This window comes from Cryptotermes secundus, unplaced genomic scaffold (assembly GCF_002891405.2).
Source record: "Cryptotermes secundus unplaced genomic scaffold, Csec_1.0 scaffold1427, whole genome shotgun sequence".
Classification (NCBI taxonomy): domain Eukaryota; kingdom Metazoa; phylum Arthropoda; class Insecta; order Blattodea; family Kalotermitidae; genus Cryptotermes; species Cryptotermes secundus.
This window is the reverse complement of record NW_019727797.1, coordinates 1-72,089: the sequence shown is the minus strand read 5'-3', so window position 1 is coordinate 72,089 and position 72,089 is coordinate 1. Positions and strand designations below refer to the sequence as shown.

Genomic DNA, 72,089 nt, shown 5'->3' with positions numbered 1-72,089 from the left:
ATGATGGTGTTCCACTGCATCTCATATGAGTCAGGTTTCTTGATGATCACGTACGTTCTGTTGAAAACAAAAGTGAAAACACAATGTGAAGATTACAAAGAACTGAGTAGTTAAATTCGGCCGTGTCGTAATTCGAAAGGTCAGCCATCAGCCTCATCCCGGAAGCCCAAGGCCAAAATCAGAGTAGTCTATATGGAGCTTGCGGTGGATAAAGTGGTCCTAGGGCAGGCAATCCTCTAAGTATGGAGGCTAGGCTATGGATTGCATGACGTACGAATTAGGTTTGACGTAGAGCAACAGCGTGAAGACTGGCTCTGAGGCCCGCCCGATTTTGCTGTCTAGTTCGAACCAGGTTCTGTTTCTCGGGGGTTAAGAAAGGCTGAGGTGTTAAGCTGATCATTCTCCTCCAGGTTATAAATGTTTAAAGTTATGACTCCAATCCCTCAAACGCTTCAACTGCTTGAGGGCCCTGAAGGAGCATTCCCCAGGCACACTGTGAGCCAGTCAACGCTGGTGACTCCACCCGATGTGGAACAACCACTGCCCCGAAACTGCAGCGGCCAGGCCAGACCTGAGTGACGCTGAATCCGGAAAGCTAGAGGAGGTCCTCACCGAATCCTGAGACATCCTTGCTACGGACGGGCCGACAGAGTGTGCCACCGTATAGATAAGCGAGAGACCCGACCGATCCTCCAACCCCAGAGGAGGCTCCCCCTAGCAAAATAGACGGACGTGGGTGGGATCCTGAAAGGCACGTAATGATCTGGGATTAACGAAGAGTCAGACAGCCCCTGGTCATCCTCCCTCGTTCTCGTCTGGAAGAAGGGGGCGATTAATTAAACACGGATAATATTACTTCGGGTTTCCTTTGCCAAACATCCTTTAATACAGAATACTCATCCACCATAAGGGGCTGGTGCGATAGGCCCATGTTACTCAGTCTCATCCCCACTCCTAAAACGAGTGAATGGAAAAGAACTGCATGGCCGGGTACAAATCCCGAGAGAGGACAGACGGTTGATTTCCTCCATAGCGTCTCAGCTGAGATCTGAGATTATCCCAGCCTCTTATCCAATGAGAACCTGGAGCCATTTATTTGTCTTCTGAGAATTAAAATGTCGGACCTCACATAAGAAGAATTTAGTTTCACCTTGCGGTGAGGCGGGCGCCTAGTTACTGCGGCCTCAAATTTCCCTACCGTACCAACACCTGATCACTATGCTACAAACAGGAAAGTCGCGGGTTCGAGTTCCTATAAGGTGGAATTTTTCAATTGACCTAATCCTTCCAGCCGCACTATGACTCTGGGNGGGGGTAAAGGGCGGCCGGCGCCATCTGTGAGCCGAATGTCTTGAGAAAATGTGGGAGTCTCGACGTCTTACAACCCTATGGGCCTCCACGACCTGTTACAGGGATAGCTTTATCCTTTACAAATTTCTGATAACTGTCTTAGCTCACTCGAGAGCCGAGCCGTAGCTCAAGCGGTTAGTCGCTGGCTTTCCACCGCGGCGGCCCGGGTTCGGTCCCGGGTGTGGTCAAGTGGGATTTGTGGTGGACAAAGTGGCGCTGGGGCAGGTTTTCTCCGAGTATTTCGGTTTCCCCTGCCAATCTTCATTCCACCAATTGCTCCACAATCACCCTCACCTATCATCTGGGGCTGGTACAATAGGGCAGAAGTGGCCGCAGTACAAGGGACTTAGTCCCACCCCACTAGCAATAAAAAAATATCTCGCTCGAACGCTGGGATCATGGATTCGAATCCCACTCAAGGCATGGAAGTCTACGTATGAGTGTATTTTGTGTTTGTGTTGTCCTGTGTAGGTAGCGGCCTTGCGACGGGCTGATACTCGTCTGAGAAGTCCTGCCGTCTGTGTAAACGAGATTACAAAACTGAAGAAGAGGCCAAGGCCCAGCAAAGGGCTGTAGAGCCGTTGGTGAATGAATGACCAACTTCTGATGACAGAAGAGTATGGAGGATTGGGGGGAATCCCAAGTGCTAAGTGCTAGGACCCAGCGCATCATCCTCAACCACAAATTTCACATGGACTGCACTGGGATTGAACCCGGGCCTGCGTAGTGAGAATCAAGGAACAACAACCTGAACTAAGGCACCGCCGAGTGTCACGTTAGAAAATGCGAGGAGCTGTACCTCCAGTATCTCCATACGTTTTCATGAGGAGCCCCTGAAATAATCACATTTCTGTTATTGTACCTGTTTGCTATCAAATGCAATTAATCCCGTTAAGTGACGCAAATAAAGCAAACGAGAGAAATAATTCAAGTTCTCACGGTGACTAGTGTTAAGACTGTCTTCTGAGAAGAGATGACGTGTGGACCAGCAACTTATATTTTACAGACGTTTCGGAAGATGCTACTGCGTCTATCTTCAGAATGGAAGTGAAAGAATTGGTGAGGACATAGGGGAAGACAGGAGCAAGAGTTGGTCAGATCCTGAGGAAAAACCAGTATGATTAAGGATGACGAGGAAGCAATGGATGAAGCACGTTCCTCTGATACGTCGGTAAATATCTGCCAAACTACACGGCGTCACATCTCATAAGGGCAGAAACCTTAAATTCTACTTCAAAATGGTGATATTGGTGAATCTGATTTAAATTTTTCTCGACTATAAAGAATTAAGGGAGTGGCATTATTGGGAATGACGAGTGTCGTTGTAGGTGATTGCCAATGTTTCGGAGTGATATACTGCCTCCATCTTCATGATGGATGGAGGAACATGCTGCTGTGAATTCCAACACTTTGTCATAATCCAGAACACTGAACTTTGTCCCATTCAGCACTTCTAACATACAACACGAACCCCCAGTACAACAGTCTTACGATCTCAGACGTTGTGACTTCACAGACAAAGTCTACATGAAATACGTACACTCGATTCAAATCATGTTAGCTCCGCAACTTACAAATGTCGAAAATTTCCGCCTTGTGTAAAGAAAACACGCCGTATCTCACAACATGTGACATCCACTGATATTTTTTTCTGAACTGAATAAACAAGAAATATCAACTATAATTTTATCTCCAGATTTTGAGTTCTTAGGGAGCCTCTTTTATGTTTTGCCTGTGAAACGGAAGAATTCTAACACACTAAAATGGGGTTTTGGCACTCCAAAAGCTGAAGCTAACATTTCGAGGGTTAATGTACAAATATTCCTGCACAGGATTCAGAATTCTTAAATATCCTATACTTGTACCTCATTTCTATTAATGGCACACTGAAGTCCATTATATCTAATTTCGATGACGCCATCGTGAGAGGTATATAGGCAGCATCCACTTCACGCCTCTGAAGCAAGCCGTGCACTCCTGTCCACATTCTGTTCCAGCCTAGTCCACCTTCAGTGAAATCACCGTCATCACTGGCGTGCAGTTCAGTTCTGTGACAAGAAAGTGGGGAAGCATTGCTAATAAATATAGGAAAATACATATAAGTTGAAATCAGTGCTAATGAACATAGAAAAGTACCTATGTGGGGTTTGGTCGGAAAACGTCAATGAAAGAGACAAGTTGCAAGACCCAGGTCTAGATGAAAGGAAAAATATTGTAAAACTATGGGCGTATGGAGCAATTACTGTACCATCATCCCTCAGTACTTGTCGTCTTGATGCCAGTTTTAGTCTCTCGTCACTAACTTCCACTAGGCTCGATTGCTCTGAAGTGTACTGAAATTAAAACTAAAAAAAAAAAAATCTTTTACTTTTCCTCACACTCTCCGTGTTTACAGTGCCACCTGTACGGAAGATTACAGAAATTATATGGACGCCATTGGTCCTCCTCGTCAGGCGATCGCTTTCCCGAATAGTCCAGAAGGTCTGAGTGATGCTCGCAGGCGAGGTGACACGGTTCCTTCTGGCTTCTTTCGAGAAGCGAAGTTCTGCATGTTTTGATAGTATAAGAGGCGCGCGCAGGCCACGCGGCTCGTTCCCACCGCTCTGAGTTCCCTCGATAATTCTTTTAACTCCTGGTTTTAGTCCGCAAACGAACTATACCGACCGAGCGACCGCCGCTTGTGGGCGAAGTTAGTGCCAAATTCAGCGGATAGAGGATGTCGCGTGGTCAGCGCAACGCATCCCCAAGGCCTTTCATTTCGGTTTTCTAGACCGGAGCCGCTATTTAATTGAAATATCTCCTCAATTATCCTCACGAGGCTGAGTAGATCCCGTTCCAGACCCACTACTTCTCAGAAAATCTGGTAGCGCCGGGAATCGAACTCGGACCTCTGCCAGAGGATTGTCGTGATCACGGAAACGGACTATCAGAATCCATAAGACACTGAGTACTTCCTGTCTAGCTGAGGAATTGTCACCTTCTGAAGAGTAGTTTTCTCCATGCAGGCAGTTAGCTATGTTTACAGGACACGGACTGACAACGTTTAGAAACACTTACGTGAAGTTCAATGCACTTTCCATCCAGGGCCACACACTCGTGACGAAACCCGGAGGAGTAGAACGCCAGGGATCTCCGAACTTTCTAATCTCAACGAAAAACTGCAAAGAAAGGACAGCAATTTGACAGAAGTCAATTAAGCCTCCGCGGTTCTGTAGTCACGAATTTGCGTGCAGTCCGAATAACAGGATCTGCACCTTCGTTAAACAAACCATGACGAACATCAAGTAAGTGAGTATAACTGAGAGTTGGGACATCGCAACTAATTCTCTGGAAGCCTAAAATACATGCATCTACGTAAAAAGTAACGCTATCCCTGTAATAGGACGTGAAGGCCCATGGGGTTGTGAGACATCGAGGCTCCCACATTTTCTAGACAAATGACTCACAAATTGTGGTGAGGTTGTCAGCCTTAAGCGCCGGCCGCTCTTTACCTCCAGAAATATACCTGGTACACATTTCTGTTAGAGACTGAGACGACCCCAGGGCCATAGTGCGGCTGGAAGGATTAGGTCAATTGAAAACATCGAATGACTACATCGGAAACTGAACCCGCGACCTGCAGGCTTCTAGCATAGTGCCTCAAGCAACTACGCTACCGCGTGCCTCTGTCAGTTGGCTGCTACATGCGGGATGTGCTTAGAAATACCAATACAGTTTGTAGGAAAACTACAGATTTCTTCAACGTTAAACCAGATGAGACAGGCCTGTTGCGTCATTATCGAGTTCTTCAGTCTGTGGTTGGATCTCAACTCGCCATACCTGACATTTCGCAGAGCACGGGACTTTTCCTCCATAAAATTGCATACTGAAGCTGTTACATACCCACAGAAATGTTCTAGATACATATATAATACTAAGGTGCTTTAAAAATTTATAACACGCTGCCGGTAGAGCGAGAAGCCGGGATAGCTCAGTCGGTATAGCGACTGGTTATGGGCTGTACAACGTAGGGTTCGGAGTTCGAGTCCCGGTAGGGTCAATAATTTCCTCCATGTCGACCAGACCGGCTCTGGGGTTCACCCAACCTCCTATCCAATGGGTACCGAGGGTTCTTTCCCCGGGGGTAAAGCGGCTTGGACGTGAACCTGACCATTCACTTCCATCTAGAGCCGATGTCAAGAAAATACGGATCTATACATCCACTCCCCAATACGACTTCATGGAGTAGTGCTTAATTAGTTAAGCATAGGGATGAATTTATCTTTATCTTACCGGTATAGCACCTAATCTGAGGACGATTCCGTGGAGATTGTTCCTCCTCCGGTAGAAGCTCTGTGAGGGCCAAGTGAGGCCGCCACCAGGAGACCAGTTACCGAAGCGGTATGTCTGCAGGGGTTGCGAGGAGCTAACTCGGTACACTTCCGTCAGGGTGATGACGTCGCCATTTTCTGACTGAGCCACCAGGAACTCGCAGTCAAAAGGAATGTTAATGTCTGTGAAGAACTCTTCCAGGGACGCTTTGGTGTCCAGGAACAGCAACCAGAAGAAGCCCGACATATGTAATTCCTTTGAAACCTACAGGACAAAGCGAGTCTTATTATTTTATATAAAGAGAGGAGTGTAGAGAAAGTACCAACAAAACGTTGAAACTTCAGCCAGAAATTGTGATTCAATTTGGAGCACACGATCTCTTAAGAAACAATTCCTCTGCACTTAAAAATATGTGCCTATAAAATGATACTTCGTCAGAAATGGCTAACCTCGGGTTCCGACGAACATTTCTAGTTCTACAGTGAAGCCACAGTCATACTGGGATAGGATAACAGTACGTATAGAGCGACGATACTATCTAGAAGAAATATTTTCGTCTATGTTTTCTACAAATATAAAATTTGCACAAATATCTAATTTCGCCCTTCGTTCAGCTGGCAAGGTAATATTATGATGGCTGTTATCTAGTTCATCATTAAGCAACATAGATCAGAAAAGACTACAGGGAAGATACCTCTTTCAGGGCCATTGAGCCGATGGTAAAATGTCGTTAGAATTCACCTGAGAGAAACAGGATGGGATGGTGTCAATTGGATTCATCTGGCTCAGGGTGTTGTGCAGCTGCTGCTGTTTTGATCATAGAAATGAACCTCTGTGGGTTCCTTAAAGGTGAGTTATGTCGTGAGTAGCTATTGTTGGGTTCTGAATAAGGACCCTGCTTCCTGGAGTCCGCTGTGACCGTACCTGCGACAGGAAAGTCCTGACGTCCTGTACGCCCTGAGGTATAACCAACATGCGGGTATTCACCCCACAGCGGAGTTCTTCGAGAGAACCGGAGATCCTGGAGGTCGGCAGGGTAGCTACGGTCGCGTGATTTCGACTAAATCTTTTCGTAAAATCATTTGAAGCTAAAAGTTGTCGCAGGTCTGGGGAATAAAATGATTTATGTTAATATTTTTCCTTAAAATTACTGGAAATATATAGTAACTGTTACTTCCTCCTATGATCTATGGCCCTCTAAGAACCTTGGTTTCATTTACAACAAATGTGCTTTCTTCTATATTATTTGAACTTCGGCTCACCTATTCACCTTCAGCTCTCGTAAATCATTCCTACATCTTCGAGTCATAACAAGCTGTAATTGTCTGCTTAAATTAAACGCATCATACTGACCAATCAATAAACCAATATTATTGGTCCGTAATTTTCTTCGTCGCAATGACTGAGAATGGGCCCTGCGTGATAGAGTTACAACCGTTTTTCTTTCCCATATTGTACTGAAACTAATGCATGATTTGTCCTAATACTGACGCAAATCGCACCGAAACTGCAGTGGGAAATTACTAGAAAAAAATGTTCTTCAAAAACACCTAACCTCAACATCTTTGAATGTTCTAGAAATACCGATACATTTGTACTAAGAATCTAACTTGATATAATAACAGCTGTATCGTCACCGACATGATTTTCCTCTGTAATTCCGAGTTTCTTCGCGTGAAATTCTGCAGCTCAAAATGAATCCCAATCTTCACAAAATCTACGCCTTGCTTAGAAATGATGAAATTCGAACCCTGCATTATATAATGTGTCCCAGTTGTCTGTTATTTCATATCTCTTCTATCCATAGATTTTCCTTTGTCTTTAGCCCCCAACTATGAAATCTCGGCTAGGACACAAACAACTTGGTTCCTCGTGGTTTTTCTGTGTGTAAATGTCGAATAATACATTAAATCAGTACACGAGAGCTCCTTTCACTATTCTCTCCAAACCCATATTCGCCAATCGCCGCACCAGTCCTCGCAGTACAGTCCGAGTTGCTTTAAATAAAACACAAATAAATAGAACACTAATTAAACACAGAATTCTAGAACCTAGAAGTGCGCGTATTCAGAACAAGATATATTTTTGTTGTTTATTTTACGGCCCTGTCAGCATCACAGATTCTATGGCGTCGAAAACTTGGACGATTGTTAGATTATGAATGAGAATGGATTTGGTAGGGTGCTATCGAAACATTGACATGGAATAATTGAGGAAAATTATGAAAAAGCTCACAAAAGAATAGACGATATACAGGCCGAGATTCGAACTGAACGCCTTTATGTTTAGAGATTCATTGATTCACAAATATGTTCAGGCCAATTAAATCATGATCTCAGAAGTTTTCTCGATGATTGTAGTAAACATGGAATAAACTGAAAGGTTTTTTTGTGGATATCCTACTTTTTCTTTATTGCTAGTGGGGTGGGACTAAGTCCCTTGTACCGCGGCCACTTCTGGCCTTTTGTACCAGCCCCAGATGATAGGTGAGGGCGATTGTGTAGCAACTGGTGGAATGAAGATTGGCAGGGGAAACCGAAGCACTCGGAGAAAACCTGCCCCAGCGCCACTTTGTCCACCACAAATCCCACTTGACCAGATCCTGGGTTGAACCCGGGCCGCCACAGTGGGAAGCCAGCGACTAACCGCTTGAGCTATGGCGCGGCCATATCGTACGTTGAAATGGGAGTATGTAAAAATATTCCGGAGAAATTTCAAAGGGAAAATATTGGTCTTATTGATGACGGATAAAGACGAGAAATTTCCAGACATTCATTTCAAGACTCTTACCTGTTTGTTGGTCATGCAGTGTGTATACACATCCTGAGCGGAAATATTGTTTCATGGCTATGACGGTGCTAACGAATGTGTCTATATTAAACCCAAAGCAAGAAGTTACCACAAAAAATAGGGGAAAAATCTTCATGTTTATGCCTCACACAAGGTCTCAGAGTGTTATGTAAATATATATATTATTTTCTGGGGCGCTCAATAATTTGAAAGGAAAAGAAACAGAACTAAACAACGAATTGTTATCTTCTCTTCAATCTCAAAGCGCGTGGTTAAAATTGCGTTTCCATGGAACATGACATAAAGTCACTGAATTGGTTTGTTTTGGAATTTGGTGTGCCGGGACAGAAGACACAAACATCACAATTAACAATATGATACAACAGCTTAGTTCTGTGTTGTCGCAGTACAAATTTATCACAATAATGGCTTGCTTGCCTCCACTGAGCATAACAAAATGGCTGCAACTCCATAATTGTTGGCAGACACATCTCTTTGACTTGTGTGATACACAGAAAACTAATATGATCACATTAAATATAAGAAGACCTTTTTGGAGGGGGAGTGAGTCTAGCATTATTTGGGAAGCGTGCATATACACGTATATACATATACATATAGGCTGTCCCAGGACGAAATGTCAATATTGTGGGAGGTCATGGGATCGGTCATTCTAAGCAGAAAAGTGTATGTGTACATGTGTTCTATTCCGAACTGTTTCCGTGACAGAGCCGTTTCACTGTACAGACGAACAACACGCCACGTCCTCACACGAGTTGCAAAGTGCATTGATGTTGACGGTGGGATTTTCGAAAATGTATTGTACTGGATAAACTGTACCAACTTTANATATATATATATATATAATGTACACACATTTTCTCCCTCTCTCGCTTTCCCTCTCTCTCTCTCTCTCTCTCTCTGTGTCTCTTTGTGGAATCTATTAATACCATACCAAGAGAAATACAATATCAAACTGGAATTGTTGAAAACAATATTGTGAAAAATGCCTAACCTCCAAAACTTTAACAAGATGCAAGTGTAACGTAATATTTATGGAAAATTCGGATATTTCATCTTGATATTTTGTCCACTTAGTTTTCACTCTCTCCACTTATTATCTGCCTCTTATTCTTGTGAAATGCTATATTACAGTCTCAAAGACGTGTTTGTCTTCTTGCATAGAGTTCGCTGCTCCTGTCCGACTTTCACCGAACCTGAGTTATACCGATACATTTAGTAAAACTTCCAAGTATAAAGCGTAAGAAGATCCAACCAGTCGGAAGTGACGTGTTTCATTTGGACAGACGGACAAACGGATGGATGGGCGGATAAAGAGACACACACGAAGGAGCTAATAGTTTTTTTTGCAATTTTATTGAACAAACCTAAATATTATACTAGATACTAAACGTGATAGTATGACCATATGTACTTTAGGATGCTGTGATTTAGAGGAACTTATTCCGGCAGTGAAGGACAATAGACTGATGATCTAAGTAGCTCTTTCATTCGTTCAATCTTCTGCTCATAATCATAACTCCCTGCTAACATACATAAAGACACAATAACGACAATAAGTAAACCTTATTCTAATTAGGTCTAAGTATGAATTATATGTGTAGGTATGAAAAAGAATAGAGGTCAAATAAGTAAACGTCAGACTGGTTGTGAAATGTCACTGAGTGAAGAAATGAAAAGGAGTTACACAAGAACAATCGGCAATAGATTGAATTGAAATAGGGCGCAGTACTAAACAACAGAACGTCCATTTCTGTATCAGATTTATTTTGGAAATTGTGTACTGTATATTCTATCATTTTTAAGTCGTGGGCCATTTTTCTGGCTTGTTTATCTGTGCACAAATATCTCTCTAAACATCACTGGTCTGAGGGCAGTAATAAACAGTGCTCAAGTAAGAACACTATATATGCACGTCAGTGCCACTATTGACGTACCAGTCAAGGCAGAAAATATGTTGTTTTCAAGGAGGAAATGATTGTCCTTTTTATTATGCAGATTATGGAATGCTGTACTGCACTATCTACATATAAAATTAGTTTCATCAAGGCAATGTTTTTCTCTTTGTCGTTGTGTCGTTTCCGCGGCAACTAGATGTAAAACTAAAGTTAGTTAACTTGGATAGGACCAGAACATGACACCAGTAAACTTCAATGTTACAGTGCCATGCGTGGGGGGGGGGCGGATATTTAACGACAGTCCCACTACTAATGCTACAGGAAACCTCAGAATAGCCGATATGTCGGCCGAGAATCGAATCGAGCACCTCCCGAATGCCAGTCCAAAATGTCACCGCTATGCCACCTGGATAGGTGCTACAGCGTTGAAATTTCCGAAAATTCTATATTTAAGCTATTGGTATTCAACATGTGGCACACGCGCCATGCATAGCGAACCGTGAACATATTGTGGCTTATAGACACGTTGTTAAGCAGTGACTGTAAACTGAGTCCTTTGCCAGGTAACTCCCCCAACACACAGCACACAATAATAGAAGAACGGCGTTTTCTGTGTGGCCCGAGTGGCGACCGTTGTTATGCAACGGCTCAGTAAACACACAACCATAGAGTGGCTGTGTTTTCTGCGTGGTCCGTGCAACATGGCCACTAGACTTCATAAGCCCATCAAAGTCAGAGAATTTAATGAGAATGGATCATCTGCTATACGGAGCCTGGACTGACAGAGGCCTCATATATTTTATATGCATTTAATAACATGTAAAATGTAAACGGTACATACTGACAACAGACCTATTACTGCTGTCACTCTGGCAAATGACAGAGCGCCCCACATCAGCAAACCTACAATAGTCACACAGTAATAAAGATCTGGTCTCAAACCCCAGGTGGGTGATTTATTCCAAGACAGACTGGCCGACTGACCGTCGATGGTAACATAATTTTGACTTTGACTATGACGACCGGGGAAGTTGCAACATGAGAGTTCAGTTCTGTACTGGAGGCTATGAAGAAAATATTTAGTTGCAAGAGTACGGATATGAAGAGAAGATTTTATGTGTGATATCTGCCATGTGTAATTCTGTGATATTTCTATAGTTCTTGTGTTAAAATCCGTTGCCAGGGTGCGGCCAATGGAGACTGTAACAGACTGAGGGAACTAGTCTGTGGGTGTCAGTGATCTGTGAAGTGCAGTCAAGGGTCGCGAGTGTATAAGTGGTCATTAAATCCATTCGCCAATCCAAACCCCGTTTAACGTCACTCATAATCGGGATTTTTGGCATGAAGGAAATTGAACACGGTAAGAATGATGTTGAGCACCATTGAGCTGGGCTACTGTTATTATGCTTACTCTACCCAGTTGTCACTCTAGAAAATTTTAAATTCACAGCGCTACATTCAGCGAACTCGTCATTTTAAACTGTCTATCGACTGCTATAATGCACAAGAGTAGTTCAGGGGGAGCGGTAGCTACAGACTGGATTGTCAAAATTTCCTTCGAATTTTCAACGGGAATTTCACAAGTAGAAATAGTTAGGCTTTCAGTACAAATGGGTCTGTGTTGAAAGCTACATATTTTCTCTTATGTTGGATTGTTTGCATTAAACACCCTGCAGTATTCTTAGGAAACTAATCGGACTCGTTTGACTTGACTGTCACGTATTTATGCGCAATAAATCAAAACAAACGGGTACAGCTATAACATTAATTTCTCACCCTTCAGATGATGTACTGTCTGTCAGTAAATAACACTTCCAGCGAAACAGTAATCATGTTAATATTTATTGACCTTTTGGTCACGACGTTTGGGTGGGACATGTGACTTCCAGGGCAACAATTATGGGACACCAAAACATTAGAAGCATAATTTATCTACTGGAGCATTGTTGAAAAGCGAAACGTAAACCTACCAAAAGAGTAAAATATCTTGCGTCTTCATAAAACAATATAAATTTGCAATGAAATTACGAACTAATACTGTTATGTTTAACAGTTCACCACTGATGGTACTCTTATTGATTCCTTATGCAGTCAACATGGAAGATGTTACAGCCTTCTGTGGAATTTGCGTCTAATTCTATGGCTAAGGTAGACTGCTGCTGGATGGAAAAAGAAAGTAACTTACGAAACTGGGTCGAGTTATCCTGCATTGAGATTTAATTTTTTTTATTGCTAGTGGGGTGGCACTAAGTCCCTTGTACCGCGGCCACTTCTGGCCTATTGTACCAGCCCCAGATGATAGGTGAGGATGATTGTGGAGCAATTGGTGGAATGAAGATTGCCAGGGGAAACCGAAGTACTCGGAGAAAACCTCCCCCAGCGCCACTTTGTCCACCACAAATCCCACTTGAACAGAACCGGGATCGAACCCGGGCCGTCGCGGTGGGAAGCCAGCGACTAACCACTTAGGCTATGGCGCGGCGTTGAGAGTTCTTATTAAAATCCATTCACTGGTGGTTAAGAAAAAGTTCTATCTTCTGGGATATAATGCCATGTAGTCCGTTGAAAGTCAACGACATTTTCGAATCTGCGTCACGCATCTATTTTGTTTAGCCTATTTTCCAAACCTTAAGAAGAACGCGATATGGTCCTCCTAAACATCTGTCGACTTTCAGCGGACTACAGTGCGAGAGAACTGTTCTTAAAGAACTATGTTGAGTGAGTTGTTGTCTGGATTGATCTGGCTTAGGACAGGGACCAGTTGCGGGCTCTTGTGAACACGGTAATCAAACTTCGGGTCTCATAACTGCTGGGAATTTGATTATAGAAAAAAAGTAACAGGCCGTAGAGGCCCATACGGTTGTGAGACGTCGAGGGTCCCACATTTTCTAGACAATCCGCTCACAGATGGCGCCAAGGTTGTCAGCCCTACGCGCCAGCAGCCCTTTACCCCCCAGGAGGATTCCTGGTACTAATTTCTGCTAGAGACTGAGTCGAACCCAGGGCCATATTGCGGCTGGAAGGAATAAGTAAATTGAAAAAAAATCCAATGACCTCATCGGGACTTGAACCCGCGACTTTCCGGCTTGTAGCATAGTGCCTCAACCAACTACGCTACGACGTGCCCCCTTTGATTATAGGAGCAACTATTAATTTATCATATCTATTCGACATTTCATCAGAGCAAGTGCAATATTAAAGCTCCCCCACATACCGTACACAGGCATAAACATGACTCAAATCTACTGTTAGAAAAGCTAATGTAACAGCGAAGCGAGGAGGCGAAATTGCTGTGCTTAACTAAGCGTCATTGAGGAAGAGTGGCAGTGTAGCTCCATATTATTAATCTTGACATTAGATAGGTGAGTGGTCAGCTTCACCCCCCGCCCGCATTGTCCCCGGGGAAGGTGTCCCAGATACTCATTGGATAGGAGGTTGGGTGGGGCCCAGAGCCGGTTTGGTCGCTGTGGAGAAGTGAAACATCTCCTTCCCCTGCTTCAAATTGAAATCCGAATCATCTGTCACCCCGCCCGAAATTCAGTCGCTATACAGATTAGCCTGTTCCACACCAAGCGAAGACAGTTTTCAAGTTGAACTCTCCACACTATGGAAGAAGTAACGTTCAATATCTGTGTCCTGCGCATCCCTTATTATATTAAAGGTACTTGTCTTTAAACCCTTTGAAGCGCAATTGTTACTATGTGTATTATCTTCTTTAACATTACAAGACTCTGTATTTTGCCCCCACAGATTACATTTGTGTTTCGTGTTGTCCTCACAATAACGGCGACTGTTTCTCTAAACTGTATTAAAAATTTGTCGGCGTGGTCAAAGGCCGAGGTATATTTTTGTTTTATTCGGTACCTCCTTGTCAGAGTACGTAATGCTAAATGATTCACTAACAGCAGCATAAGATTTCGATGCCAGTAAAGTTCGAGAATGGACACACGTTCTGCGAATACACTCTTCTCGCACCCGCAGAGCGCCTNGAGGCAGCTTCTCATTTTATGTCTGTGTCGTAGGATTTGTCATTTTAATACAACTTAAATTGAAGTTTAACATACTTTTATGTTTAGAACATTATACTGAAGAAATAACACACACAGACATCATATGTTAGTGTCTCTGACAATTTGATTAAGAAGTTTAGAATGAATATTGTATATGTACATGCCATATAATGTTCAAATTGCTTACCTTGTATGACAGATAAGATTTTCATGGTCGTATATATGAAAATTATCTTTTCTGCGACGTCATAAAGACTTAGTATCGATTAGTAGTCCAGCAATCCAGACTAGATTTTCCAATGGGTCCATTATGTAGAAAAACTTCATCCCATGCACCGAATGTCAGAAAGAGATCAGTTTCAGGAACATAGTTCCAAATATCCCAAGATGATGTAAAATGTCAAAATTTAAAGTCACATTAACTGTAACAAAACACTACCAGGAACACTTAGATGACCTAAAATCTAGAATTTGTTTGCTTGCTGCAGAGTCGTGAGGTCAAAAACATTTACTCCGTTTCACCGATCCAAAGAAAGCACAATGAGGGGAGAAATTGTACTCCAAAATATTACAACGGTTGTCGATTTATTGGTCATTTTCTGTCTGCTCATAAACATGAAAAGACGAACTGCCCTTGCATCTTGAGAGATATGGTCTTCGTCAACAAGGCAACAGAAACTTTACTTCCAATTAGACTACAAACACCTAGTAAATTAAACACGTGATATCGCAGACGTAAATCAATACAGTGACTTGTATTGGCAACAACACATGGAAAAATTATTAAACGTTGCAAGATGTTTCACACCAACTCTTACTTCATCTGTTCCAACACAACAATGTACGTTATAACAGATGCAATGAATGTAGAAAGTGTTGATAGGCTGAGTGTAAAGAATCCGAAGGCTGTGAACCTGATCATGTTGGCTGTGAGTTGCGCTGAAAATAACTTCAACTGTTCCATTGTTTCCTCTCTGATATTCTGACGTAACAATATAATTTGCACATTGTCTTGTATCTTCCTTGCTTCAGATGTTGCCATGTGGCATGAAAACGTAACGGCCGCCTCTCGAGAAATGAAAACGATAACCCAGCAGGCTCCTAAGAACGTAAAGACATATGAAGGAAGGCCATATATAATCGATTGTTCAGTACGATTTCTAAAAATTGTCGTTATTTGAAATATATTGACAATAACGGCCAAAATATTACGAACAAATTCTAGTAGCATAGGAAGTCCATAAATAGAATTAACATAATCCACAGCTTCATAAATCTGTCCATAAATACGTCTTATTTTCAAAAAACTGCATGCTTCTGTAAAGCTATTTGAAATTATACTTTCTTCAGAAATATCTTCAACATTAGCCAAAATGCACTGTGTTGATATATGTCGAATTACTGGTGTAATGCCTATTGAATTCACCTTCCTGTATCTACTGTTTGGATATTCTTTTGCTGCGATAAAGGATGTTCTTAACTCATTGTCAATATTTACAGTAAGAGCTTTGTTCAGGTCCTTCAGGCTGCGCCGTAAGAGCTGCGTCAGTTTGCAGAACTGAATTACAACGAGCATCTGAACCAGATGCGAGAGCCTGAGGATTGCTTCGCCGAAGAAAGTGATCCTGCCAGCCCACAGCCACGCATCTGCACACATCCATGGCAGTATAATCAACAGGAGAAAAGCCATTTCGACTTTAAACCATATGTTTTTTCTTGGACCGCCATATTGCAGAAGAGCTATGTCAATGTCGTTTAATTTCTTCCAAAGATCAGAAAATTTTTGCCGATTTAGAGTTAAATTCATAAGTATTGCCAACTTTGACATCAGTAATGTCAATGGAAAGGAAACCATGAAGGCTGTTATGTAAAAGGCTGTAATATTTGTTGAAGATATCATGGCAAAACAATAGTGTATGGTTCCTCCGACTAACACGAAAAATACCAGTAGGCTCCAGGCAACACTGAAGATATTCGAGTATATATTCGTGTTAATAATCTCAGTGCCGGTTTCTAAATCTACACTGAATGAAAACGGAACAAGTCCTGCAATTTTACACAAAAAATATAGAGGTTTTACACTGGATATGATACCAACATAATTTGCTTGAATTCTCGACATGGTCTTAACCGTATGATTGTCGAATATTGGTTCAAAATTTTTTGTTCACTTTCTTCCTCTTTCTTCTTTATATCGTGGTATAGGAACCTAAGCCTGTTCCGACCTCATTCATTCGGAACTATCCAAGGAGTTCCTAGATCTGTACGTACTTCCGGTTTACACTGTAGAATATATTTCGCTGCTATTTCATCGTAACTTTATCAAGATGGTTTATCCAGTTTTGTTTGTATTCGTCTAATTTTCCCTAAACTTTTTTACTTTAAGTCCTTTCCTAATATACCTGTTCGTAATATGGTCTAGACTAGTGCGGCCTTTAACTGTTCTCAAGCCTCCATCTCAACTGCTTCTATTCTCTTCGTCTCTTGTCTAAATTGTGCAACACTCACTTCAATATTAATTTGCTTAATGCTGAAATAAATGTTTGCTACCCATAAACTGTTTACTGATAACTGCGTCACTAATTTCAGTTCTGCTGTGTCGAACCTGTTCCTATCCTGTTACTGAACAAGTGGCTGCATTCGTCTATTATATTTACTAACTGTAACTCTCCTTTATGAGGAATGCATATTACTCTGTAATTCTTAAATTATATTGAAACACTTTGAGGTTAATAAAAATTTCTCCGTGTACTAAACTCAATCATACTGATTGACTCCACTGTAGAATTCCTCTTCAAACTAATATAGTTCTGTAAATATATTTTTATTTAATTAAATATCGTAAGGCCACGAGGCAGAATATTTCTTATAATTGCGAAATGCACTGAAACTATTAACATTATTAATTTCACCAAAAACACTTACTTTCTGGCGTCGTGTAGCTGTACCTGAGACCTACATAGTGGGCTGCCGAGTAAAGAGAACACTGAGGCCAAAACGAAAGTTCTTTATTTTCTCCTGTACACGCTATACGTTGGAATATACAGAAATGACTGTACGGCGGCACTGTCGAAATTAGTGAAATTTATGAAGAGTCTGTAGGCATTTATTTTGGTATCTGATGTCCATATTATTTAAACATAGACCGATATATCTGGTCAAATGATGGGCGAAAGGAATTGAAGGAAAAGGATAAGTTAAATAACATTCGCAAAATTTGTTTCTTAAAAGCCGCATTTGTTGAGAATATTTCCTCCAGATAGCAGCACCGCTTACTGCATATTGTTACTCTATCGTGTTTAGTATCTTGACACATGTGTAACTGTCTTACCTGACCTTGCCAATATTCGAAGTTAAGTAGTTACGATACTTATAAGATCAGTCCTATCTTATGCCTCTGAGACCTGGCCGCTGTCAAGATCGGATGAAAGACTAAGGTCATTTAACAAAGACATTAGAATAGCCAGAATACCGGCCGAGGTCTACCAAACTGCATGGCGTCACATCCTAGAAGATAGCGCTCTTCATAGTCACCGCATCCAGCACAGAGACCAGTGAGAGGCTTTTGTGAACACGGTGACGAAACTTTCGGATCAATAAATGGAGAGGAATTAGTTGAGTGGCTAGGCGACCACTGGATTATCAAAAAGTACCGTGTGCTGCTTGGATTTAGCTAGCTAATTACATTGTTAACAGGCAACGGAGTTTACAAGGTCAGTTTAGTCAGTTCTGTATGGGATTCCGTGAAAAGAGGGCTCGAAACGGAGGCAAAGGAATTGCCATTGTTGGAGCCGTTACCAGGAAATTTCTAGTAACAGACTAAGAGTACTAGACTGAGTGTTCTAGTGAACTGTAGCGAGCGGAAATAGTGATAGTGTTACAGTGTGATGCAGTCACTCGCTGTATCGAGGAGTTGAATACATCTGATCATCAATCCAAACCCCGTCTATAGTCACGCTCCATACACGTGACAATACTTTCCTATATGCACTACGTGTATGATGACTTAAAGAGACTGCAAGAAACATGTAGAAGAATAAAGAGAAAATACAGAGAAAAAGGAAATTCGTTGAAAAGCAGGAAAATAGAGAAACCGGGGAATGTAGGAAAATTAGGGAAACAGGGAAAATAGTAAAGGACAGAAAGCAGGATAATACTGAGAAGTAGGAAAATCAGGAAAACACGAAAAGAAGGGAGTAAGAAAATGCAGTAAAGAAGGAAACGAAGAAGAGGCAGGAAAACAGGGATGAAATTGAGAAAGATGGATAAATAGGAAAGACAAAAACAAAGAGAATTAATGAGTAATCAGATTAAATGATAAATTGCTTAATTACTTGTAACTGCAGGACGGTGCGTGTATCGAGAAAGTGACTAGATGAGTGATCGAGGCTCGAGCAGTGACCCCGATTACTCAGTCTGGGGGCCACACCCCCCGGTTCAGGGCTGCGCTCACAGGACCCATGCAATTAGCAAGCCAGCATCGCCTGCTCAGTTCAAACAGAAACACTTGAGGCCGCACAGCTCCAGTGCGAGGTAAGGACTCACATGGAACGGATACTTTGACTGTTGCTCAGCTGCTCAAGAATTCCCCGCCTTTTTATGAACCCTAAATTTCAATACATACTGAACGGACTACACGCTTGTACGTGCCATGAGATGCCTGCAGAATTGAAACGCTATACTTCTAAATTCTTTGTTCATCTATGGCTCTATAGTCCTTTTGTTGGACCCTGGCCGTTTTTCAGTTTCTTAATCAATACACAGTCGGTAGGACTCCTTGGACGGGGGATCGGTCCTACAGCCTACCTACAGCCAGAACAATATAAACACAGAAGAAACGCGCATAGAGACATCCATGCCTTGAGTGGGATTCGAACCTACGATCCCAGTCGAGCGAGCGAAGACAGTTCATGCCTTAGACCGCACGATTGACTCCAAATTCTTGATGAACACACAAATCTACCAGTGGGTCACAACATTTTTTAAAATACCGATGAAAGACATTTCAATTTCTTGAAGATCTTTCGTCTTGAATGCTGAAGTACATCAAACTAACAGGTTCAACAAGTCTCTGAATAGACTACACGGCGTCACATCGCAGACGTTTTCCATGCATCCCGAAAGCGTTTAACGGACGTTTTGAAATTAGGTATGGGACATATTAATTAATTCTCATTTTATTGTCCCTAATTTAAGTATGTTTAAGGCCGCGCCATAGCTCGGGCGGTTAGTCGCTGGTTTCCCATCGCAGCGACGCGGGTTCGAGCCAGGTCAGGTCATGTGGGATTTGTGGTGGACAAAGAGCCGCTGGGACAGGTTTTCTCCGAGTACTTTGGTTTCCCTGCAGTTCTCATTCCAACGACTGCTCCACACTCATCATCTATCATCCGGGGCTGCTACAATTGGCCAATTAGTGGCCGAAGTACCAAGTGCACTCAGTCTAACCCCACCCGAAGAAATTAAAAAAAAACTAAACTAAGTATGTTTAACAAACATCAAATAACGCCACTGGTAATTCTGTATAGTACATTTCGGATTAAGCTTTGTCCAGTCTCTTTGCACAAGAACGTATATTTCCAGAGGGAAGAAACAAAATGGTTGTTATTATTTTAGCAACAAATGAACTCATTGGCCGCGTCGCGGCTTCTCGTGTACTGCATAACGATCGGCGGTTAACAGGCGCAAGTGTTTGCTGTAGGCACGCCACACGACAGCTGTGTGATCACCTGAAGCACCCAAACAGCACTCATTAAACAGTTTAACATGCCATTTATGTTGGATCTGAGATCCTCACACCATTGGCTATGAAGATGACTATGTTTTGCTATGTAACGCTGTGTAATCTGGTGGAAGTTCACTGGCGTTTCCAAGAAGAGCACTGCCTCCGTCTTCAGGGTCGAAAAATAAGACTGCTTCTTGATCTTTTGATACTTAGCTTACACTTCGACAATGAAGACAGAGGTGATATGTTCTTCCGAAACGTCGGTGTCCTTTTGTCAGGCTATACGGCGTCACATCCCAGGAAATGGTACTTCTCATGCTATGTTATATTTGAGGTACTCGGAGATATACATGGATCATGAACATTTGTACCCCGGTAAGTATATACCCACACCTCGGAGGTGTATGCGCCATCTGAAGAGGGATGTACCAAACTACACGGCGTCACATACCAACAGACTGCACCCTTAACAGATGTTGTGCTTGAATTGTCAGCAGTATAACTTCGCACTCAGGAAATCCGGGGATCAGAGTTTGGCCCCAAACTCTATCGCTCGGAGTTTGATTTTTCGTGGTTTTCCTCAGTCCCCAGAGACAAATGTCGCGACAGCACCTCAAATTAGGCCAAGGACATTTCGTTCCATATCATTTACATTTCACTGTGCGTTATCAATCACTCGACACTGAAAAACGAGAATTAGTGAAATATATTGAAAATAAGGTAGAGATATGGTTGGTATTGCGAGATCAATCGGGGGTGCCAACTGCTGCGCTGCAAAATCCACTAGCCACACGAAGACTGTCGTTCTATACAATTGTTTGTATTCTCGAATCTATAATTTCGTTAAAGACGCGTCAATTAGACGCCCTGTGGCAGGTGTTGAAAACAGGAGTAGCTGTGTAAATATCTTGTTAGCAGCAGAGAAGTAGCATACTGACAAGAATGGCCTATTGGAAAGTACAGCAGGCACAGAACTTGTTCCGTACTAATGACTGGTTTGTAAATAAATGAAACTATACATGTCCTAGGCGCGTGTTTCAATAACAGCGCCGCGAACGGATGTTAGCTTCGGCTCATTATGACAAGCAGCGAATGAAGCACAAGACTCTAATGATGGGTCACGTGTACAGTCAGCTGGTTACTAAGCAACGAAAAGAATTTATAATAATTTCTTAAGATTGCTTCTTAACGTCGCACTATAAGACCCTTCCGATGTTCAGAAGTGAAAAAAAATCCATCTAGTTTTAGGTCTTCTCACGTCTCTCTCTTTTTAACATTATATAAGTATGATAATTTTAAGAGTGTATAACTTCTTCCGGATTCAGTTTGATATTATAAAGCTGTATGTGTGGAAAAATAAATTTATAGATCAACCATATACAATATCGCAGTTGATCTACGGAAAATACAAAGTTTAATTCTATCTTTGAGCTTCAGTGTTTCAGAGGCTAACTGATATAAGGAGCAGTTCAATTAGCGATCTGCGGTTTCTTCTCTTTGACAAATTTACTAACAATATATAGTCAAACTATTACGTATCTATTTTTCATTGCTAGTGGGGTGGGACTAAGTCCCTTGTACTGCGGCCACTTCTGGCCTATTGTACCAGCCCAAGATGATAGATGAGGGTGATTCTGGAGCAATTGGTGGAATGAAGATTGGCAGGGAAAACCGAAGTACTCGGAGAAAACCTGCCCCAGCGCCAGTTTGTCCACCACAAATCCCACTTGACCAGACCCGGGATCGAACCCGGGCCGTCGCGGTGGGAAGCCAGTGATTAACCGCTTGAGCTATGGCGCGGCCATGTTGCATATCTAAGTAAATGCTGTGAACCTTAGTTCCTGCAAGAGCGGTGCGTAGAGTATTGAGTATTTTAATGCAGAAGACGTTAAATTCTGGTCACCCGAAGCACCCAGACCAGTAGGAACACATGAATTAAATTTTGATACCTTTAATACACGTAAACGGCTAACGCTTGCCACTCTATTCTCGTGAATGTTACATATACAGTAGTTGGCTGTACTTACGAATAGGGCACAGATGGCAGCAGTGTAAGACAGTTTTTGAGCCTATACTCAGTGTCAGTCTTTGCCAAAGTAAGTATATTTAGAGGGAAATAACTTGTATTAAATTTTATTTTTCTCTCAAATAAATTATCTTCGTATATGTAGCTGTCTTTCCATGCAGATACTGAGATTGTATTTTTCATGTGTTCTTTAAGGGAGAAAAATACGTAGTGTAATGAAATTGTACAGAGAATACTCTCCAAATAAGATGTGCAATCTACAATTTCTGATTGAAATTTCAACTGGTTTTACCCTAATAATAAACAGACGATTTAACTGATACTGGAGCTGTGTTATTCGCACAGCCCTTCTTGAGAAGCCGCCAATTCTGCAGCTACTCAAGAGCATCTCAGCATTTTCTGGAACCCGGAGGTTTATTACCATGTTCACAAGAGCCCTCCACTGGGCCATATCTTGAGCCAGATAAATCCAATCCATCCAATCCCATCCTATCTCTCTAAGATCCATTTTAATATTGTCCACCCACCTACGCCTTGGTTTTCCCACCAATATCCTATATGCATTCCTCTTCTCAACCATTCGTGCTACATGCCCTGCCCATCTCATCCTCCTTGGCTTGATCATTCTAATTATACTTGGAGAAGAGTACAAATTATGAAGCTCCTCATTACGAAACTTTCTCCAACCTCCTGTCACTTCATCTCTCTTCGGTCCAAATATTCTCCTCAGCACCCTGTTCTCAAAGACATTCAGTCTATATTCCTCCTTTAATGTCAGAGACCAAGTTTCACACCCATACAGAACCACAGGCAAAATTATAATTTTGTATACTCTAATGTTTATGTGTTTAGACAGCATTGGAGAAGACGTCTCTATCTACACACAAGACAACAAAAACACAAAAGAAAAGCAAGCAGACAGACATGTCTCGAGTGGGAATCGAACCCACGACCCAAGCGCTCGAGCGGGCGAAGACGGTCCGTGCCTAAGACAACGCGGCCACTGCGATCGGTCTAATTAGAGTTCATTCATTCATCAAAGACTGGACAGTCCTTTGTTCAACCCTGGCAGCTTTTTCAGTCTCGTAATCCTACACACAGTTGGTAGGCCTACTTGGATGATGATCAGCCCGTCGCAAGGCCAGGCAGGGCAACAAAAGCACAAAAGGAATACAAACATCATTGTCTCAAGTTGGATTGGAACCCACGACCCCAGCGTTCAGGGAGGCGAAGACAGTTCGTGCCTTTGAACGCGAGGCGACTGTGAAGGCCTGATTACAGTTACCGATATAAAACATGCTCGTGTATGCTAATTGAACTGGGAGACCGCTGAGAGCCACTGTTCAACGAAAATCGTCTTGTGGTATGTAGAATGTAATGGTTTAAACTTAGCAGCATTTAAACCATTCCGTGCTGGATTTCACTTTAATATTTCCATAGCAACGTATAATTTATATCCCTAAACAGCAACGAAAATTAAAATTTTAAGGGAGAGCAGGAATTAGTTCTTTCGAATGCAAAATAATTTCAATCTATTAGAGCCAATATTTTTAAGCGACATATCTCGTGATGAGAAATGAAGAAGTGTTATTTAGAGTCAGTGAGCAGAGGAATATCCTACACGGAATACGAAAACTGAAGGCTAATTGGTTTGGTCATATAATACGCGGTAACTGCCTTCTAAAAGAAGTTATTGAAGGAAAGATAGAGGGGGGGATAGAAGAGACCAGAAGACGAGGAAGAAGACGTAAGAAGATGCTGGATGACCTTGGGGACGGAAGAGAATATTTTCATTTAAAGGAGGAAGCTCTAGATCGCATCAAGTGGAAGAACTGTTTTGGAAGAGACTGTGGACCTGTCGTCTTGACAGATTACTGACGATGATGATATCTCGTGAGTAACTTTCGAAGTGTTAACAATGACAGAAGTCCCACAAGTTGACACGCGGAACATCAGGAGGCTTTTTTTTTTCACAACGAGACAGACCACTGTGGAAATGCAGCTGTAACCTTCAGAGAAGTGCTTCATTATGCGCAGTAACGATGGTTTACGACGTTTGCTAGAACAAGCACAGTAACACGAATCGATTCCAATACGAGCACGACAGAAGCGAAGGAGAAACAAACACATTAAAAGCGTTATAATAACATAAACTTTGTTTTTCTTTTTTCGAAAATGAATAACTCTCTTTTCACCTTGTGATACCAATCTTTATATTCAACCCACGGCACGAAAACAAGCAAATTATAATTACAGTTCCGTGACACTCCCTGTGTGATACATCAACTATGAAAGAGCGGGAAATGTAAAGACAACAAGTTTAATTGTGCTACACACAATATTGTTTTTTGTGTAGGCATGTATTTCTGTTTCGCCGAAATGTCACAGACTGTGTATGCATAGATACAGAAGTATCTGATATCTACAAGTATTTACTACATCAGGTTATTTCTCTCGCATCTTGCAAAGTGGTTAATTGGAAAATTATTTCATTCTCTATAGGAAGAGGCTTGAGATGGTGATATTTCGTGTGAGATGTCATGAATATAATTTCATATATTATACCCAGTTAAATATAGTAATTAGTTATTTTTTGCTGTAAGGCATTCCTACAGATTGTATATTTTATATACATATATATTTTGAAATTATTTTGAGAAGAGAATTCAGTGTTATTATTTCGACATAATCTTTCCAGTTTCTTAAAAAAATTGCATAATGTTATTGGTGATTTATGTGATTATATAAATATCTGCTTTAATAACGAACAATCGTGTATTCTTCGGTACATTTCAACAAATGTATTTCATCTAAGAGACCAGTTCATCTTCATTATGCCTCATAAATTGCATAATATACTAGACTCCAAAATGTTTAATATATTCGAACTGTCATATTACGTTGGCCTAGCCGTGGTTTCAGGCTTTGTTTTATAATATCATCTACTTTTATATTAATTAGTTTAGTGCGAAAAGTGTTTCCCATATACAGTACGCAGTTAGGATACGGGGAAATGAGTGTGTGGAACTGCTTGTGCTATATTAGCAACAAGAATGGAAAGAAGTTGACCATGTTAAATATGCAACTCACGTGGAAACGTGATATATTGTATCTTTCTATAAATAATGTTGGCTACTGAACGCTAACGTTTGTGAAGACTCGTGTTGTTGACAGAAATGAGAAATTGTGCAATTGTGTTTGTGTTTGTGCTACACTTTTGGTGTTGCTGTTGTATTAATACTTCTCCTAAGGTCGTAGCTGCTCTTCAGAGATATTTTTATACAAAGTGCGTTTTCTTATTGAATGCAGACGATCATGGTAAGTAGTCTTTCCATTAACACTGCATGTGGAGAAAAACGGAACATATTATGTTTAAAGTTATGTTCGCCTGACGCTGTAACTAACTGCATTTCAGTCAAGGATGTTGCAATCTTCTGGGCTGTAAAGCCGTGACGTTCAGGAAAAAGCAAACGTTTCGGAGAACTATATCGCCTCCACCCTCAGGGTCGAAATGTATGCCAAGCAAAAAAACAACAAAAAGTAGGCAGGCTTTCTACTTGCTTCTTGTTTGATTCTTACCTGTTTTATTCACATACCTTGGCGAAGGGGCATAACGTCAATGCTCCTACTATTACAAAATTCTACGTGTATGTACGTTATATAAGGGCTTTTATCAGTTATGAGAGTAAGTAAACAAACAAAACATTGCGTCTCTCACAAGAAGGAAATTTTCTTGATTCCATACAGATAAACCAAAAAGTTTTGCGACGATAATTTCTGGAGAATAAAATTATGTTTACGCAAATAAGAAAAAACGCAGACCAAAACAAAATATGACACTCGAAATTACCCGCTAACATTTACACTTCACTTCACGTGATGCATTGAAATTAAATACCTGCTTCCGAACAGCTGTCAGCGGATCCACGATCCCCGTCTCTAGTGTTAGCTCAGAAACACGCGCTGAAGCTCAAAAGCCAGTTGCCCTTATGTGTCAGTAAATGATATGTTATACGTACAAACTTTTCGGAATACAGATGGAAAATCAATACGGACTACACACCATTGTATCCCGGAAGACAGGATATTTCTTTACGTCACTGTTTGATTATCAAACGGCCTCAGATATGTCTTAGACTGATAATGCTGTTCGACTATTTATAACATATGCATTATAATGTTTCCCAGTGGCGGCTATGAACAGGTGGGCGAATAAAACTTAATCCCTATACCTATTATTAAAGAAAGATGAAAATTTGTGTGTTTATTTAAATGATGGGGGCACACGGTAGCGTAGTTGGTTGAGGTACTATGCTACAAGCNGTATAGGACTGCCGGAGCGTAAGGCTGACAATCTCACTGTCATATGTGAGCCGATTGTCTAGAAAATATGGGAGCCTCAACGTCTCACACCCTATGGGCCTTCAAGACTCGTTACAGGGACAGTTTATTTAAATTTTCTCATTTTAAGAACTTATTTTAAATCGCGTAAGAGCCCCATTTGCAGCAACTATAGTTTTTTTATTAACAAGAATATTTTAGACAAAGGGCTCTCCTCCGCCCACCCGGTGCCCTGGATCTGAATATTTTACACTTCTTTGTAGAAATACGGTGCCCTTGGTGTTCGGGAGGGATTCGAACCCCGCTAGTCACATCTCTGTCTTCTAACACCCTCGAGTCTATCGTACCGACTGAAAGACAGACCGACGCTTTTGTACTAAAAATGCTTCGTCAGGGACTCTCACGAGCATAAAAATATACCGTTTCCTTCAATTACGGGGCCGGGTCGCGTTGGTTACATTTTTGTTTCAGGTTCTTGAACAATCTTGGAACCAGTCGCTTCGAAGTTGTCCTTCATTTCTCTTCGACACTTCTTCACGATTTTTCTCATGTACAGTAACTCTTCAGTACCAGCGCTACAATTATTACTGTAACACGTACAGCCGTTGCTATGCAACAGGCGAATATATGACCGTTTCTGAGCAATGGTTCGGTAAATATGCTCTCGCGGGAAAGATAATTCTTGGGATCGTAGGCGAGGTTCTCCGTGAATTTCTTGCAATATATGAAACCTCTATAATGGTTGAGAAGAAACCTTTCTCTTCCATACTAAATGCAAACAAAGTAGAAAATCGTCAAACCATATTTTATATAGACAGGACACGATCCCTTAGACACTAACGACGGGCAGCCCCTGATGATTTATATAGACAGGACACGGTCCCTTAGACACTAAGGACGGGCAGCCCTTGATGATTCCAAAGTGTTCTTCAGCCTGTTTTTTCTCTTTCTCTCAGATCTGGTGGTGACAAGTTCTCTAGCACAGTGCCAGTTGCGGCTGTCCGACGAGATGTGCCCCACCGCAGTTGTCCACACGCTCAGCAGCCCAAGTGAGGCTGCTTCGATGTGCCAAAGAAGTCGCCCGCTGTTTCTTCTACATTCAAGCGATCTGGTCAAAATGAAGCCACTCCTTTCGGTAAGTTGCTTCGGAGTTAGAGACGGTCACTCTGTCTCAGGTCTATAATTAAATGCGTCTTTTCATACCCAACGTTTCAAAACGTAGCGAAAGAAAATGGCGTTTAAATCAAGCGATATGAAACCGAAGGAATGAAGTACGTACTACACGTGCCTCTTGTCTTAACATTAAAGTAATCTACATTTTACTCATATTTCGTATATTTCATACGAGTCTCACAATACACAACGCATAATGCACAGCGATTTCCCTAAACTACATCAACCGGTCGATCTTACTTACTGAGACCCAATATAAGATCAGAGCTTCTCACAGCCGTGGCTATTGTTACGCCATTTTCTTTACAGAGCAATGGCCCCAGTCCTCCCTCTCTTTATATCCGTAACCCTACCAACTTTCCCATTTTCGGCATACTTCTGTACCCTGAAGCTGGAAAGGTTGCTGATGATCTATCAGACCACACGGCATCACATAACATGAGGAAACTTCACTATGCTGCATTTGTTGAGTAAGGCAAGCGCTTATAATTTAAGCGAACAATGTTTAAAAGCCAAGAGCTTGTAATCTTCTCGAAGTACAATTAGAATGATCAAGTCAAGGAGGATGAGGTGGGAAGGGCATGTAGCACGAATGAGGGAGAAGAGAAATGCATATAGGATATTGGTGGGAAAGCCAGAAGGAAAGAGACCACTGGGGAGACCAAGGCGTAGGTGGGTGGATAATATTAAAATGGATCTTAGAGAAATATGATGGGATATTACAGATTGGATTGGTCTGGCTCGGGATAGGGACCAGTGGATGGCTCTTGTGGACACGGTAATGAACCTTCGGGTTCCATAAAATCCTGGGAAGTTCTTAAGTATCTGCAGATTTGGCTTCTCCTCAAGAAGGGCTCAGCTCCATAAGTAAGTAAGTAAATAAGTCAATATATTTAACTAAGGATATGTTTCTCCAGTTTGTAGAGGACAGGCGCTTCTCTAGTGCCATTTGGTTGCTGTTCCTGGACACAAAAGCGTCCCTGGAGGAGTTCTTCACAGACATTAACATTCCTTTCGACTGCGAGTTCCTGGTGGCTCAGTCACAAAATGGCGACGTCATCGCACTGACGGAAGTGTACCGAGTTAGCCCCACGCTTCCGCTGCAGACATACCGCTTCGGTAACTGGTCTCCTGGTGGCGGCCTCACCTGGCCCTCGCAGGGCTTCTACCAGAGGAGGAGCAAGTTGAAAGGACTTGTACTGAGGACAGCGGTTTTAAATGTATGTTTAGTGTACATCACAATTTTCTCTGCACTTAAATGTATCAACAAGAACCTTCTAGGGTTCTTAACCCAGAATTTTTCTGTTTTGTTTCATATTGTTTTCAGCCTAAGAAAAAAGACATTGCTTCAGAGTGTCTGAGAACAGCGTGTTGGGGAGAATATTTAATCCTAAGAAGAAGAAAATAACGGAAGGAAGGTGAAAACTGCTTAAAAAGAGCTTCATAGTCTGCATTCCTCACCACACAAGACTACGATGATAAAATGAGATGGGCGGAACATGTCGCAGATATGGGAGTGACGAGAGATGCATATAGAATTCTGGCCGAAAAGCTCGAGGGGTGCGCCCACATGGAAGATCTGGCCATAGATAGGAGGATAACGAAATAGTTCTTAAGGATATTGGATTTAAGGATGTGAACTTGATTAAGCTGTCTCAGGCGGATTCCTATGAGCCTTTGGGCTCCATAAAAGGAAGGGGGAGGCCATTTCTTGAAGAGGCGAGACTGCCGAGCAGACTGGGGTGGCCGTAAATATCTGGATTTGCTTTCGGTACGTGCTTTGCTCGAATCTTGACCGTAACACCACCTAAGTGTACTGTGACTTTTCGTGGATTTCTCAGCCACTACAGGCAAATACTGGGACAGTAGGACTACCTCCGTTAGACCACGATCAATTCCTTGAAAATTATTCCGAATTCATCAATAACCCTCTTTGATGATATGCCTATATAATCTAGGTACGGTCAGGCTGACAGGGCAGTAATGAAGATAATGTGGTATGTAGACCTGTTGCTAGGCAGCGACAGTGAAACAAGAAACTATACAGCAGCCATTACTAAGTAATGGCTCCGCAAGAAAGCATGTTTCTACGGCAAAGAGAATACAGCAATAATGGAAGGGACGTTTTCTACGCTGTCCGCGACGAGATGATATTACCAGGATCAGTTAGCAGTTTCAGTTAGTTAGAGGAATGTGACGGTTCAGTTGTTGTGAACTGTTGCTGTGAGGAGCTGGTAGCTGAGGCCGGGACTCGTTTGGGAACCCAGAGGAAGGGGAACGCTCGCTGTTAGAAGCCGCCACCCAGCAGCACAGTGAGGACGTGACTGTGGACACTAGTGTGTGTGTGTGTGTGTGTAATAGTGAACTGTAAATTGTAATAATGGGTTGTACATCAAAGAGTGTAATAAATCCCATTACCAATCCAAACCCCGTCTATAGTCACACTCTTATCATGTGACAATACGAAAGAAATTATTTCCGTCGTCCTCTGTAACAGACCATACTCTAGTAGTATTCGGTGGTGGTGATAATAGTAGTACAGTAAAACCTGCCTTAAACGGACCCTTTATTAAACGGAAATATTTTCAGGTCCCTTGACTTTGGGGCTGAAAAAAACGTTAAATAACCTGGATTAAACGGAAACTGTCTAACGCGGACAACGGAAATCAAAATAAGCCTTTATACGGAAAATTTCCAGTCTTCCGCAATGCATCGTTCAGAATAATTTTAGGCATCCTATACATTTTACTTTCCAACGTGCGACTTGCTTGGTTCCCTCCAAACACCACTAGTGTTTCTCAACCAATGGATCAGGGCATCATTCGGAATGTTAAGGTCCACTATCGTAAATTATTAATGCAATCTTTGCTCGTCAATATAGATTCTATATCATCCGCCTCTGAACTTGCAAGAACTGTCTCGGTTCCAGATGCGGTTATTTGGATAAGTCAAGCAGTAAAGAAGTTGTTACCAGAAACTGTGACAAAGTGTTTCTATGGTAGAAGTTACTCCTAGTGGAGAAAATGAGAATGACCAGAAGGACTTACAACATTGCATGAATGAAGCTGCTTTCAGTAACTGCAATTCTGAGGACTACATCAACATAGACAAAGATGTGCAAACAGAACCAGACACAATGGATATCGATGTATTAGTTGAGAATTTTAGAGAAAATCGAAAATGAAGAGAGGAGGAGGAGGAAGAAGAGGAAAATGACATTGTGATAGAAGAAGAAAAGTGTAGAGTCAAGACTTATCAGGATGCTACCAACAGTTTAAAGGTACTGCAGGAGTTTGCCATGCAACGGAATGATTCAGACATGCTTAAACTAATTTCTCAAGCTAAAGTGTTTGTGGAAAGTCAGGCCGCCAAGAAAGTAAACTGCGTGCAAAAAACTCTGCTGGAGTTCTGGTAAAATTATAAAAAGTGACTACTGCAATTTTTTCCTGTTCAGTGTAATGTTTGCATGTGTTCAATGATTATAATGTGAATAAATTCATGAGCATGTTGTTTTGTTTTGTCTCAAATACGTTTATGTCCTGGTTTAGTTATTATAGAATACCTTGGTTAAAGGGAAACCTGGCTTCAGCGGAAATGTTTTCTGGTCCCTTGAGATACCGTTTAAGACAGGTTTTACTGTAGTAGTAGTAGTAGTAGTAGTAGTAGTAGTAGTAGTAGTTATACTCCCTCTTTCTGTTACTCATATTTTAAAAATTAATTTGATGATAAATTGGGGCACGCGGTAGCGTAGTTGGTCGAAGGGCTATGCCACAAGCCGGAAGGTCGCGGGTTCAAGTCCCGATGAGGTAACTGGAATTCTTTTCAGTTGACATTATCCTTCCAGCTGCACTATGGCCCTGGGTTCGACTCAGCCTCTAAGAGAAATGAGTATCAGGAATTAGTTAAATAATTATCCTGGGGAGTAAAGCGCGGCCGGGGCGTAAGGCTGACAACCGCCATCTTTGAGCCGATTGTCTAGATAATGTGGGAGCCTCACCGTCTCACAAACCTATGCGCCTTCACGGCTTCTTACGGGGATAGCTTTGCTTACTTTTTACTTGCTGATAAATTGCAGGCTTTCTACACACAAATTGTAGAAGAAAGGAGCGGCAAGCCAATTAAAATATCCGGATTCTTCGGGGAAATGTGGAAGTTGCTCGAGGAACGACTAGAATTCAAGTAAGTAAATCATATCTACATCGCTCGCTGTAAGAAGGAAACCGAAAGCACTTTCCTTTATATACGAGTATGTGCGTGTTGTGACGTGACGCGCCTAATTGTAACTCGGAAGAGCGCCACAAGAGTCCCGACCCGGCATAAGTTAACTTTATTGGAATATGACGCCGTGTAGTTTATTAGAAGATTATAAATATTTCGAAAGAACATACTGTCTCCATCATCAGGATATGACTGCTGCCTTGATACTCACTGCAATGAGGATTTCAAATGCTACATTTTGACTGAGGTTTCTCATGACTTTCCTCAGTACCTCCAAGCAAATACCGCGACAGTATCCCATATTAAGCCACTACTCCTTCCACATAACTTGAAATTCTTCATACGTAATTGTGTGGAATTTGAGGTTATCACAGTGGTAACTATGAAGATTACAGTCTCTTGGTATGTGACACCGTACGATCTGGTGGGTATTTTCCAAATTATCGGAGGAAAGTCGTGAACTGAGATTGTACGAGTATATTGAATGAATCTCAGGGCACAACAAGAAACGTCTGTACTGGTGGCGTCTTCATCAGATAGTTAAGATAGTTATATAAACAAATCCCTAAAGTTGCCTACTTGAGACATGAGATGTTTAACTGGAATCTGATTGTAACAGGTCTGATTTCTACAAACCGAGCGATAATTACTTTGGGGCCCCCACTGAGAATGGATCATGGAACGGCATGATCGGCATGCTGCACAGAGGCGAGGCAGACTTCGCAGTTGCCAAATTTGTGATGAGTCCTGCCCGCTTACAAGCAGTGGACTTCATTTCAACTTTAGAAAAAGTGAAGTAAGTTACGAATAATTCTGTCACACATTTGTGAACACTAGCTGAATGGTGCCTGCTCAGGGCCATCGCAACCTCCTAGCTCCGTGATAGGTGAGTATGGAGAAATGGTGGAATCATATTTAGCGAGTGAAATCCGAGTGAACTCGGGGGGAAAATCTACCCCAGTATCACTCTGTTCACCGCGAAATCTCAAATAAAATTGCCTGAGGCTGAAGTCCAGGCTCTGAGATGGGAATCCAGTGTCCAACCTCCTGAGCTATGCACGGTAGAAGCGTCGTTAAATTAACAATACTTTTCTTATTGCTAGTGGCGTGGAACTAAGTCCCTTGTACTGCGGCCACTTCTGGCCTATTGTACCAGCCCCAGATGATAGGTGAGGGTAATTGTGGAGCAATTGGTGGAATGAAGATTGGCAGGGGAAACCGAAGTACTCTGAGAAAACCTGCCCCAGCGCCACTTTGTCCACCACAAATCCCACTTGACCAGACCCGGGATCTAACCCGGGCCGCCGCGGTGGGAAGCCAGCGACTAACCGCTTGAGCTATGGCGCGGCCCTAAATGAACAATAAGTAAATATGGTATATCATATATTCAACAGTCGTGGTAGCTCAGCCGGTATAGAGACGATCTGCGGGCTGAACGACCTAGATTCCATTACCGGCTGAGACAGAGTTCAGACCGGCTCTGGGGCCCACCCAGCCCGGAGGTAAAGGGGCCATGTTATTAAGCTGACCACTCACCTCAATCCAGTGCCGAGTTCAAGAAGAGTGGAGCTATACCTCCACTCCCTCATACATCTTAGGGACTATTACTATCACACATCCTTCCGAGCTGACATATTTGTTTGTCTCTGTTACAGAACAAGACTCTTCATCAAGGAGCAGAGATCACTGCACGTGAAATGGGACGAATTCCTGAGACCCTTCACCAAGAGGCTATGGATACTGCAATCGTTTGCGATGATCCTCATTGGCCTTTGTTTCGGAGTGGCATATCATGTCGGTCAGAAGCTAGGTCTTGAGGCCGGTGTAGCCTCGATACTCCAGAACCTCTACGACGCCTTGTTCTATACTTTCGCCAGTTTTTGTCAGCAAGGTAAAACATCGCACGGAAAACAGTACGGCATTCTGGGTTGTAACGCAGTGTAGTTCGGAGTCCGACGTTTCGGAGGAACATAGTGCCACCATCTTCAGGTTCAAAAAATAACCCAAGTAAGAAACCAGCAGAAACAGGGGGAAAGATCAGCCGACGTTTTGAAGGAACGCGTTACCACCTTCTTCAGAGTAGAACCAAAACGTGGGTAAATATCTACCACACTACACGGTGTCATGACCTAGTATGCATTGTATTTGTCGTGACATTCGAGTTTCTCACGACGGTGACCATAATGATTGTTCTTTTCTTGGCTGTAACGCCGTGTAGTCTGGTAAATGCTTACTGGCTTTTGGAGGTACATCCTGCCTCCGCCTTCAGAGCAGAGGATCCGAGACATAAACCAGACTACACGGTATCATACCCCGAGGAGTATTTCTTGTTTTCGGGTTGACAAGCTTTATTGTTGCAGGGCGCAGTGTAACACCGCGGATGCTGTCCTGTCGCGTGGTGTTCGTGACGTCATACTTCACAGCAGTGGTACTCCTTGCCGGCTACTCTGCCTTCCTCATCTCCGTACTGACCACCAAAGAGACAAAAGAATATCCCTTCACCAGTTTCAAACAGTTCCTTGCGGATGGCAGCTTCCAGCTGGGAATGCTTTCGGACTCAGCCTTCACGTTCTACTTTGAGGTATGCATAATTCCTTGCTCGTTTATTTGATAGCTCAGTCGGTATAGAGACGGACTACTGATAGGACGGGTAAACGAATCTGGGTATGACTCCGGCGGAAACGACAGATTTTTCCTCTTTTCGGCGGCGTCCAGTCCGCCTCTGGGGCTCCACCGATCCTTCTATCGAATGGGTACCAGACGTCTTTTCTAGAAATGAAGCGGCTAGGGCCTGAAACTGACCACTTACCTGCAACTAGTGCCGAGGTTAAGAATGCCTGGAGTTATGTTTACATCACTGCAAACTAATGGCTATAATATGAAAACAAGAGCAGTAGAAATTCGCTTTCATTTATTGAATTGAATTGAATTGAATTTATTTACATTCTATAAATCCTAAGTAGGTTAGTACCTTTGGATACAGAACAAGTCAAAAGGTTACATACATAAGTACAGGCAATTTTAGCTTAAAAATTAATATAACTTAATTTTACATCATTCTCTATTTACATTGAAGTATTCATCTAAAGAGTAGAAGGAATGAGCATGTAGATAATTCTTTAACTCTGATTTAAACTTTTTAGTATCATTGCCGAAGTTTTTAATACTTTGTGGCAGATTGTTGAACACTTTTATGCCAGTAAAGTAGACTCCTTTTTGATATACTGATAAAGTTGATGAGGGTAGGTGGAAGTTATATTTTTGTCTAGTATTCATGTTATAGACATCAGAATTTAATTTGAATTTATCTTTAACGAATTTAACGAACAGTCAGAAAAACATTTTACCCCTTAGCGTCACGCGGCTGGAGCTCCACAAGTGGCTCCACTGTCGGAAGAAGATGTCTTCCATTATGGTCCTGAACACGGGGCAATGACCCATCTTCCCAGCTTCTTCTCAGGGTCACCTAATGCCACTTGATTTTTCACCACCTTTTTTCACTAACAATATAGACGCTTTCTATTGGTTAACATCCCGCGCCTTTGTTCCTCTAATCACTGCCATTAACTATATGGGAGTTCCCTGTTAATTAACAAGGCTTTCAACATACCCTACATGTATGATTATATAACAAAATTCTCCAGTTAGCAAACGGAAGTCATATAAAATCATGAAAATACAAATGTTCGCAATATTGGACAAGGCGAAACCCGACAAGAGGCTTGAACTTGGCTGCAGTCAAAAATAAGACCGTTCAAGTGATTAAGCTGCCGTTGCAGCGGGAATTACGTGCTTAAGATTGGGCATGATTTGCTGTTTCCAGCCTGGACTGACAGAAGCCTTGTATATATATATATTGTGTGCGTGCGTGCGCTTCTGTGTGTGTGTAAGGTATTCTACCATTTACTGTACATATAAAGCTGTAAATATCAAGTATATTGACAACTGGCAGACTATGACTATGACAAAGGACAGACCAGTCTTCTCATCAGAGAGAGCTCCCCATATCGACAAACCCGAAACTGTCCAAAAGTATCTAGTTAAGTGGTCATCAACCGCAAATGGGGCTCAACACCAGGATGGACAGACTAACTGAACGTAGGTCGCAATGTGACTTTAACTAGGTAACACACCCACTGTCTCTTCATCCAATCATGACATATTAACCATATGGGCTCCACAGTTAGAGACCAAGGTCTGGTAATGTGATGCCCATTAGAGAAATGGTGTACCTCTGGAAGTCGTGATAAATGAGTATGGAACAATGGCGGAATAATAATTAGCAGTGTAAAACCAAAGAAACTCAAAGCGAACCCTGCTCCAGTGCTATTTTATCCACCACGAATTTTACACCGACGCCCGGGATTGAAACCAAGGCTCCACGGTGAATACACAGGAAATTACTTGCCTTTCATAAAACTTGAGAGCTCACCAGAGCCCGCTACTAGTTCCTAATCTCGCAGACATAAATTCAACCCCATTTCATACCCTCATTCTGTAAAATCCTTTTGAATATTATTATCCATACCTTGATCTTCCCAGTAGACTCTTCCTTTCATGTTTTCTGATTAAAATGTGTGTATTCTCCATCGCACCCACCCACACTACATCCCCCCACCATTCTCATTCTCTGTGATTGCATGCCCTTAATAATATTCTGACTTTGAGAGTCTCACAGCAGTGACTATGAAGATTGCTGTCTTCTGGGATGACATCGCACAGGCTGGTAGATAACTACTGACGATTCAGACCCTAGCCTTCTGTAACACCAGACTATACGGCATCACACTGCGCCTTGAGCATTATGTCCTAGCGGTAATGCTCTGCACTTGTATTCAGGAGGTTCTAGGTTTGAAACTTGGCTGGGATGCCTGTTATCTTGACTGAGGTTTTTAATAGTTGTCTTCAGTCCTCCAGGCAATTACTGGGTTAGTACCTCGATTAGATCATAATTGCTTCCTTCTAAATCTCATCCAATTATCCTACCATCCAACACTGTACAGTCCATGTACTGAAGGCATAGTAAAACAACACACCATACATGGCATCACATCCCCAAAAGACAGCAATCTTAACAATATTTATTGGAGAGTATAAATTAAGTAGTTCCTCATACATTTTTCCCTAATCACCTTGTACTTCCTCCATTCTAGGTTCAAATATTCTCCTCAGCATCCTGTTCCACTTGTATGAGAGACTCAAAAATTGATACAGCATCGCCAAATGAACTCCTGAACTTACTTTTCCTGTAGAATTCAACAGACCCTGTTATGCAGAAGATATACCAGACAATGATCGCACCAAACCAACAAAATTTCCCATCTTCGGATGATGAAGGGTTCCAGAGGGTGTGTGATGTGCCCAATTATGCCTATATTACATACACAGAGCCAGGGTACCGGGAGACAGGGGCCTTCAACTGTGACCTTACGGAGATTCCGCAGATTTACATCCCAGGATCACTGGCCATAACGACTGTCAAGAACAGCCCTTACAAAGGAATCTTCAATTCAGTGTAAGTGATTCCTAGGCAGTCTTTACATTAAGTAGGATAATAATTATCTCGGAACAAGCAGAGTCTACGCATTCTTTACAAAGTATAGAGAAAGTCTGTGCATCCGTGATGCAGTATTAGCACCTAAACCTCTGTGTAGACTGAATACTTTCACTAAAAGCTGTTTGGAAATTCTAATCCTGAGTTATACTGATCCATTACAAAGTCCACCTTAATTAAGGAAATTAACAAACCTTTTCATGTAGCCCATCAAATGGTTCACAAGTTCTGTTGTAATCCAATACTGTGAACTATGCTGCTGATATACAGAGTGCCCCAGGAGGAGAGGTAAAAATTCTGGGAAGACATAGTATCAGTCATTCTGAGCAAAAAAGTATATATGTACGTGTCCCATGCTGAATGGTTTCCGAGATAGAGCTGTTTCACTGCACAGTAGTTTTGATTTGATTCCCAATATTGTCCTTCACTCCCACATGTGAATCAGTGTGAAGCAACAGTTTGCTGTTGTGACTGTTGATAGTGACATTGTAGTAGTGTTGTGAAAAATTCTGCACATCTTCACAAATGCTGAAGATGCTGTATGCTGTCCACATATGAGTTGCAAAGTGCATTGATGCGACGGCAGAATTTTTAAAAATGTACAAATGTATTATACTAGATAAACTGTACCAACTCTGTCACTTGAACAACAAATGCTGGTATTAGAAACAGTACGAGTATGTAATATGTTCCTTATCAACAATTTTGTAACTGTACAGTGAAATAGCTCTATCTTGGAAACTGCTCAGAATAGGACACATGTGCATCTACACTTTTTTGCTTAGAGCGACCGATACTATGACCTCTCAGAATACTGACCTTTCCTCCTGGGACATTCTGTATATATTCTGGCAATTTTATCTAATGCATTTTGTGTTTTGCTGAAATCCCACTTATAAATTGACAAGTTTCATCAACTGTGAAGAAAAACTTTAGTAATTTCATGCACCACAGTATGGAACACAGGCTTGCCAACTTTGCTCCTACTGCCATTTGTCCAGGCCAGTTCTAGGGCCACCCAGATTCCTATCTGATGAGTACTACTGACATTTTCTTGGGTTAAACTGGCCAGGATATGAAGCTGACCACTATTTCCATCTAGTGCGAAGACCGAGAATGTACGCAATTATATCTCTGCCCCCTCTCCAAATGTCTTCATGGCATGGTGCTTAACTAGGCACATGGGCAAATTCTATCTTTCACATAAATCTGAGGTTGGTGCATCTGGATATGTGGTTCTTCTACAGAAATAATTAAGTTGGAATAAATTTAGTGTTGAGTCTTATAATTAAAATTCTTGGGTATATTTTGGGTCATATCTGCTTTCAACATAACACAAACTGCATTTCATAAAATTTCTCATACACTGGCCAAATGACCAATGACCAATTATCAAAAAATTTATACACAACATAAAATATGTACACACCTTACATATGGTTGCCTTCCGGGATTTAACAACTGACCACAGTGGCTGTGCAATCTAAGGCATGAAATGTCTTTGCCTGCTTAAACACTGGGATCATGAGTTCAAATCGCACTTCAGGCATGTCTGTCTGCATTTATTTTGTTTATGTTCTGTGCAGGTAGCAGCCTTGCAAAAGGCTGATTCCTGTCTAAAGAGTCCTAACGACCACCTAAAAGATTATGAAACTGAAATGAAACAGCATTTCAAGGATGCCCTATGCTCCAGAAGGAGCAAAAGGAATTAACCAACCAACTAACTAAAGATTTAACAACATGTAGTCTGGCAGACAGATTACATTTTGAATACGGAAAGAGCAGCAGGTTCCTCTGAAACCGACTAAACATCTACCAGACTACATGGCTTTATAGCCTACAAGACTAAATCTTCATATTTTCTGCCACAAGAAATCTCATGTCCCCTCCCCAAAAGTGATTCAAATAATTTTTTCTGAAACCAACACTGACATTATTTTGACTGTCTTTTGTAACCTAATCACACACTATGATATTAACATGCACATATTAAGGGGCTGGGCAGTCATGGAACCCACAACATTTATTATTAATTTAAAAATAAAGATCTATACAGTGTATGGTTACCCTTCCCTCAGTTAACAATTAAATTAACCCTTTAAAGCACAGTCATTACTATACATACCACCTGTCTTAAAATACCAAAACACTACATTTCTCCCATGAAGTACTTATATGTTTCATATGGTTCTCACAACAAACAATGACTATTTTCCTAAACAGTGTTAACTGGCTGGTCTTCATAATGGACATGTTAATGTCTCCTGTAAGACAGGAGGCAAATTTTTATGTTATCTGTATAAACTTCAGCTTCTAAAGATTTAATTCAAACACAGACACATTAACATATTTCTTGGAGAATATCTAAAAAAAATATTGCACTTCCTGTATCAGTCTGAAAGCCAAAAACAGAACTGCAGTAATCTGGAGGGTTAACATTTACAAGAAAGTATACATATGCAATATTTAAATTATCTTTATTAATGAAATTTGTGTATACACAGTTTTCATCAACACAAAGACATAATAAAGTAAAATAGAGTTGTCCCTGTGCTTAACTAATTAAGCACTATGCCATGTAGTCATATGATGGAGTGGATCTACAGATCCACAATTTCTTGACCTCGGAACTAGCTGGAGATGAGTGGTCAGCTTCACACCCCTGCAGCTTTAACCCTGAGGAAGAAGCCTCTGGTACCCACTGGATAGGAAGTTGGGTGGACCCCAGAGCTGGTCTGGATAATGTGGAGAAGAGAAAATTCTTAATCCTACCAGGACTAAAAAATCCTACTCATCAGTAGTCCATGCAGCCTGTAGCCAGTTGCTATACCGACTATGCTTTCTTGGCTCCCTCCTGAAAATATAATACTGATTTTAATTAATAATTATGACCAAATGCATTTTCCTTGTTGATACAGAATCCGGAAGTTGAAAATATATGGGGTCCTGAAGAGGTTGCATACAACGTTTTACCCCTCCAAAGTGCCCTTAATGGAGATTCCTAGACCAGCAGTGTACCTGGTTCAAGTAACACCAGTACTGACTCTCCTAGGTGCTGCAACCTTGATTGCTACAGTACTGCTCCTGGTGGAGAATAAGGCAGCTTACATCAAGACATGTCTCCAGCTCAGCTGGAAGAGATTAAACCAACTATTATTCACTCCGGTCTTGTACAGTCCTGCACATAATAGGAAAAGACATATGTAAAAGTATAACTTGAGAATGACAAGACTCATAAATGGAAAATATTCAACCCTCTACATTTAAATTAACGAATGTTCCACATTTTCCAAGCAGTCCCAGTTATGAAGACATTTTCTTCAGATGATTCTTCAGGATCTAAATTTCAGCAACTGCTGAATGTTACAGAAAGACACTGCTAATTTTACAAAATTTTGAACTGTTTTTACTGCAACATATATAATTCTTTTAGTGTATTACTTACTTCAAACTTCCTTACTCTGTAATTAACCAAGTGCTGGGGTCAGAAACGTAGCCCCAGACACAGAGACCAAAGATGTGGCAAAGTGCTGCCTGGTCAGGACAATCACATGCCTCAGCAGCGACTGATGGGTATGGAGCAGTTGCAGAAAATGGGAAAACTGAAGAAACTTGGAGAAAAATCTCTTCTGCTGCCACTTCATACGTCATGAATCTTACATGGTATCAGCCAGAATTTAGCCCAAGGCTCTGTGCTGAAAATCCATCATTTAACCATCCAAGCTATGACAGACCCTATAACTGACATTATACGTACATAAATGATGATTGGAATTCCAACTAGAAATGGCGAATTTACTCTAAAAAAAGTATCTGTAAAGTACTAGGATTCTATTTCCTTAATTACTGTATATATCTGTAAATTTTAATCAACTTATTGGAGAAAAATCTATATACATTTTCAGGTAAATATGGAAAAACTGAGTAGTTTTATTCTTATCACAGCATAATGTAGGAGCTGTCATGTTTATGTCTTCTCTTCACTTCCCGTTGTCACCTGGCAGCAAGGATGGCAGAAAACAATGCTCTTTCAGACTACAGATGAGTACCAGTCTCCCAGCATGACAAACATTATTTGGCTTTGACTAATTAGAGACAGATATATAAAGTTCTATATTATAGAACTGGTCTACTTCCATTTGACTAAACTTGTTAATATAATATACTTACCTCTGATTGTATGATTATGTTTTAATTCTTTTTGTACAGTGTGAAAGTCACATTATCTGAAAGTTTAAAATTTAAATAAATTCTAAAGAGTTCTGATGATTGTATGTTGTACACTGGCTCACTGGGTTTTAGAACTTAGTTCATCATTTAGTATTTGGAACACAGCATGACATTTCGAAAAGTGAATATGCTCCTGCCTTCAGGTGACAAGGTGAGGAGGCACCAACTCAGTTCAGACTATTCAAAAGAGCCAAATTCAATCAATGAACCAGTAACTGCAATTAGGTAGGAGTACTTTAGAACATGAGGATGGAAAGGTACACACAACTGTACAACACCTTAAATCATAAATTTTCAAATGAAACTGAGGCATTCCAGCTGAGCCAAAATGTACTATACACTATCAGGACAAAAATTCATCAAAAAACTTCTCATGATAATCATACAGGATTATGCACAACATAAAATATACATAGAAGTTCAAAATAACAGGAATTTCACTAAAAAAATTAACTAAAAAGATTAACAGAAACTAGAAACAATATTCATATTTGTTAACAAAATATTTTTGAATAAGTAAAATCATATAATAATTTTATTTAATGTATGAATTACAATAAAATTGTCTCTTACAAGTATCCATCATATAAATTCATCACATTTCTACTGTACATAAGGAGAGTAAATCAGATTTAATCATATTAAAAGTATGGTTCTTTCTCACTACACAGGTATCTCCAGATTTATGCAACAGTTGTGCTCTCAGGAGTCATTACGTAACTTGAATTCATCTGACTTGAAATGTATACTTATTCTTGTTACTCCACTGATTTCTCTGTCAAATTTTCATATAGAAAACGTGTAATTCAGTAATTTTTGTTCCATTTTAACTGCCAAAGAATCTTTATCTCCTGTTTTAGACAAGTAATTTCATAACGCTTCAGTCTTCACAAAGAAAATTAAACCTACCCCAATTCATAAGAAATGCATTAAGACAAACTTTGCATAAGTCATGGGATAATTGTACTTTCATACAAAACCAAGGCAGTGGTAATGCTAAACATATTTGGAGATTACAGCTTTCTAGGGCGTTACGCCCTAGTCTAGTAAACAGGTACAAACATTTAAGAGGAATCTGATGCCTCCATCTGGCAGGAGGTTCCCTTAAAATGTTAGTACCTTTCTGCTAAACTACACAGTGTCATATCCCAGGATATGTAATCTGCATGGTCATTATCATGAGAACATCAAATCTCACACTGACATACTGGTCTGTAATAAAGCTCACACATTACAGATATCAGTTTGTTGATGAACCATGGACAGTGTAAAGTTGTTTATGCTATAAGAAAAGTCACATTTCATTCTCTGATATAATAGTCACACATTTAAAGTGACTTAATTCCAAAGGATAAAACCCTTTCTGAGCTGACAGGGTCTCAGATACTCCAGAAATTCCCTCTCCCTGCCATGGAACCCAAAAGTTCAGTACTGTGTTCACAATCATTCACTGCAGATCCCTTCACATCCTCCAGCCCCATTTCTTTAAAATTCACATTTATATCATTGTCCCATCTATGCCTAGGTTTTCAAAGTGGTCTCTTCCCCTCAGATTTCTCCCCTCTCACATGCACGCTACATGCCTTGGCCATATTGTTCTTACAGAATAGGTCAGTCTAGAGGGAAATACTCTATCCTATTTGGAAAGTGCACATTTTGAATCTCAGCTAAGACACCAGGTATTCTGACTGGCATTGTTAGTAGTCTTCCTCAGCCCCTCCACACAAATGCTGGGAGAGTACCCTAATCTGACAACAGCTGCTTCCAATTCATCATTCATCAGTCATCCTATCATCAGAAGGTATATTGTCTCCACACTGAAAAGTATCATTAAATAATGCACATATCAGCCTTCTTCATTTTACCACCTTTAAAAATTCTTTGAAGGGTACGAAGTACAAAGTTCCTCAGTATGTAATTTCTGCCATGCTCCTGTCACTTTCTGGAATGAACAAATATTCTACCCATAATCCTGTTCTGAAACATTGCTGATCTATGTCCATAACTTAATGTCAGATATTGAATTAAGCATTCATGTAAAACAACGGGGAACTATATTTTAACTTCATGCCTGTAGGTAAAAAAGGTAAAGTTGTCCCTGGCATAGTACCATGAAGACATATGGGGGAGTGGATGTATAGATCCACATTTTCTCAATCTCGACGCTAGTTGTGAGTGGTCAGCTTCACGCCCTGGGCCGTGGAAAGAGCCCCCCAGTACCCATTGGGTGGGAAGCTGGATGGGTCCCAGAGCTGGTCTGGACGATGTGGAGAAAAGAAACTTCTTGACCCTACCAGGACTCAAACTCTGACCCACTGACTGTCCAGCCCGCAGCCAGTTGCTATATAGACGGCGCTATTCTGGCTCACTTGTGCCTGTAGATAGCACACACATAAACTTCCATGCAACCTGCTTTCACGCTTGTATTTTGCTTGGTTTATTCGACACTGAAGCTGAAGATGACATATTCCTCCAAAATATCAGTTGACTTTCAACAGACTACACAGTATTATATCACAGAAGACAGAACTCTTCATAACCACCTCTGTGAGAACCTCAGATCCTACATACAAACAAATCATTCTCAAATGGTGCTGCCTGATCATGGCTATCAAACACTTCAGGGCACGATGGCCGATGTGCAATGGTAGAAAGATCACAATCACGAGAAACTGAATGGAAAATCTGCTTCAGTCCCACTTCAACCATTGTAAATCTCACATGAAGTCACCCAGAATTGAACCCAGTCCTCCACAGTAAGAAGCTTGCATGTAACTTCCTGAGTTATGACCACACAATATATCATGATTATGTATTAAGCAGTGCAGCATTCCTACCAGTGAAAATCATGTTGGTATTATTAAAGACAAGAAATTAAAATGTCCATAGGTAGAGTGGTCTCTATTGGCATAATGTTCACATTAAATTTCATTAAACTAAACCTATTAGTTCAAAAGTTATTAGGTGGACACACAGACACAATGATACCACAACCTTATATGTCCTTAAAAAATAGACTAGAATCACATACAACACTCTATCAAGCTGCCTGCACTGATATTTCTAACCTTAAAATATGCATATATAGTAAATTAATCTGCTACACTGTATTCAGTCTTATTAGCTAGATGCACAATACTTCAGGGAATCAGATAACCTGCCATATACTAATAACAACCCTGACTTAAGGGCACAGTGCAAGGTCAGAGAACTACCTTACACAGACTTTCTCAGTTTACTTTCAGAGTATTTAAGTCAGGTTCAAATGCTTGGATGGATTGGGGACCATATTACAAAACTACCCCAGTTTCTCACTTAGTACATGATATCAGGTTTCCCTTAGAGATGGCAGTGATGTTCAGACACTTCACCGAGTCTTCAATGCTTCAGTAACACACTTCTGTAATCTTCTGTAATGCATCTTCATGGCAGTGGAAATTTTGTCTTCATTATGTGCAGATTTTTGCAAGAAATAATCAAAGCTCCAGTGCATTTTCCTGTACCCAAAATTCTCAACTACAACTGGTTACAGAACATCTCAAGGCATTAAAATTATTACAAGTTTTACGCATGTATGGCGACATATACTTAAAATATACATTTCCAAACATATTACTGGTATTCGCTGCAGTAATCTTGTAAAGTAAATAACAAAGATAAAAGCCTAATTTTTTCTTTAAAAAAATGGCACAAATGCAATAGACAGAATGCATGCATTCTGAGGAAAAATTTGAAAAATATTTACTGAGGCCAATTAAACTGTAAAAAGCACTAATTTGGCTTTCATTTATTTGTAAGCCACTGCTTAGGGCCTGAGGTTTAAACAGGGTGTGAATACAAATGTTTGTAAAGTTTTGTTTTGGAAAACACTGTCACTCACTCACATGAAGTGAGTTTACTCTGCAAGACAGCAAAAAGCAGAAATTCACAGCAGTAACTTATATTGTTCCTGCATTTAATTAAGCACCACACCACAAGGACATACAGGGAGATGACTGTATACGCCCACACATTCCTCACCTCAGCCCTACAGAAATAAATGGTCTGGTTCTTATGTCAGCTTCTTTACCTCTGGAGGAACATTCGTTGATACTGTAACGTGTTTTGTCGTCGAATCCTGTCGGTCACGTGTGTAAGTCCAATCCCACTTCTGACACCAGTGTAAAGTGTTTTGTTACAGAAGACGCCGTACAGATTGTTAATTCGTTTATTTAACAACCTACAAGTATTGGCTACAATTAATTATAACACAGATGCGGGGTTTCACACTTTATAACCCTATTCGCAATAATCTCTTCACTCTATCTTCAGTAGGCTACACATATTAATTACGATACGGGAGCTATGTAAGTGTCCCTGTATCACACACTCACTGTCTTTGGCTGCTTCTATATTTCATGGCACCACTCCTTAACACACACTAACTCGTTCACTGTTCACTGGAGAACTGTCTTCGGCGACTGATGCCCTTAACTGACAACTACTACTGGACTCGGCGACAGCCACATTTCAACTGCTTCGTAGGCAGTGTGGTTCACTTATATAGTCGCAGCGCCCGCCTGTTACGCAATCGGTACCGCTGTTGGCTGTTACCCTTTTCACAGCTGCGTTTTGTTTTACGTCGCCGTGGAGGGGGTGAATGGAGCGCTGACTCACCCGCCACGTCACTGCTGGGTAGGGAGGTTTTGTCCTCCATTGCGCAACATGTCACAATACATTTCGGACAGGATGATCCCTGACTCATGAGACAGTCTAGATGCTGTAAAGAATAGATAAACTTCTTGTCCCTACTGGGAACTGAACCCTACCTCCACAGCCATCCAGCCCAGGGCCCATCACTATACTGACTGAATTATCAGTTTCATTAATGGTTTATAAATGGTTTTCTTTCTGTATGCTACAAATCTCTTGTGTAAGAAACACAGCATATCTATCAACAAAAGCTGTAATGTATAATTTGATAATTTGAGTGAGATCTGTGTTTCTCATAGTAGTGAATACGAAGATTACCGTCTTCTGGGATAATAATTTTAACTTTGTGGTACACAGATTACAGATGGAAGATGCTTAATTAAAAACGTTGCTTCCTTCATGCTGAATCTTACACAATTTCTGTACAATTTCCCCGAGATGCACACTTCAAAATATAATCCTATAATTAAATATTCAGTTGTTAAAAACATAATCATCTTTCTCAGAAAATCAAATATGGAAGACTTCATTTGTAATTTTAACAATGAAAACAAGTTCATTCCCTTACTACAGTGGTTCCTAAATTGTGATTCTCAGACCACTTGTACACAAAATGTTTCATGTTCATTGCAAGAAATTAGCAATCACAGCTATTTTGTGCCAATATTCCTCTAACACACCATGTGGGAGTGTTGGGATAGGGCTCATGGCAGGTAACCACACCCATATCTGGCAACAAGTTTTTTATTATCCCTTGCATTTTATTTTCACTTGTCATTCACAGATAGCAGGGAGGTAACCTCTCTGTATCACTTACCATGCTTGTGGCAGTTTACTCTTGATGCATAGTATCTTTGTGTTCCTATATTATAATTTCCAAAAAAAGACAGGTCAGAAAAGCCATACTGCAGATTTAAGTGGTCAAGCCAAGGCCCATTTCATCCTCTGAGCTACACTGGTGTCTGTTCCCTTCAGCAAAGAAATATTTAAATAACAAGGCTTACAGGTTCGGCCACTTTGGGGTGGGCTAGATCAAGTGAATGTCTGGAAAAAGAAAAATATGTAAACACAAAATGAAGAAATTCTTGGAAAAGATAGGAATTCTCATATTATGTCTCAGTTTCATTATCCCTTGATCGCTCTCATACCTTCCTCCAGAGTCCCACATGTCATACTAGCATCTATACACGCAAAAGGTCTTCACTATGATCTGTTGGCATGTGTACGCATGTGTCGATTGAGTTTGGACTTAGTGTAGAATGACTTCTTACACAACTGACACAAATAAGGACGTTCTCCTGTATGTATCCGTTCGTGGATTATAAGATGTTGGTTTTCAATGAATGATTTATTACACTGAGTACACGTAAAACGCTTTTCACCTTTGTGATATCGCATATGTCTTGTAATCTCTGACTTTGTAAAGAAAGACAGGTCACACAGTTCACAAGGAAAGGCCTTATGTCCAGTATGGAGAAGTTCATGCCGTTCAAGACCTGACTTTGTGAAGAACGTCTTTCCACACGAACCACAGGAAAAATCATTAATCCCTGAGTGCCGTTTCTGATGTGTCTTGAGATTTGTGAGTGTTGTAAAAGTCTTCTCGCAAAGTGTACATGCATAAGGCTTCTCCTGTGACAAACAGAATATACATTTTTTGAATATTTGTTTTTGGCTGAACAACAATTGCATGTCTCATATAATGTGTGTCTAAAACAACTTTCAGGGTGAGTCATCATTAGGGAGTGATGTAGATCATTATATCATCATTAGATACTAGATTCTTTTTCACATACAATTGCAAGCAAACTCAACCATACCATAGATCCCATTGAACAGAGAGGACTTCCCTTCCATAAGGTTGCCTACTCAACGTATGCCATATTCTAAAAGTTGTTTTAGACAGACATCACCATTAAGAGGAAGAAAGGGTGATTATAAATAATATTTGAAAGAATATGGGAGGAACCAGTCACCAAGTATCTCACCACTGGCCTTAAACTGAGGGAAATCATGGAACTCTTCTGTCAGTGTGGTCTCTTGTCTGAGACTCAAACCAGTGGCCTCTAATTGATGTGCAGAACCACTAATGCATTGGCAGCTTTCAATCTGATGTTTATGGATGTACATTATGAGCAAATGAAACAAAACTGAATACAGTACACAAGTACACATGCATTCTGTAACTTCACTTCACTAGGCTGCACAAATGGTTACACTGTTTCATTTCGGGACAATTACTGCATGTTACTGGGGGTACATGGCAGCAAAGTTGGTTGAGGCACTATGCTACAAGCCAAAGGTCATGGGCCATCCTATGGCTGGAAGGATTAAGTAAATTGAAAGAAAAAAATCCACCTCATCAGGACTCGAACATGCGACCTTCCGGCTTGTAACATAGTGCTCTGAAGGGAAGGAAATAAAGGCAGAAACAGAAACAGAAAATGGGGATGAAGTAAAATGGACTCAGGAATGTCAGTACGACAAACAAGATCAGCAGGAAAGTAACAAGGAAGAATGGAGGAAAGGATATAAAAATATGAAAGTAACAAAGGAAAGGAGCAGAAGAAATGATTCATGCTTTCATCTCAACTTGTCATGCACTAGCAGAAATATAACAGAAAATACTGGGCACCATCATGAAAGTTTTAGTTGCCATGGCACCTTATATTTGCAGATGCCTATATATATATAACATCAGAGAATGTCTTACCTGTGTATGTACCCTTTCATGATTTGTAAGCTGACTTTTCTGGACAAAAGTTTTGCCACAAGCATTACAAAGAAAAGGTTTGATACCATTATGTCTGTTCTCATGGCTTTTAAGTCCAGAGTAACTGTGGAAAGTCTTATCACAAAGGCTACAAGCATAAGGTCGTACTCCAGAATGATAGCGTCGATGCACATTTAGGTCCTGTTTCCGAGCAAATGACTTGCCACACTCCTCACACAAATACGGTTTTTCTCCTCGATGAATAATTTCATGTTTCTTCAAATTGTCACGCTTTGAAAATGATTTTGAACATATCTTACAAATAAATGGTGGTTTGTCTTCACCAAGAATGTCATCTTCATCCACCACTTCATTCTTAATCACCGACTGTAATGATGGTGTGGGTTGTGGTTGGGATGCAACAGGAATTGGTACAGAGAAATTCTTTTTATTTTTAACCATCCTTCTTAAACGTGTTTTTCTAGTTGCTTTTGATATTGCCCCTCTTCTTCTCTTCTTTTTGTCTTCTCTCCGAGAGGTGTCATTTGCAAATGGCGACTGAAATGCAGCTAACCCATTTCCAAAAGCATCTACATTGCAGAGTATTACAATTTTTTCAGACTGTGATGTACTTGCTTGTTCCCCACGTGGAAGCACATTTCTAAACTTGGCTGATCTGCGAGAATTTCCTGTTTTATCGTGGATATCCTCACCTTGACTATCTTCCTTCATTCCTGCATCACAACTATCAGCATCAGGACTCTCTTCCTTTACACACATATTCTGCTGAGAACAAATTAATACCCTTAAGTACACATATACAGAGGGGCCCCAAAAAATGCATACACACTTCAATGTACAAAATATCTGCTTAAATAATTTAGTGGTATATCTTCAGTTCAACTTTCAAGATGTCTGCAGACAGCCTCTATAACACCATGTAATACAGCTATCTACAGACACTTTTCAAAGGTGATATACCAATAAATTATTTAAGCAGATATTTTGTATATTGAAGTGTATATACATTTTTTGGGGGCCCTCTGCATCTTAAAACAATAAAATGGATGGATGTGGACTGGATTTCTATGGTTCAAAATAGGAGTAATGTTGGCACTTACAAACATAATACTGAACCTTCCTGTTCCATAAAATGCAGGAAATTTCTCGCCTAACTGACCAACTATTAAATTCTCAACAAGGCCTCTGCTCCATGAGATTAGTTACGTATGTACTTGTATATACGATCTTCTGCAGCATTGTTTACACTGTGTTTCCTGCTTCTAAACATGGAAAATATTTTGTACAGTAGAGCATGTATCCACCAAACACAAAACATTGATCCAAGGCTCCTTTACTCAGTTCTGCTACACTCCCTCTACCATGAGACCAAGCGAGCATCATCAATCATCATCAGTTAGTGACATGAGACTGTTACATCATTAGAAAGTTACGGCATTCTATTTTCAACATATAAACTGGCAACCATATTATTAAACAACACAGATGAGCCCAGAAGACTGAAAAGGCATAAGCCAACTGACCTAACGACGCGCCTCTCATAAATGTAATACATACAATAACAAAGCCACACTCGAAATAGATTCTTAGAGAATGCTCACTGGAGCATTACTCTCCCCGACATGTTCTTTCTTAGTATTTAAGTCTTAGATTAAGTATTTCATAAGATGTACTTATAGTCCTTAATATGGACTGATTGTACAAATAAATGGAGATATACAAAAAAAAATTTCAACATACTTCCAGTATTCATACACCAATGGGAAATTCAAACACACCAACACATGTTTTCTCTTCCATAAGGTTGCCTACACAAGGTATAAAGTACCCTGGATCACAGAGTAAATCGACCTTAGATGGATTACTGTAGGTACTGGGTATTTTTTTTTCTTTAGGGCAGCAGAACAGAGTGCAGCATGAACACACCATTATGGCAGATATCAGGTCTCGCTGTATTCCCTTTAGTGATAGCTCAACTTATCTGGTGACTACAATAATGTTGCCAGATTTGGATTATATTTATGATTGTTAGCCTTACTGCAAACCATTCAAAATTACCTAATGCAAATGCACACTGCATTATCAAGACATATCTAATTTGATAATCGTCTGTCTTAAGATTTACACTTAATTCCTTCATAAACATAACAGATATAAACAAGTATTTCCACTGGTAACATCTCTTCTCTTTTTGTGGGTTATTTTATGATATTGTCCATATCCAGACTATACAGTGTGGATATTATTAGCATGACAGTTGAATGACAAATTAGAAAGGATACAAAAGGAAGCAGTCAGAGCCTAACCACAGTACTACTCCGGCATTTGCCTGAAGGGACTGAGGAAAAACAAGAAAGCCCTGAATCAGGATAGCCAGTGTCCTGGCTGAGATCTGAACCAAGCATATCCCAAACATGAGCCCAGTATGCCAAACCACTTGGTGGTGAAACCTTAAAAAAATATAATTCTCACATGAACATGAAACCCATATTTACTTATTACAAGAGAAAAATAACAATACAAATATTACCTCAGTAACACCTTCATCTTCTGAGTTTTCAGGCGATCTCTTACTGTACTGCTTCAATGTGGCATCAGAAGTTTCACACTTCATCTTAAACTTGTACGATCTGTCAACTTCATGGCAGCACTGCTTGCAAATCAATGTTGGCAGGCCATCTCCTTCATATATCTGCAAATTGTTGCAAGTTCCAGTTTGTGTTAAAATAAAATCATGCATGATCCAGTAACTGAATGTTGCAGTGCAGTAGTTAAACCACCTGCTTCATATTCAAAGGTCCTTGGTTCAAATATCAAACAGGAGACTGGTGTTATGACTTCATCTCAAGTACAGAAAGGTACAATATCTTGGCCCTTTATCACCCATGCAGAGAATTATTTCAATGGCACACACATGCAGTCCAGTTAGCCAAACTGAATTTCTTCAATATTGCCGTGTGTTACTAGTGTGACTACAGACGATGTTTGGACTGGTAACTGGATTTACTTAACTCTTTATACAACTCATAACTACACTTTACAAATCATTCTTGGTTGAGGGTTTTGCTTGATCCTGTACACCACATCATTTATCTGCGTGACTACCCTGTATGGGCCCTTCCATGACAGCTGGAGTTCGGATGACTTTCATTCAGTCTGGGTCAGGTAACAGAGCCACACTTGGTCACCCTCCCTGCCAAGCACTCTTAGTGCCCTTTCATTCTGTCACCGTCACCTTGCACCTACATCTTCCTCCAGGTGTTGACCTTGGCCTGTATCTTGTTACAGTCCTGCTTCTGGTTATAGTATATCATCACATGACTCTCACCAGGCCATCGATCATGTTGCTCCGAGACACGAACTTGGCTTTCATTGCCTTGAGATTTTGGGTGCGGGGTGCCAAAGCCACCTGCATCTTACTCATTGGAAATTTCTTCTCACATGTAAACTAGGAAGCCACAATACAATTTTTCCTGGGTATCTTCACCCTGACAGGGGCTCCAGGGATGCTGGATCATCTATCATCTGTTCCATAAGCATCAAAGGCAATCTCTTCATCATAATCTTCAATGCATCAATCTCACTCTTGAGAGTGAGCAGCGGGATTGTCCTCCACCTTTGTAATCATCTTCACTGAATCCACCTCATTCTGGAACTGGACACAACATTCTTCCAACTCTCACATGTGTGTCACCATACCTCTCAACTCCAACATTAAACTTTTACACTTCTGTAACAACATCCTGGGCTGTGATAGTTCCTGTTTTATCTCTTCCTCTTAGTACGGGACCTGTCGAATATGGCAATACTCCATCAAACAAAGGATACTGAAGATGCTGGGAGCCAGGAAGGCTAGAATCATCCAGAAATTCTGCTTGTGTTCTGGTAAGCTCTTCCGCTGTAATGCATACAACAATGCATATTCCATTTCATTTGTTGTGGTGGGGGTTTCTATTGGAGATTTTTCAGAGGCTGGGATTGACTCGAAGGCTCAGGTCGGTCCAGGTGCTGGAATTATCCTGCTTTGCTAAGTGCCATAAAAATGAGCATGATGTGATCATGACAGTATTTCCAATATTTTCCTGTTTCCCATTCTTCTTGCCTTGAAACTAAATAGATCAGTTCTCTCCTGCTTCTCCAAAAGGACTTCTGATACCAATTGTCATGTGTTAGTGACTACACAGTTCCTGAACTGACTAAATGGTTTCAAACTGCTGAACTCACAAAAGTCAAAGTCAAAGTCAATATCAGAGTTACTTTAAGAGTGGCGGTTTACCAACAGTCCGCTTGTTTTGGTGTCAAGCCCCTTGAGACCCATAACCACAGATTTTTTTCCCCCAACTAAACCCTTACGGCATTAGTCTTTATGTAACATCCCCTCTGACAAGAAGCTGGGTTTGTCTGTTATATACTTGGCCTTTCGTCAAGTGTACATTTCGCACATATTGCCATGTTATTGAAAAATTCTTGCTTTTGCACTATGTACAAGTCCTAGTGTCTAGTGGCTAGTCACTTGAATGGGTGAAAGCTTGACCACTGCCAAGTTTAAGCCTCTTATATTGTCTACGCCTGGCTTTACCTTGTCCTATACCATGAACATGTTCATTCTCATGATTCTGTATGACTTCTGCTTGTTTCCTGCATAATTTTGTTACATGATCGTATACATATGGAAGGTTAAAAGCCATGTGTAAATTGCACACCGGTGTTCTGCTTGGAAATTTTCCAGTGGTGTGGAGAACCTTGTTCTGCAGGCACAATAGACTCCTCATGTAGCCTCAGCACGGACTGCCTGGTAAACACCTCTTCAAACAGTTCTTCCATTGCTGCATCACCCAGTGGTTGCACGAACCGCACAGAGAACACAGCTTCCCACTTACTACATTGCTGCATGTTATGAGAATCTGTTGCAGCCATTATCTAGCAACGGCTATTGTACAGCTGCTTATTTCATGGTTGTTGCACACCAACAGGTCTACATGCCACAATATTAGTACCATTATCCCCAAGTTATAATATGATCATCAGCCCTGTGTACTGGATGATTTAAAATCACAGACAATATACTGTTACCCTCAAGCTGAAATCTGGCAGCCAGCCTTACAGCACTCACGGATTTAAAATTTATTTCCAGATGAGAAAGGGTATGTACACACCACCTCCTAACAAGCCAATCATGTTATCACTGGGGGGAGACTGTTCTGGCCAGCACAGATATTACCAGGAAGTAAATCCAAAGTATGTATGTCACAAAATACAACCTAACACCACCAGAATATATAGCAAAATCCACAGATCCAGAAATAGCCTTAATCCTAACAAAAGACCTTCCTGTCAGACACCAATTACTATTGCTGTTGCCACTGCTGTCTACCAATGTATCAGAATAGCTTTCAATGAAAAGGCATAAAAGAAATTAAACTACAGCTACTTTTTGGCTCCCAATTAACTGACTTACCAAGACAGTGGAAATGCAAATTTTGAGCTAACAAGAACAGTAATAACACTGCCTTTAACAGTTTTCTCCATACATTCTAGTGGTTTCAAATACTGCACATCACTTGCAGAATAGTAATGTTCAAAATCCTTATCCTCTGTTGCAAATGGTACGTGTAGTCTTTCTCGAAGTACAGTCAGGAATCTACCATTCACAGACTAACAAGAAATCATTATAAGAAATCACACTAGCATTCATCACTACATAGAACAGCTAATCACACCTTTACATAAACTATAAATAAAACAAGTATGGAGTTAATAATCTTCGCTATAAACGAAGTCGGCAGGCTTCGCGTTACCCTGACTTCGATAATATGACAGGGTAAATATTTCTAATGTTTGGGCAAATTATTAAATACCGAAAAGAAAACATGCACATTAAATTTTATTAAGAACAAAACTGGCAATTTTAGAGATATATCATGACCAGTACTCTTCCAGTAATCATCAGCACAAAAACTCCCAGTGTACCAGAAACTATGCATACACAATTTCATACATACTAACCTCAAAAGATACGAATGACATAATCCGTTTTGGAAGAGGTACTGCAAAAATAGAGGACATATCGCCTTCTTTTAGTAAGCAAAGGCGACATATTTCATTGAAATTTAGTTTCATGTTGTGGTTATTCATTTTACGATAATATAACAATAACTGTACAAAATTAAATGGAATAACAATGTTCGTAAATAATATGATACTAATTCTACAACCAAACACATCCACCTACGACCACGGATCCTACAACCATCTCCTTGTAATTAGGCACGCGGTCTTTTTCATTGGCCCGATAGATTAGCTAGTTGTGAAATCATGGCTTACTTAAATTAATAGCACAGAAAACGCACAGGGGAACATACAACATCGCGCGCCAATATTTGAATCATATAAATGTTGTTAATATGATCCGTTGTAATTTGTTACATCTTTCTTACCGCAATTCAATTACAGTACAAATTAGTTATGCCGAAATCAATATCGTACACAGTATTGTACCCACAGATCACTAAATGGCTGTACCTGTTTGGAATGATAACTGTTGGTCCCAGACTTTTATGTCGACATGAAAAATACACCTCTCCCACGTCATCATACTTCAATAAAATCAAAATAAGCTGATTTCTTCCATACGGTAAATCCTGTAATAATCAAAGCGTTCAGATCTGTAGTCATAGCTGATGACTCATTTACTTGTGTAGTGTATTCCACCATGATTTTTGTAAAATATAATATTGTGGGCCATTACTTATGATATTTCTGTACTTATACTCACTTGGTAATTTTTTCATATAAGGATAGATATGTGTGCTCTGATCAGCAAATATAACTTACACTAGCAAATACTCTGGTTTGACTTGTAGTGAGCCATTACACTAGAATAGGAGCAGTAAGAGAAGACGTTTTCTCTCTTCAGTAAATACCCTAATGGTTTTCTTCAAATCAAATGTATTCATTGTTACCTTCACATTTAAATTCGTGAATAACAATATTATCTTGAAATTAATCATGGTCATCTTTGGCTTCAATTTCATTAAGACAAGATATATTAAAGATTAAAAAGTTCACATTTAAAATTATGTTTTCATGGCACCAAAAATATAAGTAATGGTCTTCTGGGTTGTGATTTCTACCCTGCAAAATGTCAGTAACTGTCCACCAGACTACTGCCATCAATCTGACTGACCACAATTTTAAAAAGTTCACAGTTGTCATCTGTTCATGCAGAGGAGGGTATAGAAAACTTGATCAAAATTACAGTTCTTTTGTCTTTCCCATAGAAACTCTTCTGACACACTAGATATTTGCACCAGCAATTAGTAACTTCCAGAATAAAGCGTTTTGTAGGTAACTGAGCTACAAAATTTGTTCTGAATAATGACAATGACGGCCACCTTCTTCTTCTTCTTCTTCTTCTCCTGCTCCTCTGCTGGCGCCACAACCCTAAGTGGGTCTTGGTTTCCTCTACAGACTCAGAAGTTTCCGTAACAGTACATTTTTTGGGGGTTGGGTTGTTAGCCCCATGCCCAATCCTCAACCTGAGAGACTGAGAACTACACTTCATCTGGCCCCTACACTTTGACCTGCCTGGCATCAGTGGCTCTACAAGGAGCTCATGCTCCCAACAGCATAGCCCTCTGGGTCACTGGGTCACACAAAAGTCCTCTCCACAATAAGGCAGTAGTCCTCAAGGGTGACTGAGAGATATAAATTTCTCTTAAACCCTACTTAAACTTTGATGTGTATTCCATCAGACTAGTTCATCTTGTATACAGCTTTTCGTGAAATCTGTAAAACTAAAAATATTATAACTACGAAGAAAGCAGTCTTCTGGGATATGGCGTCATGTAGATGTTGTGTTGACCGATGTTTCGGAGGAACGTATTGTCTCAATCTTCAGGGAAGAAGAAAAAAGAAGAAACAGTTCTGGGATATGGTGCCATGTAGATGTTGTTAAAAGATGTTTCGTAGGAACGTATCGCCTCCATCTTCAGGGTAGAAGAAAATCCACAAGTGAAGAACCAACATGAGCAGGTGCAGGATTTTTTTTCTCCTACACTGAATATGGAGCTGATACGTTCCTCCGAAACGTCGGTTAACACAACATCTAAACGGTGCCATATCCCAGAAGACTGCTTTCTTCACAGTCACCGCTGTGAAAACCTCAAATCTTACATATTATAACTGTTTACAACATGTATTTCCATGTGACTAGTTTCGGAGGAACGTATTGTCTCAATCTTCAGGGTAGAAGAAAAAAGAAGAAACAGTTCTGGGATATGGTGCCATGTAGATGTTGTTAAAAGATGTTTCGTAGGAACGTATCGCCTCCATCTTCAGGGTAGAAGAAAATCCACAAGTGAAGAACCAACATGAGCAGGTGCAGGATTTTTTTTCTCCTACACTGAATATGGAGCTGATACGTTCCTCCGAAACGTCGGTTAACACAACATCTAAACGGTGCCATATCCCAGAAGACTGCTTTCTTCACAGTCACCGCTGTGAAAACCTCAAATCTTACATATTATAACTGTTTACAACATGTATTTCCATGTGACTACAGAACTTTCTGATATGTAGTCTATGCTGGCCATCTGTGGTTCCACTGAAAGGCAACTTACAGAAAGCAGTGCAAGAATTACCCGGTATGTCTAATCTTCACTACTGCCTTGTGTTACTTTTGCAATGTTTCCTGTGGCCTGCAGTCCCCTTCATATTGATCTCTTGCTTGGCATACTCTTCAACCCTGAATATAAAAGTGACATATTCCCCTAAATTGTTAATTAACTTTCAAGAGACTGCACAGTGCAATATTCAGAAAGACAGAATTCTTCATAACCACACCTCTGAGAACCTCAAATCCTGCATGTGGTATTTTTAGTTCTGAACTTGCATGATTACTGCAGTGATGTGACCTCTACCAAACATACTGGAAACCAAATACCAGACTCCATGTTGTCACAACCCAGAAGACTACAGTATGAATCTTCACCACCATCAAAATCTCATATCTTAATGCAAAACTACATGGCATCTTATCCCTACAGCTATAAATCTTGTTACTCAAATCTCAAACTATTCTACAAATCAGCAATTTCTTTGATCAAATATATGGACATATTAAGATGGTGGTGTATAAGCTCTTTAAGGCTGAAGACTGAACCACAGGTCTTGGTAAAAGCTGCATCATTTTTAGCACTCGAAAATGCAACTAACAAAAATCTAAACTAATCCCTTCACAGTGTCTGTATACAGATTTGGGGTGTGACTTTGGCTTTCAAGGTTAAGCCATGTCAATGTTCAAGCTGTATCAATGTTCTTGTGTGCCCTGTACATGCTATCACCCCAAAAGTCAAAGTTACACATTAGTCATGTGCCGCAAAACCCTCAAGTCACTGAATATGTGTTTGAAAATTGTTGAGATATGAACATAAGAAAGAGGAATTAACAGGACAATTGAGAAAATTACATGAGCTTGATAATTTATGCTTTGAGTGATATTAGTGACGTAGGTAGAGTGACAGACTATGGGCTGGATGACAAAGGAATTAGGGTTCAATTCCCAGAAGAGAGATTTTTTTCATCTCTACAGCATTCACACCAGCTACTGAGCCCACCCAGCCTCCTACAAAATGAGCACCACAAATACGATTTACTTGGGGGTTAAGCGGCTGGAGCAAGAAGCTGACTACCAAATTCCATCTCATGAAGAGGTCAAGAATGGTGGATGTACACCGCCATTCACCCCATACATCATGGTGGGGTGCTTAATTAATTGCAGGGACAACTTTACCTTTTATGTACTTCTACCTAACATTACATCAGGAGAGCAAGTGAGACAGGACATCCAAGATGCATGGAAACAGCATTTCAAATGGAGTTTATGGAAAAGATCACTTTGAAGATGAGGCTTAGATGGGAAAATTATGTTAAAAAACCGGTATAAACAGGTGAGGTGGCCAAACTAGCTTATAACAGGTCCAATTGAAGATTTCTGTGAACACGATAATGAACCTCCAGATTCTATACAGGTGAAAAATTTTCTGATCAGCTGAGTGACTGACTTTTCAAAAACAATCCTTTACCATGAGTTTACAGAAAGAATGAAGATTAAAACATATATTTATTTTTTCTACTGAAGAATCCAAATTAAGATTAACCTCCAGCCATTTGCAAGCTTTACATTTTTCCTAGTGCAACACACATTTATTACACAAATATAAAGCAGTGTATGAAGAGTAACTTAAAATGTGCTGAGTAAAACATGAATCTTGTACGTGAAAGCCTCTTGATGCATGGGTGGGCACAATTGTGTAAATGAACTATGGAGGACTATAAAAAGCACACTAGTGGGGAAGCAAAACAGCTAGAAGAAGAGGAGGAGGGACTAAATCAATGGGAAATACTTCCATGACCTCAGAACAATAATGGCTTCTAAAATGAGCCACAATGCATTGACTCTGCCCTGCCTATGGGATGGAGCAACTATATTATGAAGGAATTAAAACTGATTAAACCAAGCAGAGAACAAATCTTTTTTAAATGAGAAAAACTATCATGCTGAGGAGTGCTACTGAACTGCCATCTTCCCTCTGTGACATCAGTGAAGTCCTGAATATTACTACAGAAAAGATTTAGATTTAATTACTTTATCAGACTCTAGACATGCATGGTGAGGAAGCTAACAGCAACTACAGAGAAAGCAGTGAATGTTTTTGCACAGATGGTAGTCACTGATGCATTCTATAAACCTGCCATAAGGATTTCGGGCTTTCTGCATTCCTCGTAAATCTCAAGGTTAGTCTCTCATACAGTACTTAGTAATGGACCACTGAGGTCTAAGCGCAAGGGCCGAGAAGGCCTACCCCTTCATACATACATACATACAGTACTTAGTAATTTGGAATAATGAGTACCCAAAAGGTAAACACAGTTTTGTAGGTACGTATCCATTTCCCAGAGCAAGGTATTGTTTCCATATTCAGCCTCAATCAATAAGACAGACATGGTACAGTCCATCAGTGCATTACTTCAATGTGGAAGAACAAGGTTTGCAAGAAAGCAGCTTGCTTGGATTACTCTTTGACCTTGAAGATGGGAGCAGTATTTTCCTCTGAAATGTCAGTGAACTTCTACCACACTAGATAACATCATATTCAAAAACACAGTATTATTCAGAAATTTACTTGTTTTAGAAGACTAATCTTCATACAGTTTTGAAGTTTCTATGGCTAAACAAACAATCCATGTCATAAGAATGAATTCCAACAAGAGGAAACAAATGTAAACTAAAGAAAAGAGCTGACTACTGACAACTGCTCTAAATTGTGCATCATAAAAATAGCAGATGCCAAGTCACTGAGGGAGGTGTGAAATGGGTGTATGCAGAGATATGCAGTCTGAAAATTATCAAAATATTTAACATAAGACTGTGTTACAATAGTGTATAAAGCAAAGAAGGTACCATTCCTATGCTTGACTATTAAAAGCACACTTCATTATACCTATTTGCAAATACAATTACTTAATTCTTACTGGGTTGGATTTGGAATGAAGGGATTTCTCCCACTCTTTTCTATACATCAAATATAACTTCATTGCTGTTCTTGCATCTACTACTGAATCATGTTCACCTTGCTGTATTTTAACACCCAGCACTGCTTCCGCTAGTTTCCGCAGACTTGGTGTGCGACCATTGCTGAACTTATGGAAGGGTTTATATTTAGAAGTGTCCCGAATTGCTCTTCTTGGATGACTAAGGAACAAAACTTTAAGGTCATTTCTTAATGCATGACCAACCAAAATTCGACCTTGCATTATTTCTGCTACTTCTTTCTGAACAGTCTCAAAGCTTTCTCCATTATGCAAATCCTTTGGTCGAACACCACTAACTGGTGTTCTATAATCCACAACTGGCTCTGATGGCAACACATACTTATCATATATACAATTTCCGTGTTTATTTACTAATGACACCCTTGCCAGCATATTGTCCTTTCCGGTATCAATGCCTACCATTTCACAGTCTATAGCAATAACTTTAGTTTTTTCCTTACTCGAACCCGTTATCGCCCTTCTCATACGTCTAGGAGCTGAACAGGTAGATGTTTCGTTAGTATTTTCCGGCGATATTTTTTGACGAAATCCATGATAAGTGTTTTTATTTTCCGTTCTTGGGGCACCGTCTTTCTCCAAATGTAAAAGATGCTGCTTGAAAGTCTCCCAGTTGCTTGAAATGCCATCTTTGCTGACGATACTTGCAAAATTATTTCCCTCGTTTTCTTTCACACTCTTAGCTCTCTTCACTTTACCCCCAACTACAACTTGTTTCTTGGACTGCTTGCGTGTGCCTGTTTGAACTGAATCAACGGGCTGCTGCTCGTTTATACCGTCTTTGCTGACGATACTTGCAAAATCATTTCCCTCATTTTCTTTTACACTCCTAGCTCTCTTTATTTTACTTCCAACATCTTGTTTCTTGGACTGCTGCTGCTTCTTATCACATTTGCGCAAGTGTCCGTTTCCATTAGGCATTATTACCTACTAATACAACAAATTAACATACCCACAACAAACATTACACACGAAACCTGCCATTTCCACGCACACGGTTCACCACTACCAACGATGCCAATTAAAAATATGTGCGTTCTGATATATCACAGGGTACAAATCACGGAGTCCAAAGCGGTCCAAGGTACAATCATCTTTGATCGCCTGCAATTTTGGCTGAACTGTACTTCAGGGCACGTTAATTACATCAAACAAATTGCGAAAACAAAAATGGTAAAACTAAAGGAAAAGTTATCTTTGCTTAATTAAGCACCACGTTGTGAACAAGCATGGCAAAGTAAAGTTATAGCTTTATCATCCTTAGCATCGGCCTTAGTTGGAGGCAGAGCTTCACGCTCCGACCACTTTACCCCAGCAGCATCCATCAAAACAGATGGCTGCGCTGAGCCTGAGGCTGTTCTTGACGATAAGTAGAAAAAAATCTCTTGTTGGTGGTGAAAATCGGACCCACAGTTATCCATCCCATAGCCCATTTCTAACGAATATGGAATACTCAGACTTTCCCATTAAACTTTCTGATAAAGTCTACATGGCGTTGCACGGTTTGGTTTTAAAAGGAACTTTTATAAACAGACATAAATATGCTTCAACTACTTTGCAGTTGAAAATTTATGCAATGTGGAATATGCTAGCTGCAACAGGATAGTAGCCAAAACCACTATTGTCTCCTCTTTGGATTTTTCACAGAAATGTTCTCTGAATTTCTTGCCTTCCCCATGAATACTTCACGTACAATTAACTTTATCAGTGAAATATTTGGTTTAAAAAGCAAATTAATACAATTTATAGATCCAATAATTTTTGGCATGTAAAAAAAAAAAGTAAAGCTATCCCTGTACCAGGCCGTGAAGGCCCATAGGGCTGTGAAACGTTGAGGGTCCCACACTATCCACACAATCGGCTCAAAGATGGCGGTAAGGTTGTCAGTCTTACGCACCGTCCGCGCTTTACTCCCCACGAATATTATTTAATTAATTCCTGGTACTCATTTCAGTTAGAGGCTGAGTAAACCACCGGGCCTATTGTGGCTGGAAGGATTAGGTCAACTGAAAAAATCCAATGACCTCATCAGGACTTGAACCTGTGACCTTCTGGCTTGTAGCATAGCCCCTCAACCAACTATGCTACCGCGTGTAATTTTTGGCATGTAAAAAAAAGTTGTGCAAAATTTCACCCACTAGCTTTACTATGTATTATTTGTATTCAAGAACCTGAGAACCGCTGATAAGATTTCATTAATATGATACTGGACACTTCTATCAAAATCTGTTGGCAACTTTCAGTTTTAACTTAAACTATGAAAACAGACATTACAATGACAACTACATGTCACCATATATCTCACACATAACATATTAAGTATAAGTGACAAACGTTCCAAACAAGAGCTACAGGGAAAAAAATTATGCATGTTTTATGTCCATGAAAGTTGAGTAATGCACCAATAATTGCCATACCATGCTTAAACTTAGTAGATAGAGGCAATGTTTTCCACCAAATCATCAGGCTTCCTCTGAACCACACGGCATTATGATCAAAATGACCATACTCTTCACCTACCTGAATGAATGAATGTATAAGGGGTGGGCCTTCATGGCCCTTGCACCACGCCCACAGTGATCTATTGTGCCTCCCCTTCTAATTATCCCCTCAACAATCCTGCACATCGAATGAAGCGTAGGATTTTGTATGTGGGGATGTCGAAATAGTCACTTGGTTCCATGAAATACTGACCCAAGTGACACAATCTTAAATAAGCTAAGGCCTCACATTCGCACAGGATATGTGTGGCTGTTCCATTTTATTCTTGACACCTCTCACAAGTTGGACTATTACTTAGTCCCAGTTTGAAGAGGTTCCTTTGAGGTGACAGTGTCCTGCAAGTAGTCCTACCAGCCATCATAGCTGGTTCCTGTTTAACTTCAACAGTTCCTTCACTCTTTTAGTAGAGGGTCTTTGTATGAGTCCCTTTGCTTGCCTGATTCCAGTCAAGGATCCCCACTATTTCTTTTGATTCATATTTGTCCAGTCCGATTGTCTTTCTGGCGACTCCTACAGAGATGCCACAGGCTGGTTCAGGTCCTATGAACAGATGTTCAGCTCCAATCTTGGCCAATTGGTCTGCTATTTCATTTCCAGCAATACCCTCATGCCCCGGGACCCATATCAGTTGTACCGTTATGTTTGGCCAGTTCCATGAGGGTTTGGTGGCAATCCCAGACCAATTTTGAGTTGATCTGGTGTCTGTTAAGCACTTTAAGTGCAGCCTGGCTGTCAGATAGAATGCATATGTTCCTACCTAAATTCTCCATAATACATGCTTTAATGGCATATACTGCTGCCTGGAATACTGTCGTGTACTGCCTGAGGCTGAAACTAAGTTTCCGCCTTGTGCCATAGCAGAACACACCAGCTCCAGTGCCCTTATTTATCTTGGAACCATATGCATACCAGACAAATCCCCCTTTTCTATTGGGCCGAAAACCGTCTCTTCACCTACTTACTTGTCGGGTACTATGCAGTACTATTTGCATCTGGTATATATTTGTTGGACTGATAACAAGGCACTAAATTACAATTTATGTATTCAGTTTCTTTGTGCATCACCTAAAAAAAATCTGAAGATTCTTTATTCCAGAGGTTTCATCAATGTGCAAATTAAATGTCACCAAAATAACATGGTCCGGTCCTCCAGGTTGGAGGCTGGGCCCAATCAAATGGCACACAGTCAAACTATTTTGAGGGAAATGAATACAGCTATAGATTAAGATGAAGATGAGATTCTATTACGGTACATTTTTGATAAGTTGGTTCTGAGGACATGAAAGGGACTGAATTAGCAACCTAGGCAAATTAAAAAATTTTATTTCTGAGATTTTCTTTGATCCTACATTTTGTCATGAAGGTATCCATGTACTTAGAAGATTGACATCAGTAGGACAACTTCTCACAGTAGAAGTTATATTCTCTATGGTTTCTACATGAAATAAGTGCTGTGGTTAATGTAAATGGATGAGCAAAATTCCTTGATTTGGCAGTACCAATCTTAAGTAAACTGCATTAGCAGAAAGTGTGACAAAACTTAGCTAACTATTGGTGAAAAGTAGAAGCATGCAGAAGATAATTGAAGTTAGTAACAGCCAAAGTACACACCAACTTCATGCGAGTCTTAGACTCTTAGTAGATAAAACTGAATATGCATACATGAAAATTTTCACAATTACTTACTTACTCACTCACTCACTCACTCACAGAGCTGAGCCCTTCTTGAGGAGCCGCCAATTCTGCAGCTACTCAAGAATTTTGCAGCATTTTATGGAACCCAAAGGTTCATCACCGTGTTCACAAGAGCCCTCCACTGGTCCCTATCCTGAGCCAGATTTATCCAATCCATACCATCCCATCCTATCTCGCTAAGATCCATTCTAATATTGTCCACCCACCTACGCCTTGGTCTTCCCTGTGGTCTCTTTCCTTCTGGCTTTCCCACAAATATCCTATACGCATTCGTCTCCCCCATTCGTGCTACATGACCTGCCCACCTCATCTTTGTGTTCATTTTCGTAACATACCGATTTTTTACGGTGAGGAGTTGTTAGCCCCAAGCCCAACCCCCAAGCTGGAGGGCCACCCCTTGTCAGCTGCCCATGACTGCTTATTCAATATATTCACAGCTTCCCTCCAAAACTGGAGGGCGTCTCCTCCATCCGCAACCTGAGGACGCGCCATGCCGTGGTGACAGGGACCCACCTAACATGGAATTATCACACACACACATAAAAAATTTCCCCATGCACATTTAAAGAAAATTCACTAAACTATGACAGCTATTTGAAACTGACAACCTACAAAATCAAATTACACAACATAGTGTACAATAAAACATTATAAATACATAATTGTTAATACTAACTTTATTCATATGCACAAAAAACCAGGAAAATCCCTTCTGGTTTCACAGAATAGTTTATTTCACACTAAATTAACACAAACATTCATACACAGCAATGTATATTTAATGTTGGATGATAATATACAAAAAATACAATTTGTAGAGGGATGGCTACTAAAACATCATAACATAAACTGAGAAAATTATTTTAACAGATTGCTTTATTCTTTAACCTTTGTTGCAGAATAGGGGATCTTAATTCCTCTGGTACAAAGGGGCTGTTTGCGCAATGAAAAAAATGCAATTCATTCCAAACAGAACCACATACAAACACCATCATCATATTAATGCAACATGTGGCCAACAATTATCACATGAAAAGCCAAGCTAACTTCCAAATGAATTGGTTACTTTCTAAGGATTCTAAATAAATATGCATCATTACTAGGATCAGTCTGTATTTATTCTTCTGTACAATCAACGGAGCCAAGATAGTACAGTCGGTATAGCAACTGGTTACAGCCTTGATGAAAATGGCATTGCAGTGAATTTTCTCCAAGTTGTCCAGACCAGTCCTGGGGCCCACTCAGCCTCCTATCCAGTGGATACTGGGAGCTCTTTCCCTACCGGTAAAGTGGCCGGGATGTAAAGCTGACCACTAACCTCCAACTAGTGTTGATCTATACATCCACTCCCCCATACACCTTCATGGTGTAGTGCTTAGTTAAGCACAGGGACAACTCTACCTTAAACTCAACTTCTGTACACACACTCCACTGGCACAAAGTCATTAAATTGTTACCTTGAAAGAAAGTGCAGTGGATTTGTACAGCTTCCTCTTGCTTCACATTCTAAACATGTGCAAGTTCAACACAACACTGGAAGGACTGAAGGGTGCAAATACTGAAGTGACATCACTATACAGGATCACTCTATCCTATAACACCATGACAGTAATGGATGGCTTGATGGAATCAGGGGACACAAGACAGAGAAACGATAAGCTTCAAGGTGATCTTCTGAGCCCACTGCCCCCCACACATGCAACTGAGGGTCATGATGGAGACATCACTCTATGTGTGTACACTGGAGACATGGTCATAGGTGTAAATATCAGAAGATTTACTGAGGATTATGTCAAGCTCAGGAAACAAACAACAATTCATAATTCAACAAAGAATGATCCCAATGTGTTCTAGAAAAGGGTGAAGGTTCTGAATGAAAATGGTCTGGCATACATAGATGCACAAATCCCTGTGTTCCTCTGCTGCAAAGAATGTAATTAAATTTAAAATCCTTATTTATATTTGAATATACATGATAGAGTTATTGGAATGTGGTTTTATGGCATCATATTACAAGGTATTCACATACACTTATGCAGATCCACATCGGCTCTCAAATTAGTTGCCGCTGGCCACTATGCAAGTCTGCCAACGTTGGTATAGCTGCAAAAACACTGCTGAAACATATTGGCAGTAAATTCCAGTACGACGCTTTGAGGCCATTCCATGAACTTACTGACTGTGGTGGTGTATTTTACATTGATATTGCAATCATCACTCCAATCACGTTAACTCACAATCACGTTAACTCACAATCTTCTCAGGCATCATGGTCCTCCATGATACAAAACTACTTTTTGGGGNGGGGGGGGGGGAAGTAGTGTTGCACAGCAAATACAGTCCCAAATATTTGTTTAAAATGACAGGCAAAGACAGCACTTGTCACAGATAAGCAAACAGGAAAATTAATTTATTCAGTCTTGGTTGTCAAACCCCCCCCACACACACGACACTACATTAGAAGATCTGCCTTAATCAGTGTGTTGAATCATAGTTCTGAAGCAAAACAACACGGGATGGCATGACTCTCTCTCGGCATAACGGGCATATCTGTTGCATTTGAACCCACTCCATGATGCAGTTCCAACAGAAAAGATGGCCACAGGGTGTTACTGACGTATTTTTCCTAGTCTCTAAGCACAGGGTACATTGCAATCTTGTACCAGCTGTTACAGGCACTTTCAATTCAACATCTCTTAAAGTCAATACGTCTGCTGAAGCATGTCCTAATTTCAACCGTGAAACACAAGTATGGACGGCAAGCAGCAGGAGGTATAACAAAGAAATTACTCCCAAAATCTTAAAGCCACTGTGTGATACTTCAGCCTTCAACCACTGCCGTACTAAGATATAATTAATTCCACTGAGTCTTTTGGCAATGTGATAATAGTTGCCGTTGAGATAGAAAATTCCTTTATGCAATCTATGAAGATACGGAATCAAATGTTTTATGATACGAACATATGAAAGCAGCTTTGACTGAGCTTCAGGTCGCAGTTGTGTGACACTCGATGGTAATTTAAGGTGCTCCTCTAACCTAGTGAGGAGATCACGGAAAAGGACTTCACCTCCACAGTTAATGATAACCATAAAAATTCTCAGAAACTTGTCTGGCACATTCTTATTTGCTTTACTGATCTGAATCATCCCTGTATATTCCTCACCTAATGTCTGGTAGCCAGGTACAGTTGTGAATCCATAATACAAAAAACTTGCAAGTGTTTCCCTCAAATTTCGGGATTTAAGCCATCTCCTATTTCCAAAAAACATATGCACTACATCAAATACAAGATCACTTAGTCTGTCTGTAACTTGTTCATCTTTCTGAGCTGCACGAAGAATTTCTGCTTGGCCTGCTCTAGTGAAGTTCTTTATTGAAGCCATGATGGAACAAGAAATTCTCTTTAGAGCTATGAAAGCATTTCAAATGTTTCGTCACACTGAAGTGGGGTTCAGAAGCATGTCCCCTGGAACAAACATGACTTATGAAAATGATTACAAGAAGTTTTTATATCATCATTCTTTTTATTCCACGAATGAATATTATCAACATAACTGGCCATAAGTGTGCAAATTTGTAATGTATTTAATTCAGTTAATATAGGTGATTTAAATAAAACTGAATTAACTCAAGTTTTAGAGTAAGTATTTTAAATTATGTTTATTAATTAAAATCCTATTAAATGTTTTACTTTATATTATTATTTATGTTAATCGATTAATGTAAGTGATTTTGATTATGTGACTCATGTAATTTTGTATATGTATTTTGATATATCTATTTTCAAAGGGGCCATTTCCGCATCCTAGGTTTGTTACCTGTATGGACATATGGAAAATAAAGGAAATGAACGAATGAAAGAAGACAGGCAACACCGATGTCAATAGGGCAGGCCTTGGTTCTATGAAAGTCCTCTCTCTGTCTGTTCAGTCTCATGAAAGACTTCAAAGCCATAAGTAGGGCCCGGATCTTTATGCGCTAAAAAGCGGGAAAATATGCACCAAAAATAAAACAATATGCACTTAAGAAGCAGGTCACTTTATTCAGACTCGCCTATTTACATGTATCATTCACACATTCACACATGCTACATTCACATGTAGCATCACAAGAGGCAACTAGAAGTCTTTCAGTGTTTTCTGGAGACAAACTGTGTCTATTGTCTGTCAAAATGAGTTTATAGGCTGAGAATGATCTTTCTACTTCAACTGACGAGATTGGACAGTATTTATACACTGGCACCGAAGGTTCGGAACATTCATCTGGAAAAGATACCCTAATTCCACTTAAGTACTGACTAATTGACTGAATCTTTTTTAGTCCTGGGTTCGATTTCAACACCTTTTCTAACCTGAATTTATCTTCTCTCCAATTTCGCCTGGAGCGGAATTCACTGAAAAAGTTGCTTTCTGAACAAGTTGAAGTGAGTTGTGAAGGAGTCCACCACAAGATTCTAAGCTCTCAATAGCTTTTGAAACTGCCGAAACTGTAGAAAATTGTGCATGGATAAAATTCACATTTTCATAAACAGTATCACATCCAAACACCACTTTTGCTTCACAGACACAGGCATACTCATCTTAAAGTTTTGCAACCACTTCTTTTACTCGATTAAAATTCTCCAGATGAAATGAAACTGTGGATAACCATGTCCCCCACCTAGTTAGGACAGGTTCAGGTGGCAGAGGAACCGGAGGTAGGCAATCTTTGTAGAACTGGACATGAGCTGGTGCTTTCGGAAACAGTTTTTTGCCACTTGCAATTAAATCGTTAACAGCTGGAAACTGTGGGTGTATTTTTCTGCAATATGGTGTAATCCTTGCACTAAACAGGTTATGTGTATAAGATTTGGATAAAATACTTGTAAGGCCTTTGCTGCTTTAAACATATAGGAAGTTCCATCTGTGAGTAACACAAGCATCTTACAACAATTATTCTCAACTTCAGATGACCACAGTAGTCGCAGAGAATCATTTACAGATCTTGCTATTGTGCTATGGTTGGTTTTCTCTAGTACTTTGCAAGGAAGAAGATGAGGTTTGCTGGGTTTGTCTGGGCGTAGCTTACCAACTACGAAATTTGCTATGTATCTGCCACATAAATCGGTTGTCTCATCCATCGATATCCAGACACAGTTCCCTCTGATGTCAGAAAGTACACAATATTTCTCCAGAAATGATCGCAGAACTGGATTTCTTAATTTATTCCATGGAATGTTGCTGCATACTAAAAGCCTTACAAAGATCGGCTGAAAATGTATTAACAGAGGACCTGGGTTTGACTTTTGTAAGAAGTAGTTGTTGTGGTGTGCTGTTCTTCTTCCCCTTCTTTGCGGTAATATGTGCAGTCGTTCTTGAGTGCTGTTCAAGTTGAAATTTCTTTTTACATTTTACTTCCTTTGCGCACACTTGACAGTACACGATGACACCGTCTGTTGAATAGTCACTATTACTCGACACCCACTGAATTTCTAATATCTACTGCTGCAATTTTCTTTGGGCATTTTTAGTACATGAACACTTTCTTTGAAGCAGACTATTAAAGTAAAGAGTAACACATTAACTGAAGAGACTTCTCTCAAGACCAACCCTCTGATGCTGCTGTCTGCTGTGGTGGTTAAAGAAATGCAGGAAAATCCCACCCCTTCCCTTTCGAAAGAGCCAAGCTACCTGCTTGTATTGTAAGTGGTAAAAGTACCGTTATTCATAGAGTTGAGAATAGCAACTGGCAAGTGATGTCCAAAACACAGGAAAAACCGAATTTGTTAGAGAATATTGAAATTATCCTTAATGTCAAACATATATGCAGAAATATGCTCTCACGTTTAGAATATGCAATAACGATCAAAACCCTCAAAATATGCATTTGCATATGCGCATATGCATTTTCAAAAAATCCGGGCCCTAGTCATAAGAGCACAAATTCACGACTGTGGCAGATATACGATTAATGGAAATCTTTCAATATGCTTATACAGCCCCATAAATAACTTCAGATTATTGACTAATTTACTGTGTAATTATTAGATATATAAATATATTCTATACAAAGTACATTCATAAATGAATTCATGCCTAATCAGAAACTCCTCAGCGTCTCTCCACTCATGCATGATGGGCAGCACTAACCATTTCATAAATAATACTGAACAAAACAATCACATCAAAATCTTGCAACCATTTGGATCTAATGGAAGATCAGCAAAGCTGCCTGTAAACATAACGGTGAAATCCTTTTTCTGGTTTAGTGTTACATGCACCACACATTTAAACGTAACTCTAATCCAAAACACTATCTGACTATGGTGACTTGGAACATTTGCGTGTAAACGATCTGAGACTATAGCGTGTTGTGTGCTACCTGATTATGGTACAGGTACGCTAATGCAGCGCGAAATTTAAATAAAACACGTGATTTTAGGTTTAAACACCCTAAGTCTGAAGACACCTGAGACTATACGGTATTGTGTGTTTCCTGATTATGGCATGTGTACGCTAATGCAGCGCGAAATTTAAATAAAACACGTGATTTTAGGTTTAAACACCCTAAATTTGAAGACACCTGATTCGGGCAGTCGGTCAGGCTCTTTGTATGGCACAACATAACACACGGTAATAATTACTTCAAATTATTACGAAACATACCAATTATATTACTACTGACGTCGACGTCTCACAACCAGTGGGCATAGGCCTCCAGAGCCTGTTACAGGAATAGCGTTACGAGCGTTACTCTTTGTCTTCTTTCTTTTTTTACTACTATCGACCTGGAACACACTTCATTTACGCATTAACCGCTTTTGGCACATGCCACCGTGTCTTAAGGTGTGCCACTACTTCTTTATTCATCACAAACGAGCATACCTAGCCTTCGTGTTTACCACATACAACGGCTAGACACTACACTAACACAGTCTATAAAATGACTCTTCGCATGCGAATTTTGTATTGTTTTCGACCGAGCATTACTGCATCCACGATCCCTTACATACTTTCAGAAAAATTCAGGAAACCCAGAACTGAAAATTTACACACTGTAGGACGCACAAGAAACACGCATTAAATACGTACAAAGCTCTTAACCCCTATTTCGCCCAAAACCATAACGCGAACATGTATACTTGTCGTTACTTACTACCACGAGGGGGCACATCATTCACAATGACGTCACAACAATTGGCGGCGGCGTGTATGAAAATGCGTGCAGCG

The 72,089-nt window shown here is 40.4% G+C and overlaps 4 protein-coding genes across 12 annotated transcripts; 1 reads left to right on the top strand and 3 right to left on the bottom strand.

Moving 5' to 3' along the window:
- The first annotated feature begins 24,883 nt into the window (after positions 1 to 24,883).
- On the top strand, positions 24,884 to 42,695 carry LOC111865064 (probable glutamate receptor). Its single transcript, XM_023852789.2, has 9 exons — positions 24,884 to 25,446; positions 27,426 to 27,604; positions 28,560 to 28,862; positions 31,718 to 31,821; positions 32,480 to 32,656; positions 33,516 to 33,751; positions 34,221 to 34,441; positions 37,113 to 37,375; positions 40,333 to 42,695. The coding sequence occupies exons 1-9, from the start codon at positions 25,305 to 25,307 to the stop codon at positions 40,619 to 40,621; spliced, it is 1,914 nt and encodes a 637-aa protein (XP_023708557.1). The 5' UTR covers positions 24,884 to 25,304; the 3' UTR covers positions 40,622 to 42,695.
- On the bottom strand, positions 39,876 to 55,326 carry LOC111865065 (zinc finger protein 501). 5 transcript variants are annotated; one of them, XR_002842896.2, is made up of 5 exons: positions 55,077 to 55,326; positions 51,601 to 51,762; positions 49,050 to 49,835; positions 47,154 to 47,968; positions 39,876 to 40,149 (listed from the first exon to the last, which is right to left on the bottom strand). XR_002842896.2 is itself a non-coding variant. In XM_023852790.2 (4 exons), the coding sequence occupies exons 1-4, from the start codon at positions 55,203 to 55,205 to the stop codon at positions 47,540 to 47,542; spliced, it is 1,506 nt and encodes a 501-aa protein (XP_023708558.1). In that variant the 5' UTR covers positions 55,206 to 55,326; the 3' UTR covers positions 45,944 to 47,539. The 5 variants fall into 5 exon arrangements, 2 of the variants coding, with proteins under 2 accessions (XP_023708558.1, XP_033607558.1); XR_004513080.1 differs by lacking the exon at positions 39,876 to 40,149 and adding an exon at positions 40,492 to 40,545; XR_004513081.1 differs by lacking the exon at positions 39,876 to 40,149 and having other exon boundaries at positions 45,944 to 47,380; positions 47,485 to 47,968.
- Positions 55,327 to 60,238: 4,912 nt separating this feature from the next.
- On the bottom strand, positions 60,239 to 61,672 carry LOC111865063 (RNA exonuclease 4). Its single transcript, XM_023852788.2, has one exon. The coding sequence runs from the start codon at positions 61,602 to 61,604 to the stop codon at positions 60,591 to 60,593; it is 1,014 nt and encodes a 337-aa protein (XP_023708556.1). The 5' UTR covers positions 61,605 to 61,672; the 3' UTR covers positions 60,239 to 60,590.
- A 5,513-nt stretch (positions 61,673 to 67,185) lies between these two features.
- Positions 67,186 to 72,004, bottom strand: LOC111865071 (peroxisome biogenesis factor 10). 5 transcript variants are annotated; one of them, XM_023852802.2, is made up of 2 exons: positions 71,952 to 72,004; positions 67,186 to 68,347 (listed from the first exon to the last, which is right to left on the bottom strand). In XM_023852802.2, the coding sequence occupies exon 2, from the start codon at positions 68,262 to 68,264 to the stop codon at positions 67,356 to 67,358; it is 909 nt and encodes a 302-aa protein (XP_023708570.1). In that variant the 5' UTR covers positions 68,265 to 68,347; positions 71,952 to 72,004; the 3' UTR covers positions 67,186 to 67,355. The 5 variants fall into 5 exon arrangements, with proteins under 5 accessions (XP_023708570.1, XP_033607564.1, XP_033607565.1 ...); XM_033751673.1 differs by having other exon boundaries at positions 71,526 to 72,001; XM_033751674.1 differs by having other exon boundaries at positions 71,745 to 72,001.
- Positions 72,005 to 72,089: the final 85 nt, after the last annotated feature.

What these genes read in the sequence shown, in the direction of transcription:
- LOC111865064 (XM_023852789.2), top strand. Translation starts at nt 25,305, where the DNA reads ATGAGAAATTGTGCAATTGTGTTTGTGTTTGTGCTACACTTTTGGTGT. An exon ending in CCTTCACGTTCTACTTTGAG is followed by an intron (nt 34,442 to 37,112) that starts GTATGCATAATT and finishes CTTTTCCTGTAG; the next exon opens with AATTCAACAGACCCTGTTAT. An exon ending in AAAGGAATCTTCAATTCAGT is followed by an intron (nt 37,376 to 40,332) that starts GTAAGTGATTCC and finishes TTGTTGATACAG; the next exon opens with AATCCGGAAGTTGAAAATAT.
- LOC111865071 (XM_023852802.2), bottom strand. Translation starts at nt 68,264, where the DNA reads ATGGCTTCAATAAAGAACTTCACTAGAGCAGGCCAAGCAGAAATTCTT.
- LOC111865063 (XM_023852788.2), bottom strand. Translation starts at nt 61,604, where the DNA reads ATGCCTAATGGAAACGGACACTTGCGCAAATGTGATAAGAAGCAGCAG.
- LOC111865065 (XM_023852790.2), bottom strand. Translation starts at nt 55,205, where the DNA reads ATGAATAACCACAACATGAAACTAAATTTCAATGAAATATGTCGCCTT. An exon ending in AAGATGAAGGTGTTACTGAG is followed by an intron (nt 49,836 to 51,600) that starts GTAATATTTGTA and finishes ATTTGTTCTCAG; the next exon opens with CAGAATATGTGTGTAAAGGA. An exon ending in ATGAAAGGGTACATACACAG is followed by an intron (nt 47,969 to 49,049) that starts GTAAGACATTCT and finishes TGTTTGTCACAG; the next exon opens with GAGAAGCCTTATGCATGTAC.